At 37.2% G+C, this 72,089-nt stretch overlaps 3 protein-coding genes across 5 annotated transcripts; 2 read left to right on the forward strand and 1 right to left on the reverse strand.

Annotated features, from left to right (window-relative positions):
• The first annotated feature begins 25,400 nt into the window (after nucleotides 1-25,400).
• On the forward strand, nucleotides 25,401-28,323 carry LOC132609780 (ras-related protein RABA5b-like). The gene is made up of 2 exons (XM_060323930.1): nucleotides 25,401-25,902; nucleotides 27,766-28,323. The coding sequence occupies exons 1-2, from the start codon at nucleotides 25,572-25,574 to the stop codon at nucleotides 28,074-28,076; spliced, it is 642 nt and encodes a 213-aa protein (XP_060179913.1). The 5' UTR covers nucleotides 25,401-25,571; the 3' UTR covers nucleotides 28,077-28,323.
• A 968-nt stretch (nucleotides 28,324-29,291) lies between these two features.
• On the reverse strand, nucleotides 29,292-51,838 carry LOC132609781 (uncharacterized). Of its 3 annotated transcripts, none has more exons than XM_060323932.1 (14): nucleotides 51,424-51,838; nucleotides 44,178-44,287; nucleotides 43,139-43,201; nucleotides 42,843-43,035; nucleotides 42,586-42,690; nucleotides 42,361-42,485; nucleotides 41,700-42,273; nucleotides 40,030-40,095; nucleotides 39,626-39,702; nucleotides 34,328-34,609; nucleotides 32,013-32,346; nucleotides 31,781-31,933; nucleotides 29,865-30,401; nucleotides 29,292-29,783 (listed from the first exon to the last, which is right to left on the reverse strand). In XM_060323932.1, exons 1-14 carry the CDS (start codon nucleotides 51,673-51,675, stop codon nucleotides 29,598-29,600), a joined length of 3,057 nt encoding a protein of 1,018 aa, XP_060179915.1. In that variant the 5' UTR covers nucleotides 51,676-51,838; the 3' UTR covers nucleotides 29,292-29,597. The 3 variants fall into 3 exon arrangements, with proteins under 3 accessions (XP_060179915.1, XP_060179914.1, XP_060179916.1); XM_060323931.1 differs by having other exon boundaries at nucleotides 29,292-29,786; nucleotides 51,424-51,837; XM_060323933.1 differs by having other exon boundaries at nucleotides 29,292-29,786; nucleotides 42,843-43,003; nucleotides 51,424-51,565.
• Nucleotides 51,839-65,983: 14,145 nt separating this feature from the next.
• On the forward strand, nucleotides 65,984-68,479 carry LOC132610098 (cytochrome b561 and DOMON domain-containing protein At3g25290-like). Its single transcript, XM_060324357.1, has 4 exons — nucleotides 65,984-66,629; nucleotides 66,777-66,920; nucleotides 67,574-67,828; nucleotides 67,993-68,479. The coding sequence occupies exons 1-4, from the start codon at nucleotides 66,153-66,155 to the stop codon at nucleotides 68,263-68,265; spliced, it is 1,149 nt and encodes a 382-aa protein (XP_060180340.1). The 5' UTR covers nucleotides 65,984-66,152; the 3' UTR covers nucleotides 68,266-68,479.
• Nucleotides 68,480-72,089: the final 3,610 nt, after the last annotated feature.

Below are 72,089 nucleotides of genomic sequence, written 5' to 3' on the forward strand. Positions count from 1 at the left end.
TTCAAGAAATTTAAATCTTTTGTTGAGAGGCAAAGTGGATGTAGAATCAAAACTCTTCGGACAGATAGAAGTGGTGAGTTTATGTCAAATGAATTCAGTTCTTTCTGTGAGGAAAATGGAATACACAGGGAGCTCACAGCACCTTATACACTGGAGCAGAATGGTGTAGCCGAACGAAATAACCGCACAATTGTCGAGATGGGCAGAAGCATGATGCAAGCTAGAGGTGTACCAAAGTGTTTTTGGGCTGAAGATGTTGCCACTGCTGTCTATTTGCTGAATATTTCACCCACCAAAGCCGTTTTCAATCGAACACCATATAAAGCATGGAGAGGTAACAAGCCCAAGGTAAGCCACTTACATGTATTTAGATGTATAGATTATGCTTTAATGAATTCACAGGCTCGACGTAAGCCTGATGAAAAATTTGAAAAATGTATCTTTGTTGGATATAGCACACAATCCAAAGCTTATAAGCTATATAATCCAATAAGTGGCAAAATTATAGTCAATAGAAATGTTGTGTTTAATGAAGCAGCAAGCTGGAGCTTTAATTCTGGGAATGAAAGCTCAAATTTTCAATTATTGCCTACTGATGATGTTGTTGATCAAGAGAATGCAGCAGATCCTTCACCAGCAAGTCCATGGACTACCTCATCGTTGGCACCAACAACTTCTCCAACGCTAGAAGAACCTTTAGCTAGGCCAATTCCGTTGAGAAGATCAACAAGGGATAGAAAACCAAATCCAAAATATGCTGACAATACATCTTGTACTTTTGCTTTACTTGTTTCAGACCCTATTTGGTTTAAAGATGCTGAAAAAGAGGATAAATGGTGCAAAGCTATGGAAAAGGAGTTGTTGGCTATTCAAAAAAATCAGACTTGAAATTTGGTCAATTTGCCAGAAGGAAAGAAAGTTATTGGGCTCAAATGGGTGTTTAGAACCAAGTATCATGCGGATGAAAGCATCCAAAAACACAAGGAAAGGCTTGTCGCAAAGGGTTATTCCCAACAACAAGGTATTGACTTCGACGAAACTTTTTCTCATGTTGCCTACTTTGAAACTGTGAGAACTTTCTTAGCTTTGGCTGCTAAATTAAATTGACCAGTGTAACAATTTGATGTTAAATCTGCCTTTTTAAACGATGATTTGAAAGAGGAAGTTTATGTCTCACAACCTGAAGGTTTTGTAGTTAATGGAAAAGAAGATAAGGTTTACAAGTTAAAAAAGGCACTTTATGGCTTAAAACAAGCGTCTCGGGCATGGTACTTCAAAATTGATTCTTATTTTCAGGAGAGTGGTTTCGAAAGGAGTAACAATGAGCCTACTCTTTATACAAAACGAGAAGGAAAAAATGATTTTTTGGTGGTATGTCTTTACGTTGATTTCCTGTGCTTTGATTATCTTGTGTCATCTGCTCCGATTTCTGCTATTTTTAGTTATTTCCTGTGCTCTGATTATCATGTGTTATCTGTGTCGCTTGCATTATTTCATTTCCATATCGCTTTAAATCTCTTATCCGAATCGCTTAACCTTATCTGACTTCTTTTTATGCTTTTATTGAGCCGGGGGTCTTTCGGAAACAGCCGTCCTACCTTGGTAGGAGTCAGGTCTGCGTACACTCTACCCTCCCCAGACCCCACGATGTGGAATTTCACTGGGTTGTTGTTGTTGTTGTTGTATGTCTTTATGTTGATGATATGATATATATGGGTTCGAGTGAGACTATCATTGGTGAATTTAAAGATTGCATGATGAAGAATCTCAGTCTTGGTGAATTTAAAGATTGCATGATGAAGAATTTTGAGATGTCTGATTTGGGTCTATTGCATTATTTTCTTGGTCTTGAGGTGAAACAAGGAATGGATAGCATATTCCTTTCACAAAGAAAATATGCAACAGATCTTTTGAAAAGGTTTAACATGGTAAATTGCAAAGTTGTTGTTGTTATACCCCATTTTAACCGGAATTGAAGTGGAGTACAACATATTGGAGATTCCTATATATTGTTTGTTTTAAGGAGTCGCCACCTAATTGATTTTTTACGGTGAATTAGGACACCTAATTATTAACTAAGGTAAAGTTAAAACTAAACCTCTGTTAATGATCTGCTTAACCAATGTGATTCTAGGTAAGGGTTCCATATTATCCTAAAGGGAAGGGGTTAGGCATCCTTTAGAATCCGTTAACTTACGGTTATCCGACCAAACTTAGGTTAATTAATTAATACTTAAATAAGAGGCCTGAAATTTAAGAAATAGGGCTAGGGAATGTTGCTAAGATTTTAAGAAAATATAAGAACGTTGCTTAAGATAGGATTTAGAAAGAATATAATAATCTACATAAAAAGAAAATTTTAAATGCCTTTTAAAATAAGACTTATAAAAGTTGCTAGGGCTAAAATACTATTTAGAATGGGATTTGTAGAAATTATAATAATTTGCATAAAAGGAAACTTCAAATGCCATTTAAAATAAACTTATAAATGTTGCGAAAACTTTAGATAATAATGCCATTTAAAAAAAATGATTGCTTAAAATATATAAGTAGAAGAAAATGTGAATTTGTGCAATGTTTAATAAATATTTGAAATAACTGAAATGCCAAGATATTGATTAATTTTAGGAGTATAAAAATACGAAAATAGCTAATAAAAACCCTCTTTATCCTTTTCATTACTTCTTATTAAATGTGCTTCGCTAAAATTTTATGATTGATTTAAACTTGAAGAGCTATTTATAAAATATACTTGAATTTATGTTTACATATTAGTGACGTTTTGGAATTTTCTAGGATAATAAGAATAAAATATGATTCTCTTAACTCGAAATATAAAGTCGTGCTGTTTTGCAAATCAATCATTCCAAATAAATTAATATTAGACATTATAAATAGTTTTAACACATAAAAAAAAAATAGACTTATGGAATTGATTGTTAATCTTCTTTAATCTAACTACCCATTGCTAAACTATCCATACTAATTTCCAATAATTCATCTAAGCCAAGGGAAAACAAAATAAGGAAAAAGTGTTAGTCAAATAATATACAAGTTAAAGGCATAAAATAAAGCAGAGGCATAAATAAAATTAAATGGGCTCAGCCCATTTTTTAGGACTGCTGCTGTTGGGAATTGCTGTGGGCTTCGGCCCAGTATGCTGCTGCGGACTGTTGCTGTTGTTGTGGGCCGTGACCCAGATTTTTAGTTGATAGGGCTGACTCGATAAAAGTGCTTCGTTGGGCTTTAGCCCAACATCGAATGCAGGAGAAGATGAGTCCCTCGGACTCACGCGCGGTGGTCACGCATAAAAAATGAAAAGGAAAAGGATTAGTAATATAATCAAGGAATAAAGTCAAACGCAAAAGGGACACTCAACACTTAATTCAGGGAAAACAATTTAAATGACAGATTTACGTTTTTTTTAATCTTAACCAAATAGGGCCATCCTTTGCCACTTATCCAAACCAACACGCCTCCTGGTCTTAACTGGTTTCAGAACATGGCAATACTGGTATGGATAGACCCTTGAAAAAAATTACTACAGAAAACACAGCATTTGGATTATAGTATAGACACTGTGGCTGTTAGCATCAAGCAGCAGCCCAAAAAAAATGGTAACCACAGCTGACCAAAGTACGACAGTCCAGGGCCTCAAATTGTACCAAGTATATTTGACACCTCCTTGCTTAAATGGGAACATACGGGCTTAAACCAGTGGTGGCAGTTGGGATAATTACCCAAATTACAAGTCATACGGCTTTATAGAATCCATGAAAACACACAGCTAATGATGCAGACCCAGGCATGCGGTTTTGGGGATTCCTCGCATGCTATTTTTTACATGATATCTCAAACATCACAAGTAAATGGCTCATATTTATCTAGACAATATGCAGTATGTATTTAGACAAATTACAGACTCAAACATCCATAAATAGATCAATTTGAACACGCAAATCATATTTATGACCATGGATATGTACAGGACCTTTCACAAGTTGATTCAATTTCAACCAATCACAGGAAAAACCAAAATTTATAAACAAATTGGCCTAGAACATCGCAATTGGTCATGTATGAAGCATACAACAGGTTTGTTTAGAACAAAGAGCCTAACTTCAGGTTAAGGATGGTTGAGATCAATCCTATGTATAGATAGGCAGTCAGCAATCATCAGGACTCAAACAAGCTGCAAATATAGACCTACACTTGTTTCACAAGCTTCCAGAGTACTAGATAAATTCATAGATGCTACAAGTTGCATCTAAAATCCTTTAGATCTTTTTACACTCATTCAAAACCAATCAACCTAAATTCATATCGTGGACTTCTTAATCTGAAGCGGAACCAATAAGGAGCATACAAGAGTTTTGGTCACTTATTAAATCGAGTGACAGATTGCAAACTAAAACACAAATCCCATAGTTCGAAGGAAAAAAAGGGTCATAAGAAGGAGACACACAGAGGCTGTGATTACTTTCAAATCAAGCAAATGCCATTTAGTCCTAGCCAACTCGTCACTTTTTTAATCTCATAGGCTTAAGGGCTCTACTGGTTATCCGTAGAACACTATGAAGACATTATTGAACTCAATACACCGTGAAGAAAAATAATCTTATTGTATCCAAATAGAGACCATTAGTGATTTTCAACTCAAGCACTTGAACAAATAGATAGGCATATTTCAGATACTACATCAGTCTAACATACTATTCTGATCTAAAAGAATTAAGTGTACTAATCATACTGTCACATAGAAAGATTTAAGAATCAACTTATCATATATTTAGATTACGATAACAGACCAACATGAATGAAGATTTAGCATAATCAGACAGCAAGATAATCGACCATAGGGGATTTAACTGTATTAAACACACTTGGCAGGATGAGTACCAAGATCGAACTGAACCAAACCATCACAACATGCTTGGTTAAAACATATTAAGCTATACTGACTTATTACGCGCATTTAACTGAAAATCAAACTGAACTAAGGCTAATATACCAACATGTTTCACTACATTAAACTACGAGACATACTTATCTAAATAAATTAAACCAACTTGACATAGGGACACCATACATTAAGAAAAAAAAATGACTAAAACGGAGGAGTAGCCAAGCGACGGATTTAAACACATATTTGATTAAATTAGTCGTTTCACACTAATTTATAACAAACAAGGAGAGAACACATTCCAGCCGACTAAACCAAATAAACGATGAGAAATACTTGAACGATTACATTTCTACTTTCCCAAAATTAAAGACGAAGTGAAGACGAGTGTGATTACCTTCTTCGAGGGGCAGCGAAGTGGGTATTAATCTTGCGATGTACGCTCGAAGCACCTCGGATCTCGTTGAAACAAACGCGAATCTTTGATTTATATGTTCTCAGATCCGCGAAAATAGAACAAAAAAAAATGAAGGCGACTTGGACTCGGATTCGATATCAAGATGAGATTGCTACTGCCGAAGAGGAAAGAAAAATGATTTTTTTTTAGGGGATCTTGGTTCAAGATCTGATATGTTTTTAGGGGGTTTCTCAGGCTTTTTCCTTTTTGTTCGTGTTTTTCTCCTTCGTTCTCCCTCTCCTCCCTTCGTTCTCGTCTACTGTTGCCCTTTATAGGTTTTTGTTTTGTTGTTTTTTTGTACTGAAAAAGGGAAGGAGGAGCGGGAGAGAGAGAGAAAATTGGGGGACAAGGGTGAGTGGGGAGCGGAGAAGAAGGAGGGAAAGAGGGGTGAGTGGGAGCGGCGGCGAGGGTTTCGGGGTAAAGGGTGAAGGGAGGCGGAGATGAAGGAGAAGGGAAAAGGGGGCGCGGAAATGAAGTGAAGGGAAACCTAGGTTTCCCTTATTTTTGCTGAGAAATGAATTGGACCCGGTCCATTTGTGGACCGGGTCAAATTTTAGACTGGGTATTTAAAAGAATGGACTATTAAATTAAACATGGACTGATCTAAAAATTGAGATAAAAAATATGGTCTAGTCCAAAAATATTAGGAATTAATCGGACTTTGATTTGGGGTCCGGTAAGTCAATATACGGACTAAGTGCAAGAAATAGTTTGGCTTCTAAATTTGAATAGGAGACACATCTTGATTAACGATGTACTAAGGGTGCCAGAATATCACTTAATACGGAAGTATATAATTATAAAAAGATCCGGATAATAAAATCATATGATGTTGCAATGACCGTGTAATAATATTTAATAACAAACAAACGGTAACATTTAAATGTGCGAAATAAAATGCGATATGCATGCGGAAGTTGATAGAAACGTTGAGAAATGCAAGTTTGAATAATACTAAATAATAGCAGCAAATAAATAGCGGTAGTAGTACTTCTAATAACAATAATGATAATGGTAATAATGATAATGTTGATGATAATGGTGATAAAAATAATAATAGATATAACAATAATAGTAAGTAACAAATATTGATAATTAAAAATGATAATAATTAATAATAACAATAAAGATGATAATAATTAATAATAAAATAATAATAATAAATAACAATTATTGATAGTGACAAAATGTTAATAAATTAATAATAATAACAATAATAGTGGTAATAATAAGATAACAATGATAATAATAATGATGATAATAGTAATAAATAACAGTTGTTGATAAGACAATAATAATAATTAATAATAAAAATAACGATGATAATGATGATTAATGATTGATAACAAAAATAACGCTGATGATAATGATTAGTAATTAATAATAATAATAATAATAATAATAATAATAATAACGATAATGGAAATAACATGAATAATAATAATTAATGACAATCAGTAATAAAAATGATAATTTTAAGAATAATAATAGTAATAATAATAATGATAATAATAATAATAATAATAATAATAACTGCAGTGGAATAATAAAACGGGGCGTTAATAAAAGACTAATAATTATAGTAAAATTAAAATGCATATTTTTTTAATTTCTCAAAATACCAGAGGTATAAATAGGTATTTCGGGGGAGAGGCGGGACAAAATTGGGTGTCAACAACTTGTCCCTCTTTGCCTGGTAATGATGAAAGAATTTTCGGGCAAAGACGTTGACTTAGTAGCCTATTTTGTCCCGGCTAGAGGATTATGAAGGACTAAGGGTAAAGAAAATTACGGCCGAACTCTGGTCTCTGAATCGCCTACATATCTCGGGTTGCACGAGAATCAGGCCGTGTGTAGTTCTGGGAAGACTATGACACATATGACTGGCGACTCATGATTTGATGCGATCTTCGCAAAAAATATTGTCCCAGTGTCGAATTATGATGACACTGGGTATTGTGATAGAACCCTGAAAATTGATTGTGCTGGAATGTGAACGGGAAATTTGAATTTGGAGCCGAGTGTTCGAGGTAGATCTTTGACCCTTGTCGAGAAATCTGCTTGTCCTTCCCGACGTATTGCCCCAGTTCGCTGCCGAAGAAATAGTTCCACGTTGCGCTAAAAGCTCCTGCGAAACAAAAAACTAGATAAAAATAGTCAGTAAGAATAAATATTGAAATACAGCGATGCAAGCGCGGTGCAATGCTGCTGCGAGCATATGCAGGGCATTAATAAAATAATAACAAGACAGGGCAGGTGCGGTGCGATGTCTTATGCAGAAATTTAAAAAGGGCGGTGCATGGCCCATGTGATATATGAAAGTCGGTGTTCAGCCTTATGCAGAAATTTTAAAAGGGTGGTGCATGGCCCAGGCAATATATGAAAGCGATGCGAAGGGCGGTGCGCAGCCCATGCATCATATGAAAGGCGGTGCATGGCCTTATGCAGAAATTTAAAAGGGCGGTGCATGGCCCAGTAAATATATGAAAGCGATGCAAAGGGCGGTGCGCAGCCCATGCATCATATGAAAGGCGGTGCATGGCCTTATGCAGAAATTTAAAAGGGCGGTGCATGGCCCAGGCAATATATGAAAACGATGCGAAGGGCGGTGCGCAGCCCATGCATCATATGAAAGGCGGTGCATGGCCTTATGCTGAAATTTAAAAGGGCGGTGCATGGCCCAGTAAATATATGAAAGCGATGCAAAGGGCGGTGCGCAGCCCATGCATCATATGAAAGGCGGTGCATGGCCTTATGCAGAAATTTAAAAAGGCGGTGCATGGCCCAGTAAATATATGAAAGCGATGCAAAGGGCGGTGCGCAGCCCATGCATCATATGAAAGGCGGTGCATGGCCTTATGCAGAAATTTAAAAGGGCGGTGCATGGCCCAGGCAATATATGAAAACGATGCGAAGGGCGGTGCGCAGCCCATGCATCATATGAAAGGCGGTGCATGACCTTATGCTGAAATTTAAAAGGGCGGTGCATGACCCAGTAAATATATGAAAGCGATGCAAAGGGCGGTGCGCAGCCCATGCATCATATGAAAGGCGGTGCATGGCCTTATGCAAAAATTCAAAAGGGCGGTGCATGGCCCAGTAAACATATGAAAGCGATGCAAAGGGCGGTGCGCAGCCCATGCATCATATGAAAAACGGTGATTAATGCAGGTGCAGTGCAATGCGGCTGTAAGCACACGCAGTGACAAAAAATAAAAGCTATGTATTCGAAGGCAATACAAAATATTTGTGCGTTGATATATATTTGAAGAAAATAATTTGCAAGATTAGCTTATTGTGATCGCCGAAAGTTATTTATATTTGAAGACATAATTGATAGAAGAATGCTCAAACCGTTTGGCGCGCCATCATTTCAAGGTCGTGCCTATTTCGCTCCTGCAACTTGGCAACCTGCATCCAAAGAAAATTTTGTAAGTTTGGGGAGGGGGTTGATTCGCGTTGACTTGGGGATCTGGCTCTTGCGCTTCGTGCCTCCAGCTTCGTATGAACTTGTAACCTCCGCTCATTTTAAGTCTTGGCCGACTAGTAAACAGTCTGATTAGAATCACATCATTTCGAAAAAAATAGACATAGTAAACTATATGTATGGTGATAAATAATTTTGCTGAACTCGGAACTGTGACACATTGTGAAACAAAGCGAATGCCCCTTTTCCGAAGTTTCTTCTGCCCGACGACTCTGTTGAACAATATTCTCCCGAGTCTGTCGATGTTGTCTTACGGTGATCCCTTTTAAAAAAAAATTGTCCCAGTTTCTGGTGCAAGGGATGTTGATCTTTTCAAAATGGCGAGACCGAGCCTACATAGGCTGCCTACGTATCCCACTAGGGGAATCAGGTCGAGCGTAGTTCAAATTACAAGCGGAAATGCAATTGGGGAGAATAAATGATGTGACCGAGGCCTATGCGGGCCGCCTACGTATCCCCCATGGGAATCAGGTCAAGCGTAGTTCAATTTACAAAAAGGATATTGAGGTTTTGTGAGAATGTGACCGAGGCCTATGCGGGCCGCCTACGTATCCCCCGTGGGAATCAGGTCAGGCGTAGTTCATAATACAAGCAGAAATAAAATTGGAATTTTGAAGTGATGTGACCGAGGCCTATGCGGGCCGCCTACGTATCCCCCATAGGAATCAGGTCAGGCGTAGTTCATAATTACAAAAAGAAATAAAATTTGAGAGAAATTCTATCTTAAAGACCTAACCCGATATAGGTTTGTCATGCGTCCCGCTACGGGAGAGTAGTGCTATTACATGGAAAAGTGTTGAAGAATATTTCATGCAAATAAAAGAAGGTTTCTAAATATAATATCTCTTGACGGCATCTGCGTTGATAGCTTTCGGCCAAATTTCGCCATCCATTTCTGCTAGGATTAATGCTCCTCCAGTCAATACCCGATGAACCATATAAGGTCCCTGCCAGTTAGGTGCAAATTTTCCTTTGGCTTCATCTTGACATGGGAATATGCGTTTCAGTACCAATTGCCCTGTTTTGAATTGCCTCGGTCTTACCTTCTTGTTGAAAGCTTTGGCCATTCTGTTCTGATAAAGTTGTCCATGACAAACGACATTCAATCTCTTTCCGTCAATGAGCATCAATTGTTCGTATCGATTCTGCATCCACTTAGCGTCACTTAACTCAGCTTCTTGGATGATTCTCAAAGATGGTATTTCTACCTCAGCAGGTAACACCGCCTCTGTCCCATAGAACAAAAGATAAGGTGCTGCCCCCGTTGAAGTTCTCACAGTAGTGCGATAACCGAGGAGAGCTAACGGCAATTTTTCGTGCCAATGCCTGTAATTATCGATCATCTTCCTCAGTATTCTTTTGATGTTTTTGTTGGCTGCTTCGACTGCCCCATTCATCTGAGGGCGATAAGGAGTGGAATTGCGATGAGTAATCTTAAATGTCTCGCAAATCTCCCGCATTAGATCACTGTTAAGATTAGCTCCATTATCTGTTATAATTGACTCTGGGATTCCGAATCGGCAAATAATGTTGCTCCGAACGAAATCTGCTACCACTTTCTTTGTTACCGACTTGTGCGAAGATGCTTCCACCCACTTTGTGAAATAATCAATGGCTACCAAAATGAACCTGTGTCCATTCGACGCGGCTGGCTCGATAGGACCAATGACATCCATACCCCAAGCTGCGAAAGGCCACGGAGAACTTGTCACATTTAATTCATTTGGCGGAACCCGAATCAAATCACCATGAATCTGACATCGATGACATTTCTGCACAAAACGGATACAATCTGATTCCATAGTCATCCAGAAATAGCCTGCGCGAAGGATTTTCTTGGCCAGAGTAAAGCCATTCATATGAGGCCCACATGTACTGCCATGCACTTCTTCAATCAAACGAGCCGCTTCTTTAGCATCAACACATCTTAATAATCCTAAATCCGGAGTCCTCCTATACAGGATTTCTCCACTTAGGAAGAAATGGTTTGCTAATCTCCGAAGCGTTTTCTTCTGAACACTGGTTATGCCTTCCGGATAGTCTCCTGTCTTAAGATATTTGTTAATGTCATAGTACCAAGGTTCTCCATCAGGCTCTTCGTCCACATAGAAGCAATATGTCTGTTGATCGTGCACATTTATCTTGATAGGATCTATGCGATTCTTGTCCGGGTGGTGAATCATAGAGGACAGAGTGGCCAAAGCATCAGCGAACTCGTTCTGTGTCCTTGGAACGTGTTTGAATTCCACCCTGATGAATCTCTTACATAGATCTTTCACGCAATGCAAGTATGGCAGTATTTTTCCGTTCTTAGTGGTCCATTCGCCTCGCACTTGATGAACCAGTAAGTCTGAATCGCCTATAACCAAAAGTTCCTGTATATGCATATCAGCGGCCATTCTGAGGCCAAGAATACAAGCCTCATATTCTGCCATATTATTGGTACACGGGAACTTGATTTTGGCTGAAATGGGATAGTGCTGGCCTGACTCTGAAATCAAAACTGCTCCAATGCCGACCCCTTTAGAATTTGCCGCCCCATCGAAAAACAGTCTCCACCCTGGGTACTCTTCTGCGATATCTCCCCCGATGAACAACACTTCTTCATCCGGGAAATAGGTTTTAAGGGGTATGTATTCCTCGCCCACAGGATTTTCTGCAAGATGATCAGCTATCGCCTGTCCTTTGACAGCCTTTTGAGTAACATACACAATATCAAACTCGCTCAACAACATTTGCCACTTAGCTAGCTTCCCCGTAGGCATAGGCTTCTGGAAGATGTACTTGAGTGGGTCCATCCTCGAGATGAGGTAAGTAGTATATGCAGACAAATAATGTCTCAACTTCTGTGCAACCCATGTCAAAGCACAACAGGTGCGTTCCAATAACGTATATCGTGCCTCGTAAGGTGTGAACTTTTTTCTCAAGTAATATATTGCTCGCTCTTTCCTTCCTGTTTCGTCATGTTGACCTAATACACATCCAAACGCGTTCTTCGATACAGACAAATACAATAGCAAAGGTCTTCCAGCTTCTGGAGGCACCAAAACAGGCGGGCTAGACAAATATTCTTTGATTTTGTCAAAGGCTCTTTGGCAATCTTCAGTCCATTTGGTAGGAGCGTCCTTCCTCAATAACTTAATTATTGGTTCGCATATCACCGTTGATTGCGCTATAAATCGACTGATGTAGTTGAGACGCCCGAGGAAACTCATCACATCTTTCCGACTCTTTGGGGCAGGCAACTCCTGAATGGCCTTTATCTTCGAGGGGTCTAACTCTATGCCTCTTCTGCTCACAATAAAACCCAACAACTTCCCTGCAGGAACGCCGAATGCACATTTTGCGGGGTTCAACTTCAGATTGTATCGCCTCAACCTGTCGAAGAACTTTCTCAAATCCGTCAGATGGTCTGAGCTCTTTCGCGACTTGATGATGATATCATCCACATAGACTTCAATCTCTTTATGGATCATATCATGGAAAATGATGGTCATGGCTCTCATGTACGTGGCCCCTGCGTTTTTGAGCCCGAAAGGCATCACCCGATAATAGTACACCCCCCAAGGTGTGATGAATGTTGTTTTCTCAGCATCTTCCTCGTCCATTAGGATTTGGTGATATCCCGCGTAGCAGTCAACGAAAGATTGCAACTCATGCTTCGCACAATTATCAATGAGCATATGGATATTCGGGAGGGGAAAGTCATCTTTTGGATTGGCTTTGTTGAGATCCCGATAATCCACGCATACCCTAACTTTGCCATCCTTCTTTGGCACGGGAACGATATTGGCTAGCCAAGTGGGGTACATCGTAGTTCGAATGACCTTCGCATCAAATTGTTTGGAGATCTCTTCCTTGATTTTTAAGCTCAAGTCTGATTTAATGTTTCTTTTCTTTTGCTTTATCGGAGGACAGGATGGATCAAGAGACAACTTATGCGAAACAATGCCAGTGCTCAATCCGGGCATATTATCGTAAGACCAAGCGAACACATCTATATATTCCTTCAGGAGTTTGATCAATTCTTCTCTCTGCGACGGGGTCAAATGGACACTGATTCTCACTTCCATCATGATTTTTGAATTACTCAAATTTATAATTTCCGTTTCATCCAAATTTGGTTTCGGCTTATTTTCAAAATATTCAAAATCCTTAGTTAATCCCTCGGGTTGCATATCTCCTTCATATTCTTCAGAATCTTGCTCGGCATTTCCTACGGGCTTGCTTGTTTCATTATGTGTCACATTCACAGTATCGGCAGATTTGTTAATTTGATTGCTGAAAAATAAAAGAAAATTAATTAAGCAAAGACGAAAAAAATATAAATAAAAGCATGGCTTGAAAATTGCATTTGAACTTCAAAGTTTAGAGGCAAAAATAACAAAAGCATAGACACGATTCAGGCCTCAATTTCAAATCGTGTCTGTTTCATCAAATGTTGAATACAATTAGTCTACCAAGACTCCCGGAGGAACGGGGGTGGGTTACAAATCCAATTGTTCAAACGACATCCTGGTTCTGCATCCCGGATAGTCGGGTCTTCAGAATACCCATCCGAAACCATACTGCATTCAGTTTCTTCTTCGGTGATGAATAAGTGTTTAAAACTTTCCAGGAGGTTGTCTTCAAGCGTTTCCTCTGGTGCTTGGGCAGCGAAAGCCTTAAGAAATGACTGATTCAGGCAAGGAACAGGCTTTGGCAAGGGAATGTCATTTCATCTTTTGAGACTAGCCGAAGCAATCTCTTCGGGGGTGGGCTCATATCCGAGACCGAAAGTATGCTTGTGCCCGGGCAGTTGAATTGGTTCCACAATGCCATTCAAGTTCGGACCAAGGCCTTGACCGGGTCGGAAGCCATTCTTCAGCATCTCCCACGCCACCATCATAAGTACTTGTGGCAATTCCATTCTCTTCGCTTGAGCAGTGCACACATTCTCCTTTATATGAAAAACCGATCCGTCTAGCCTTTCCACACTTTGAATAGGAGGAATTGAACATTCCGGGTATAAAGAATTGTTGCCTTCTCCATGGATCACTATTTCTTGGTGATTCCACACAAACTTCAGGCTCTGATGCAAAGTGGAAGGAACCGCGCCAGCCATGTGGATCCATGGTCTCCCGATCAGCAGGTTGTAACAAGTAGATATGTCCATCACTTGGAACTTCACAATGAACTCCACAGGCCCAATCTCCAGAAACAAATCGATCTCTCCAACAACATCTCTTTGGGCTCCGTCAAATCCTTTGACACTGACTTGACTGTCGCGGAGTTTCCCGACGTCTATCCCTAATGCTCGTAGAGTGGCAACAGGACATATATTCACAGCAGAGCCTCCGTCGACCAATACTTTGGAGATGAACTTATCCCTGCATTTGATGGTGATGTTCAATGCTTTGTTATGCCCCAAACCTTCAGGTGGCAACTCGTCGTTATGAAAAGAGACCCGGTGGGCCTCAAGGATTTCTCCTACCATAGCCGATAATTTCTCACTGGAAGTCTCGGCCGGAACGTAGGCTTCGTTCAGTATTTTCACTAGAGCGCTCCTATGAGATTCAGAACTCATCAATAATGCGAATAAGGAAATCTGAGCTGGCGTTTTCTTCAATTGGTCTACAACAGAATATTCCTTCGTTGGCATTTTTCTCCAGAATTCTTCGACTTCAGCTTCTGTAACGGCCTTCTTCGGACCATTTTCCTTGCTTGACGCCCCTCGTGCTATCTCTTCGGGGGCATAGCACCGTCCAGACCTAGTCATTCCGGTGGCAACGGCTTCCACGACTACTCTTCCTTTCCCTTTGTCTCTTTCACCAGATTGATAATCCCAGGGGACTGCTTTGTTGTTGCGAGAAGGTGTTGGGGCAACGAAATCTGTGATCCTGGGCCTTGGGGTGAGCACTTCGAATGGGGCCCTCTTTTGAACCGTGATTATTGGAGCAACACAAGCCGACGATTCAACCTCCTCCCTTTCTTTAATTGGCACGATAGTCCCCTCCAGATTGCAATCTTCATCAAGGGTGATCATGTGCACATTTGCATCGCCGTGATTCGGTAGCGGATTGTTGTTTATGTTCGGGGGAGCTTCCTTAAGCTGTATGACCCCTTCCTTGATCAACGTCTCAACTCTATCCTTGAGAGCAAAGCAGCTTCCGGTATCATGCCCTGCAATTCCCGAATGATATGCACAATGTTTAGTCCCGTCATACCATCCCGGGATGGGATCAGGAGTTCTTCCTTGAATCGGTTGGAGTATCCCTGCCATTTTCAGCCTCTCGTACAGTTGGGCTAAAGGTTCGGCTAATGGTGTGTAAGTTTTGGTTGGTCTTCTTTCGACATTTGGGCGTGGTCTAGGGGTGTTTTGTGGGCGGTTTGGTGAATGGTACTGGGGTTGCGTTGCGTAGGTTGGACGGTGTTGTGGTGGGTTTTGGTAGGAAGGTGACCGGGGTGAGTAGTATGTTGGTTGAGTATGATAGACCGGAAGAGGGGTAGGTGGGGTTGGTAATAAGGCTGAGGTATTTGGGTGTACTGGCTGTAGTGCGAGGGCTGGGGTGAAGAATATTGGCGGGTTGATTTTGGGGTGGGTCTTTGATCTTGGATGGCCATGACCGGGGATACTCCGTCTCTCTTCTTCTTAGCAGGGTCCGCCTGAACGGCCTTACTTGTGGCCTGCAAGGCCGCAAGATTTGTAACTCTTCCTGTTTTTATCCCTTCTTCTATGAAGTCCCCCATCCTGATGACTTCAGCAAACTTCTGCCCAATGACACTTAACATTCTCTCATAATATGTGGGGTCCTTTAGAGATTGTACGAAAAGCATCGTCATTTCACTCTCTACCATTGGAGGCTGGACTTTTGCCGCTTCTGCTCTCCAGTGCATAGCGTATTCCCAGAAAGTTTCTGTTGATTTTCTCTCCAGCTTAATCAAATAAAACCGGTCCGGGATAGTCTCAGTGTTGAACCTGAATCTGTCCATGAATTCCTGGGCCATATCTCCCCAACTGTGCCATCTCTGCGGGTCTTGGTATGTGTACCAATCGAGTGCCTCTCCAGTTAAGCTCCTTAAAAACAGTTTCATTCTGATAGCTTGATTTTTACCCACTCCGACAAGCTTATCGCAATATGATCTCAAATGAGCCCGAGGGTTTCCCTTCCCGTCGAATATGTCAAACTTCGGCACCTTATATCCAGCAAGTAACTCAATGTTTGGGTGAATGCACAGATCTTCGTATTCAAGTCCTTCACATCCCCTGTTGGTTTGGATGTTCCTGACTGCTTCCCTCAGACTGCGAAGCTCTTTTGCCACATCTTCGTCCGCTCTTGCCCTAGCTTCCCTTTCCAACTCTTCATAAGGGTCAACTTCTGGATGTTGCAAGGCCTGTGCCTGGGTAGTGAAAGGATGAGCTTCTGCCGCATACTGTGTGTTATGGCTGGCAATATGCGCCAATGGTGTATGGTGAACTGCTTGGTAGTTTTGGGTATGTGGGTTAATTTGGGTAACTGCAGGTTGAGGAATGTAAGGAGTAGCGAAAGGTTGTGAATTGGTTTGTTGGAAGTTAATTTGCTGGAGGTTGGCTTGTTGCTGGTCATTTGGTTGTGAAGTAGTTTGTTGTATGTTGGCGTGCTGCGGGATGGTTTGCTGTTGGACAGTTGGTTGCGGGATGGTGGGTTGCGGGGGGATCTGGTGTGGAATGGCCTGTTGTGGATTCGATTGTTGGGAAGTGGATTGTTGTTGGTTAGTTTGTTGGGGATTGGAGGTATTTGGATGGACTGTGTAAAGCGGAGGGTTTGAGGGAGAAGGTTGTGGAGCGGGTGAATCGACAGGCGAAAAGGATGGTGGAATTGTCGTGTTTGTTCTTTGTTCAGGGTGGGGAGCGTTCAGGGTGATGGACAGGTTGGTGAGATTTCGCAGTCGCTCAATTTCGGTTTGCATGTTGGCCATTTGCTGTAACAATTGAGCAATGAGCTCATCATTTCCCCCTCCTGAAGCCTCAGGTTCCTGTCTTGGAAGAGTGACGAGTCCCAAGCCGGTTTGTTCGGATGCCCCTGAATCATTCATATTGCCGGATGTTCGTGCTTTTGATCTCGTGAAGTATGGGTGGTCTGCCGTTCGCAGTCAACGCGAATCAACCTCTGGGGGATAATAAGAAATAAAATAAACCTTCAAAAATGAAGAAAAACTGCGTTAGTACAGGGCAAATGCTTGCTGCGAAATTAATGTGAAAATTTAGTAAACAACGTTGAAAGAAACACATATTGCATGTCGAAACAACATATATTGTGTAGCGAACGAAACGCATATAGCAGACAAACATATATTGAATAGCAAAACATATCAACGCGTCCTATCATGCAAGGGACCTCTTTTTTGCGCCAGAGGTAAGCCTAACGCCACATATTCGGGATTATGATAGAGTGATCCAAGCCATTTAATTGTAACCATTCGAGTTTGGAGATAAAAGGCCAAATGCCATTAGATAAAATAACAGCGAGTACTTCCAAAGTAAACAAAATACAAAGACAATCCATAAACTAGGCTTAAATTTGATTATGCTGGCGGCTGAGCTGAAGATGATGCTCCATCACCGTTAGGCTGTGCTCCCATATTTCCGAAATATTGCATGATGTTCGTCATTTGATCCCACATCTCAGGAGTGACAACCATGGTCCCTAAGCGAGCATGTTTTATCCAGATCGTTTTTACTCTATCTTCAAAACCCGATTCGCCTGCTGGGCTAGGCTCTATGCTACCATAATCTTCCTGAAGCCATGCGCGATATTCTGGACTACTTTCTACCGGTCCAGCCCCAATGTCTGTGGGATTAATGTTAACCCATTCATCGAGGATTAAGCTAGCTTTAGGGACTCTAAAATCCTGCCCAAAGGATATTTCAGAGCTGCTCATGTCAGCTTGGAGAGGGATTACTTGATCTATACCAAACTGTCGAAGTACGCGCACCGGGGCGTATGGCTGGAGGCCCCTCAGTCCAATAAGCTTAATGTAATAATTTTCCTTTCCTCTTATGTAAGCCGTGGCACGGGATAACAAGGGATATTTCCATTGAATTTGACTGCCAGTGCGGGAAGCTAAGAACCCATACCAATCGCGAGTGCCAACTGGAGATACGAACGCTTTCATCCTTTCATAAAAACTAGTAATCATGTTTGACTCACCTAAGCATATATCCGCCATATTCGGACGCTGATAAAAGTGTTCCATTGCCCACATCTGAAGGAGAATATTGCAACCCTCAAAGAAACTCGATTTCCCTCGTCTACATTTCCCTAAAGCCCGAAATATTTCTGCCAAAATCATTGGAAGTAAAGCGAGTTGCGCGCCATCAACCCCTTCAAAAAGTGCTCGAGCCACAGAGCAAATGCAAGTGCTGATCTGGCCGTATTCACGCGGGAATACCAAGATCCCAAGTAAGGCTACAACGAATACGACGGGTCGTCTAGCTTGCCAATGAGCGGGAGTGCATGAAAATTCTTTTTTGAACAATTTATACCCATCCTGGCGCCCATACCTCTCATACAAATAATCCAGAGATACCCAATTATTTTCGAAACACCGAAGTTCCTTTGTGTGGTTCAAACCCAAATAGAGGAGAAATTTCTTCCCTGATTGACTGTGCGGGATAATCTGACCCCTCCCTTGGTATTTCAAGTTTGTAAAGTAGCTTATCTCCTCTAGTGTGGGCGTTAGCTCGAAGTCTTTAAATTTGAACACTACTCGGTCAGGGTCCCAAAATTGGAGTAAAGCCCTTTTTATATGCTTGTCCGGAGTGATCTGAAACAACAAAGGGAGGAACTTTATCATCCTTGTGACCGCCAGTCTGCTACCCAAATCTAAATCTTCCCACCATACGCTCAACTTGCTTGGGACACCACTAACCATCTTGATTTTAGGGGTCTGCGGGGTGAAATCCATCCTACAAAGAAAAGGAAAAAATAAAGATTTTCTCCAAACTCGAAAAGTCATGTTTAGGCTTCGACCCTTCTATCATTATCACGTTACACACAATATGCTTACGGTTGTTGGGTTATGAAACCCGTCAACATTTTGGTAGGTTTCCTAACTGCGGAGTCGATACCAAGGACCGATCCACCTAAGGCTTATGCATGCATGACTTAAGTAGATTGGTGGCAAAGCTCTATCTTAAGGTTTTCTGAGATTTGGCTTACTAGACACAAGGTTCCCGAGCGGACTACTCGAGTGAGAAGGCTACGCGGTCCCCGTTACTCGGGCACCCCGCGCATACGCCAACTCTCCTAAAATTGGATTCTACGAAAAAAAAATTGCGGGTGCGCAAAACACACCTCGCGTGTACGTGTGATAGTGTGAGTTTTCCAGAAGTGGAGGAAATATGAACGGAATGCCAAATTAAGGAAAGCAGTAACATGTTATTACATAGAAAGTTTCACATAATAAAGCAATCACTTAAAAGAGCATAAGAGAAACAAACACGACAACAATAAAAGCAAACATAAAGAAAACAACTAAACATCCAACAAATTAATTATTAACCTAAGTTTGTTATGGTTAGAACCTAGAATTCCCCAGCAGAGTCGTCAAGCTGTTATACCCCATTTTAACCGGGTTGAAGCGGAGTACAACATATTGGAGACTCCTAAATTGCTTGTCTAAAGAGTCGCCACCTAATTGATTTTTATACAGTGAATTAGGACACCTAATTATTAACTAAGGTAAAGTTAAAACTAAACCTCTGTTAATGGTCTGCTTAACCAGTGTGATTCTAGGTAAGGGTTCTATATTATCCTAAAGGGAAGGGGTTAGGCATCCTTTAGAATCCGTTAACTACGGTTGTCCGGCCAAACTTAGGTTAATTAGTTAAGGTTTAAAATTTAAGAAAGTAGCTTTGAAGAAAAAAAATATATAACTTATAACTAACAATGTTTAAAGTGTTATTATATGAATGATGCACTCTATACGGTGAAAATAAGTACTTAATGTTCAGAGCGGTGATCCTAAGCGATAAAATCTACGCCTTTCTAATCCTACGTGAATCATAGATCCTGCACCTAATTTTAAAGCCCCACACAATCCAAAACGCAGACAAATTAGCAATCATAAAATTGGATGAAAGAAAATGAATGATAAGGAAGAAGAAAAAAAATGTTACAGGCAACCTCTAACGAGTTTCGCCTGCCCGATGTGATCTAAGAATTGTGAAACGAGATGACTCTATGGATGGGTGTGCCAAGTCTCATCTGAGACTTTGTTTTGATAAAGTCCCGAATTAAGACTCCGTTTGCTCCGATGTGTACGTGTAAAAGAAAGGGAAAAAGAGATAAAGATTAGCATTCAATTGTGACAAAAGCTATTATAGTTCTAAGAAAGAGTAACAGATTAATTAGATACAAATGAATAGACTCTTTGGTACACAATATACCATCAAATCCTATCTAAAGGGAAATAACAAGCATCACAGCAACTATGACATAATCAACTTTAAGAAATCATGGTATTATGCCAGACATCCTGAACATTTAATACAACATATTAAAATCCTTACTAGCTCGCTTGATCAAGCAACATCTAAATATGTCTACTTAATCAATTCTAACAAAACAACCTGTAAATCATGATTAACTAGAATACAACCAATATATGATGCATACTTAGCATAAACAGCCTAGACCAAATGGCTTCTAAAGCATGTTTATATGAGCAGACTAAACATAGTATACTTTCTAATGAATGCAACGGCAAACTAATCACCACTATTAAATTAGTTCACATAATCACTAATTAAATTACTAGTTAAATTGATTCATGTAATCTTTATTCCTTTTTAATCTAAAATCAAGATTGAACACGAATATGATTCAACACGGACCAACTGTTCTAACACATATACACATGTTTAGACTACGTACACAAATCACACAGAAACAGTAAAATGAACTAACACAAAAAAAAAACATTATTTAGCTAATTAACTCATCACATGAACATTCTTAATTACAAAAAAAAATGACAAATTTAAGCTAACACATAGCAACTAAAGAAACGAAAAAAATGCAAAAATAAATGGAAAAGGGGAATTACCTGCTTCGGGTGCAGCGAGTGGGTGCGAAGCCTTCGATACACACTCGAAACACTACCAAATCTGAGCTTGCGATGCTCGGATTCGCAGCAACACCAAAGGCGAACGAAACAAAATTGATTTAGTGTTTTGACTCGACCATAAAACGAGATTATAACTGCCAACAAAATTCGTATTTAAGGGATTTTTGCGACTGAAAGCTTTGATTCTTAGGGGGGTTTTCTGCGATTCCAAAGCCCTCTCGGGGATTTAGGCTGTTGAAGAAACTTAATATTTTTTAGAAAATGGCGACTGCAAAACTCGTTTTTAGGGAATTTCTGGGATTCAAGCTCTGTCCAGGGGATTTCGATCTCTATCCTCAAACGATTCAACCCGCCCCTATTTATAGAGTTTTTTTTTCTTTTGTGTTGAAGAAAGAGCGAAGGAGGAGCGGGAGAGAGAGAAGAGCGGGGGACAAAAGGAAGTGGGGGACAGCGGGGAACAGGGAGAGAACGGCGGTGGTGGGGATGAGAGGAGAAGAGAGAAACGAAGGGGAGAAGGGGAGAGAGAGAACAGGAGGCGAGGAGAGAGCAGGGGGATGGCGGCGTGAAGGTGAAAAAAAAAATGAACAAGGAACCCTAATGGTTCCTTGTTAAACGACAGAGCTGGTCGAAATTTGGACTGGGTATGGGCTGATTTGGGCTGGTAAATTAAAATGGGTTGGTCCGAAATGATTGGGTTGATAGGGCATTAAAATGGGCTAGTAAATAAAATGTGGACAGGTTCTGAAAATTGGTCCGAAAATAGTATGAGTTGATTGGGCTACTACATTTAAATAAAAGACCAATTTAAATTACTTAATATAAAATGTGCAATTATTAATACTCGGGTAATAAATTATATGCCGTCATAATAGCAGTGCAATAATATTTGAAATTCAACAGTAAGTGAATGCTGTTATTTAATTATGCGAAGATAAATGCGATGCGTGTGCGTAAGTCGGTAAAAAATGCTGAAATGATAATTATGATAATACTAGTAATAACAAAAAATAGTAACAAATAATAATAATAATAATAATAATAATAATAATAATAATAATAATAATAATAATAATAATAATAATAATAATGGTAGTAATGACGGTAGTAAAAGATAATGACAGGATAATGAAATGCCGGTATTAATAAAAGCTAATTATAGTAAAAATGCAAATAATTATTTTTTAAAGTTGCCAAAATATTAGAAGCGAAAAAATAGGTATTTTGGAGGAAAGGTGGGACAAAATTGGGTGTCAACAGTTGTTACGCCAATGAATATCAATGAGAAGTTGTGTCATGATGATGGTACTGAAATGGAAAATGCAACTTATTTTAGAAGTCTTGTTGGTGGTTTTAACTACTTGTCTCATACAAGGCCAGATATTGCTTTCTCTGTTAGAGTAGTGTCTAGATTTATGCACAGTCCAAGCAAGCTTCACCTTGGAGCTGCAAAGAGAATACTGAGATATATCGCAGGGACAACAGATCATGGAATTTGGTATTCCAAGGTAACAAATTTCACATTAACTGGCTTTACTGATAGTGACTGGGCAGGTAGAATTGATGATAGAAAGAGCACATCGAATTTCTTGTTTAATCTTGGATCTGGAGCAATTTCATGGAGTTCAAAGAAGCACGAAGTGGTGGCCTTATCAACTTCAGAGGCTGAATATATTGCAACAACTTCAGCAGCTTGTCAAGCAGTTTGGTTGAGGAGACTTGTTGCAGATTTTAATCAGAAACAAGCTGGTGCAACGGAGATCTTTTGTGACAATACATCTGCTATTGCGATGACGAAGAAGCCGACATTTCACAGTAGAACAAAACACATTGATATTCGCTATCACTATATTCGAAGTCTTGTTTCTACTGGAGAAATTACTTTGAAGGCGTGCGATACAAATGAGCAAGTAGCAGACATCTTCACAAAGTCACTTCCGCAAGCAAAGTCAACTTGGAGTTTGCAATTTTGAATCAAGGGGGAGTGTTGAGAAGTGATTCAAAAATATTTGACCAAGTCTTCAGGAGTTTGTTAGTTAGTTTCCTTTATTTAAGCAAGTTTAGATATTGTTGCAGATAATTAGCAAATTAGTGGGTCAGTGGACCTAGATTTTAGTATTTCCAGTTTGATTGTAAGCCTATTTATAGGCAGTCTTGTTCGCTTAAGTGATGCATCAGAAATACAAAGAATTGCAGCAGTTTTTCATCTCTTTTGCTCTATTTTCTGTTCACTTTCTCCTTCGATTTCCTTTTCTTATCTAACAAGCTCAAGCGGTTCAGGGTGTTCAAAATTGTCTCTAGCATTCGTAGGTTCGATTCCCATCAACAACATTATTTTTTATATTTAGCTTTTACTGTTTTTTTTTTTAACTCCTTGAATGAAAATCTTGAATCCGCCACTGAGTGTAATCCCACAGAAGTGGGGTCTGGCGAGGCTAGACTGTACGCAGAACTTACCTCTATCTTGGGAGGTAGAGAGGCTATTTTCGGTAGATCCTCGGCACAAGGACAAATCATTCAAAATAGTATGAAAAAAAAAATGAAAGCGAGATCAAATTTTTCTGTACAAAGCAAATTCATCCCACCTATTTTTTTGCGGAATTTAATCCACTGAATTAACATAAACAAAATTAAAAAGTGATCTAGAAAAAAGCATACAATAAAAATAATATTTTTTTATAATGAGGTTATTCTGCCAGCGCTATAAGAGAACAGTTCATATGGACCTACATAACTCAACCTCATATTTTCAGAGAGACCAGAGAAATTTTGAAGGACAAAAATTGCGTTAAACATATTTAGTCGACTAACACATAGACCAAAAAAGTATAATGTAATAACACAAACTAAAATGGCTATTCCCCAGAATAAATAATACTCCCTCTGTTTTAATTTATTTATCTTACTTTTCTTTTTAGTCCATTTGAAAAAGAATGCATCTTTCCTTCTTTTGGAGAAAATGACATCTCTTACCCTTTTACAATTCTATTTATATCTTTTATATGTGATTTTTCAGATCTCTTATGTGTAAAAAGGAAGATCTCTTGAAAAAAATATATAAAAATAAAATATTTTGTAAGTGGGCTATAAAATCATTTCTCCCCTTTTTGGCAACTCTTCCACATGAAATGTTAAAGATCATAAGATTAAAAGACATTTTAGTACATTTTACATATCTTTAGTTTAAGACCATAAGATTTAAAGGCCTTCTGTATTTTCATAAACTCTATGTCAAGTCAAAATCAGACAAACAAATTGAAACGGATGGAGTAGTAGTATAGTACTCCCTCTGTCCCAATTTATATGATTTAGTTCGAATTTCGAAAGTCAAACTTTTTTATTTTGACCGTGCATTCGGACATACAATCTTTGAAGTTTTTGAAAAATAATTTACATATTTAGAAACTACATTAAAAGTACTGTTAGTCACAACAATTAACAGTTTAAAGTATTTAAATGGCATTCGAATAAATCACAAAGATTCTTGTTAGATTCTCTAAATCGGAACTATGTTATATAAATTGAGATAGAGGTAGTGTATGCGTAAAATAATACTCCCCCCGTCTCAAATTATTTGCTGTTTTTTTTTTTTGTTTTAGACGCCCCTTAAAAAATATTACTCCCTTCGTCTCAATTTATGTGATATAGTTTGACTAGGCATGGAGTTTAAAAAATGAAGGAAGACTTTTAAAACTTGTGGTCTTAAACAAGCCATATATATTTGTATGACTTGTAAATCATTTCATTAAGGGTAGAAGGGGAAGTTTAAGTTGAATTTTCTAAATATAGAAATGTATCATTCTTTTTGAGATATACTAAAAAGGAAAGTATATCACATAAATTGGGACAGATGGAGTAATTAGGAGAGGGAGTTTTAACTACTTTACCCTTATTTATGTCTAAGTTATAAAGTCTCTCCATTAAATATTTACTCTATTTATGTGCGTCATTTCTATTAATGACAAAATTTTATTAAGAGTAAAATAGGGAAGATTAATTAATTTTACTTTAGAGTTCTAAAACGATAAATAATTAAGACAACTATTTTTAATAACTGTAACAAATAATTTAAGATAATTATTTTTAATAACCGTTACAATTAATTTTAGCCTGAGTAGGAAGTCTAATATTTGTGCTTCACCGGTGACTTGTGAGGTGTGATCAGATACGGGCTCCCGTTAATCCGTCAATTGCGCATTGGATCGCTGCTTACTTCACTCTTCTGCCCAAACAAGTCCACGCGTTTCAAAGCCCAACAATTTTCTTCTACTTTCCTTATTCTTTTTTACATAACAATATTCCTTCGTACTACCTCCGATTCCGTGCCAAAAGAATAACTTTTTCTATATTTAGAAACACTTTATTTTTATACAATAATTTATAATCATACAAAATATATATGACTCATTTAACACTATAAATTTAAAAATCTTCTATATTTTCTTAAATTATATACCCAGATAAATGGATTCACATAAATTGAATACCAACCGCTCACAATTTATCTATCCCATCCACATCTCGGTCTTCACAATAAAAGGCACTTCACGCTAGAGTATCACTCTAGTCCTATCACTGACACTAACATACATCACTAGTTCCAACCGACAAACACAACAAGAACCTAACCTTAAAAAATGTCATCAGAAGAAGTAGGAGAAGAGTATCTTTTCAAGATTGTAGTAATTGGTGACTCTGCTGTTGGTAAATCTAACTTACTTTCCCGTTTTGCTCGTGATGAATTTGACCATAACTCTAAAGCAACCATTGGTGTTGAGTTTCAAACACAAGTTGTAGAAATTGATGGTAAAGAAATTAAGGCACAAGTTTGGGATACTGCTGGTCAAGAACGTTTTAGAGCTGTTACTTCTGCTTATTATAGAGGTGCTGTTGGTGCTCTTATTGTTTATGATATTAGTAGAAAGATCACTTTTGAGAATATCAAACGTTGGCTTGATGAACTCAACAGTAAGCTCTCCTTTTGCTTTCTTTTTATTTTGAAATATTAAGGGTTCGTTTGGTTCGCGGACTAAATTATAGTCCTGGGATTATAATTCTTGGACTAATTTATCCGACCTGGAGTGTGGGGTAAAATAATTCCAAAGTTTGATGGGATAAAGGTGGGGCATTCAAGATTTTGCCTGATTAAATTTATATTGTGTCTGGTTGACGGTACAATGACCCCTAAAGATGTAGACTTTTGTGGGTTTCTATTCTTGTTGATTATTGGACTTGGATGTGCATATTTTTGGCTTGATCTGGATCCATTGCTTATACAGTGCATTTTTCCCCTCTTTGGTAAATGGATTTGTTCATTTATTGACCCGTTAATGTGGGTTGTGCATAGTTCTCCTCAATGTTGGGGTTAATTCATCTTTAGTGATATTACACGTCGTGATTTGAGGCAGCAAATGTGGTTCTAATTAGCAATACTTGGGAACAAGTAAAGCGATTTCACTGTTGCCGGAAAAAAGGGTGCAGCAGTTCCACTGGGAGCATGCATTCTTGATTTACTAAATTGTTTACTCAAATGTTTAGACATGGAAAGTAAATTGTTTACTCAAATGTTTAGACATGGAAAGTATAAACTGATGTTGTTTGATTCGGGGAAGTAGCAGTTTGTGTACTACTATTACATAAGTTTTAAGTACTTATTACATAAGTTTTAAGTGTTAATAAGCTAGTAAGAGTATCAATTGTGCTGGCTTATCAAAAATGTGTATTAATTATGCTGATAATTTCACTCTTGAGCACTGATTTTGTGTGTATGAGCATGTGTTACTTTGTTCATATTATGTCTTTCCTGTTCCGGAGTGAGCTGTTTCTAATGTTGGTGATAGTAAAACGATGTTGAGTTCATTGTATCAAGACAATTTTTAGCTAGGTATGATTGCGAAAATGTAATGAAAACAAATGGCCAGATATGGACAGCTATATAGATTTATCTACTGTTAAGGCTATTGTGCGTGCGTAGCAGGACAGATTTGAAAATACCTGTAAGACATACAATTTTTTAGATAATTAGTGGAATTAGTTGTATCAATAAATAGGGTGAAAGAAGAGTCCTATACTAGCCTTCCCTGTTTGAAGTTCACCCTCTGCTTATGTGTCGAGAGAAGAAATCTAAATATAAGTTTGATTTTTGGCATTGTTGAGGCGTTAAGGAGCATTGCTTTAAAAGCAGGCCATCTTCTAGCTCGTCTTTCACTTGCAGTTGTGCAACCAAGATAATTCTGCTGGAAGTCGTGGACTTGTCTGATTTTCATACAACCGACCCAATCTAGTTTGAATTGAGTTGTTGTTGTTATTGTTCCTGAAATGACTAAAATCTGAAGCTCTAACATGTTATTAGCTAATTTCCAAAGAATTGTAGATTGAGATTGTCCGTAAATAGCATGATGATATTTGTTCTATGTTATTTTATTTCAGTTGTTCACATGCTTCACACTAAGTAACCTAAAATTTCTACATCTACACCCAAGGGTGTAAGCTAGTGGTTAATGAAGTGGGTGTAGAACCATGAGGTCTCTCAGGTTCAAACCCAATAGAGACAAAAACACTTGATGATTTCTTATAATCTGTCCTAGCCTTGATAGATAGAGTTACTCAGTACCTGTTGTTGGTTGAAGGTAGCAAGTATCTTGTGGATTTAGTCGAGGTGCACACATGCTAGCCTGGACACCAGGGTTATCAAAAAAAAAAAAAAGTAACTTAAAATTTCTGTATCACCCCGCCAATAGAAAATTTGTCTTATCCGCTCAATATCTGAATATATGTGGATCAATAGTGTTCACTGATAACTTCTATCACATTGCTTGAATGGTAATGCAGCCCACTGTGATACAACAGTTGCAAGTATGCTTGTTGGGAACAAATGTGATCTGGAGAATATCAGAGATGTGAGTATAGAGGAAGGGAAAAACCTTGCAGAAGAGGAAGGATTATTCTTCATTGAAACATCTGCTCTGGACTCTACTAATGTGAAAACAGCCTTTGAAATTGTCATCCGTGAGATATACAAGAATGTAAGCAGAAAAGTTCTCAATTCTGATTCATACAAGGCAGAATTATCAGGCAATCGGGTTAGCCTTGCGAATGGAACCGACATGTCAAAGCAAAAAGCATCGTGCTGCTCCAGATAGTGTTTCGTAACTCTTATGTTGATCTTTAGTCACTTTACCTTTCTAGACACTTAAACTGCACGTCTGCACCCTCAGTTTAAGCTGGGAAGTTTCTCAAGGGTGCATGTCTTGTTGCTTTTAGTTAATTGCTCTGTACTTGCAGTCTTGCAACTAAGAGTGCAGTACACAATAGCTCCAATGGGGTATAATTGTATCATTTTACTGGGCTACGAAATAAATATTTGAGAGAGGATTGAGTTTTACATAACTCGTGAAGGTCTTATCCTTCATTGAGACAATGACCTTACTAGGGGAGATTTGCACAAATAAGATGTTGCAGTGTCACCGTTTAAATTTTAATCTCGTTCAGAAAAGCTTTGTAAAAATAAATTCGTGGTCAAGATTACGCAGCAACTTTTGACGAATTGCCAAGATTTCAGATTGAGAGACAAAACTTGCCTTGTCACAATAATTGTCCGAATTGTACAGAACTGATTATTGGGACTTCTAGAAAACTGGAGATCCACAAAATTATAAAAGGGATTTTGTCGCACCAATCTAAATTTGGATCTTCATTTTCAAATGGCGGTGAATCACAGAAATACAAAAGAAGATTCAAGATTTTAATTTTATGGGTTCAGGATTCGAGTTCTAACCACTTAACCGTCACTTTGTTTGAGTTTTGAGTTCACAGTTCAACCATTTTAGCAATTTCAGTTTGTGTTTACATGGATAAATCAAGGTCATTTTAGCAATTTCAGTTTGTGTTTACATGGATAAATCAAGGTCTGAGCTAGCAGTTATGGGTTCAAATGAACCCTCATCTATACTCCTGACGGAACATACATGACTAAAGTAGCAAAATCCGGTCCGAAGTTACAAATTTTGTCTAAAAGTTGTGAGGTCATGTACATGAATGAACTTAAGGCAATTATGACTGAAGTTCAGTCATATTTGCATGCACTTCATCTGCATATGACTGAAGTGCAACAATTTTTACCTTCTACCATATATGACTAGAGTATGAGAAGTGTTTGTAAAAAACTTTTTAACTTCTTATTATCCTTTGATGGGAAGTCTAAGAGACAATGCTACCATGGAGTGGAATGATGGTCAATTTGCAACAATGATTATTTGCCAATGTTTCAAACTTTTCCAACACCTGTCTGATTTAAACTCGCTTTTCATGCAGAAATTCAAGACTTCTTCAAAGCATTATATTGAAAGAAGAAAAAATGGAGAAAAAACAATTGTATAAGTTACCTAATACGGGTACCAGTTAAGCTATTTGAAAAAACGCGGTACAGATATAAAGGGGGCGACAGAATAGGGTGTCCCGTGAAATTTTTACTACTCCTAGATCCGCTCCAGTAGAGAAGCCCAAGTAAATATACACAGAACCTACTTAATTATCAACGTGTCAATAAATATTTTGTACAGTCATAAAATAAAAAGAATGGCTACATATACACGACGGATTAAGGTAAATAAAGCCTTCCTATACACCATATATAGCCGAGCCTACGGCACCCAACAGAAGAATTACGGCTTCCTCAAAGCAGAAGCTGCACCCATGACAACAGCTAATACAATGCCCAAACCAGCACCAAGTGAAGCACCAATAGCCGCAGCATTCAGAGAATCGGCCTTTGCCTTAGAATCTTGAATTGCATTTGCAGCTGCTGCTCTCTCCCGAGCCAATTCCACAAAAAGCCTGTCTCTGGCAAACTCCTAGAGACAACAAAACCACATATCAGTGTCATGACCAAGGGGGGTGTCAAGATTATTAGTTTACTTTCAACTCCTTACCAGCAAAGCAGCTTCTTCATGGCTCCTAAGTACGCGGTGGACAAGCTCACACAAAGAAGCTACCCCATCAACAGGGAGAACAGATGCTTTCTTCTGGAAAGGCCTTCGGACTAGTTCAAGTGGAGCAAAAAGAAGCTTTTGGGCACCAGTCATCCCCTCTGGATCTTTCCCTTCTGTATACCAAGATTGAGGAGCACCAGCAGCACTGGGCATAACATAAGGACATGAGTTGATAACCTCAGTTGTAGTAGGAGATGCTTGATATGCCTTCAGAGCAGCATTAATAGCTGCCTTTTGCTGGTGTGCACTGACAGAAAACTTGTTTGTAATGGCAAGTATCCAAGGTATTCCAAGAGATTTTGCCTCATTTAGGAGAAGGCACATGGCAGGTTGTGGTTGTGAAACATTTGAGTCTTTGTAGCGAGGAATTCTATGAGATAGGTTATGTACGAGTATAATCACATCGGTTTTCTTACAAATATCGCGAATTCCTTTCCACAGTTCATCCCTGAAATGTGTTGCCTCCATGTTCAGATTCTACAAAACAAAACATAAGGCCAAGACTTTGAGCACTTAAGAAATTAAAACCAAATAAATCCAAGCAATGATAATAGAGCCACCAAATGAATACATGACCATCCATGGAGAAAGACACTGAGGATTCAGAATTCTATGCATTTTTTAAGACTTCCCCATTTAGGGCTGTTCCAAGGAAACTTAGCCAAAATATCTAAGAAAGATTGCTCGGCCAAAACTCTTCCCCCTTTGATAGCTCATTCTCTTCATGATTACCCACTCTCTCCAAACCCTTGCCGCAATAAGATGCTTGCCTACAGATACAGGAAGATGTATGGTGTGTTCTGTTTCACTAGGTATGTTTTCCCAGCCAAATGGCACCAAAGATATAACTTGCAAAATCAAAGCTCATATGACAGGAGTGGCGAGCATATAGATTGCCAGAGAAATGTTTCCCGTGAAAGAAATCAACTCAAAGTTATGCTAACACTTTCAAAGTTTACTTCTTCTTTTTTCCGGAAAAGGTGTATGAAATTACAATTTCCCCTCAACTATACAAAATGGTCTAACATTGTCCTCCGCTGATAATTGGAGTCAAATTTACCCTTGCCATTACCAAATGAGCTCAAATATACCCTTATTCACAGATTTAAGTGTTGGTCCTAATTAGATTTTAAATATAGCGATTAGCACCTGGGGCTGACATGTGTTCCCCACGTGATAAATTTTTAACTCGCCCATTTTCTACCAGCTCTCCTCGCCCGTCCTCTCCACCTTCAGCTTCATCAAAATAACTGCTGCTTCACTGCCTGTCCAACACTTTCTTCCTAACACGCACATCAGGTGCTGTGCTCTGACACTGGGCTAAAGCCATGGGTGTCAAAGGTTTACTATATTTTTCTAACAGTTTCTCCAGATATTTTCTTTAATCATGGACTTTTGTGCACAAATCTGTTCCTCAGACACAGTTTAACAGTTTCGAAGAATTGACAACAAAATTACTTCCTCCATCGCCAGCTATGTAAATTGTAACCTACTTCAGCATGCACACTTATCGAGAAAAACGGTTGAATAAATTTATTCAGTAAGTTTGGAAGAGAAATATTTAAAAGTATACTTTGAAATGTAAAAAGTAGAGAAGTTACTTTGAAAGATGTCCCATCAAATTCAAATATATACATAGTTGTACTTGCTTTTGGATTTTTGGAGAGAGAAAAACTTGCCACTAAGAAAATGGGTCACCCTTTTGGGACAGAGGAAGTGACTCGTATCCCAATCAGGTGCAAAGCTAATGAGAGATCTTTATAGAAAATTAGCGACACATTATTATTAAGGCATTTAAGTCTTCCATATTCAAAGAACTACCAAGAAGAGAGATGGAGCACACAAGTTAAAGGAACCTGCAGATTAACTCCAGCTGAATCTGAATAGCACAGGCCACCAGCAATTCCCTCTTGAACATCATCATCTGCATTTAAATTTTCAATCCTCACAGTGCGAGCACTTCGGCCTCGATCCAGAATAGCTTTTAAAAGAGAGGTTTTACCAGAGCCCTACATAATACACAAGTATTGATCACATAGATATCTAACACTTCATCAAGTCTCAAGTCTAATTTAAAACCAAACATACCTCAAGGCCAATTAACCTAACCCTACGGGTTCTCAGATTAACCTCTTTCCAGACAGTTGAAAAATCAGTTGTACAGAATATGACGAAATCATCTAAACCATCCGGGAGTACGAAATTCCTCCCTTCTACCTTGGATACATTTTGCTTCAATTTCGTATCAACATAGGATGAATCGATTGAAGAAAACATAGGTATATCCTCCACTATATGGTGCTTAGGGGGTCGTCTCAGTGGAGCTCCAACTAGTACTCGCATATTTTGAACTTCTGGTTGTTCTCCATGATCGGGTGAGTGAGCCGGGGTTGATGGAAAAGACTCCACCGAGGTTGAACACCTAAATTTAATGTTTAACAATAAATACAATCTCATCAGAACAGACATATAACGCTTCTCCTCAGCGTTAAAGGCATTCATCAGGTCAGCAATTCTCAGTATTAACATAACTTACTAAACTTCTCAGGTAACCACAACCTATAATATCCATTAAAAACATCGTTGGGGAGAGGCCAGAAGGAAACTGACTGATTCAGGAGAATGATCAAACAGAGAATTCATAAAGAATATAAATAACTACTTTTTGGAACCTCCACTAGTCCATCCTGTCCTAGCTTTAGTCTTTTTTGGCCTAGTCATGACTGAACAGGTAGGAGGCGATGGTCTCCAAGCTGATCAATGGATAAGGTCTTATTTACAACAATCAACTGGAGAAACAGAAATATGATAAAAGACTCCAGCACAAAGTCCATCAGAGAACAATTTTTTTTGGGTTACTGGTACTGTTAAACCATCAGAGAACAAATTTTAATAACAATTACAGGACATGAGCGACAGAGATCATGTAGCATTACATTTCATATTCAAGGAGTAAAGAAAGATATACTTTGGCTCGTGTTCCTAACTTTTGGTACAATCCATCAAGAGCATCTCCCAAGGCTTTACTAATAGTCTTCTTAGCTTCCCTTTTAGCTCTCTTATATTCTTCAAAGGCTTCTCTGTTTGGCAACTTCCTATAGCACTCTCTTTTAGCGTTGTTAACTCCTTGAACCTCCTCATTCCACCACCAGGATTCCTACGGTAAAAGGTCTAAGACCTTTAAACACACCTAACACTTGAGTTGCTGCTTTTTAGTGCAACCTGACATTACCTTCCGCAGGATGTTTGCGTCCCCCTCTAATAGCCTGTTTGGCAAAACTTCCAAAATCTGCTTATTTTGATAGGTGCTTTTTGTCAGAAGTGTGTTTCAAAAAAGTACTTTTGCAGATATCAGTTTGTGTTTGGCTAATCCATTTGAAAAACACTTTTGCCAGTATCAGAGCAATATTTTGTGCTTGGCCAATGTTCCAAAAGTGCTTATGGGGAAAAGCTACTTCTTTTAGCTACTAAAAAACATCTTCTGCTACTACTCAAAAGCACTTTTTTTTGTCCAAAGGCTTGGCCAAACGCCTCAGCTTTCTGAAATAAGCACTTCCTAAATAAATAAATAAAAAAGCATTTTTGGCTTCCAAAAGCTTGGCCAAACAGGCTATAAGTCTCAAGCTTCCTTCCTTCGTAGTTTTTCTTAAAATGTTAACTGGTTAACGCCTTTTAGTAAGCACCACAGTCGCGATTGTTTGCAAGTCATCTCCTTTCACACTCTTAGCTTTACATCTAAAATCACTGACCTATGTTGGTTGGACATCCTTCTACTGGAATAACCTTACAATCCATACATGTGGTTCTATATTACATCTTCTTGTAACGATAAAGTCTATTTGACGAAAATCAACCTACAAAAAGCAAATTCTCTAGAAAAACACTCATCATGAAGACACTACATAACGTCCCAAACCACTCATAGATTACACAATTTAAATGTTTATTCTATAATATTTGTATTTTAATATATTCTCATTTTATGTCTATTTTAATTCTTAAAAAGACAAAAAGTCATAGGACATTAGTCCAATGGCTTGGAGCAAAAGCAAACATCCTATCCCAACAGGTATAAACCGCCCATCAACTCCGCCTTTTAACATTGCTTATACTCAAAAGGTTTCCACAGAAGACACATAACTCATTCCATATGGACAACTAAGGTTTGATCCAAAAGGTCACGATAACAAGCCACTTAAAACATTCGCAAAAGCTCAGAACACAAACATAAAATCATATGTTTATCCAAGATGATTCAGCTTCAGTGTGTCAAGATCCCTTGAAAGGTAAACAGCTACTTCACAAAATAGAAAGTTATTTTACAAAAATCAACAATCAGATAGAAGCTCACAGAAGAGTAGTAAAACAATGTATATGGTCAACAATTAACAAAAGTGTCATACCAGCGCCCATTTACTCGAGCCTCAACAAGTGTACACAGATGTAACCCAAAACCAGATATGTCAACTTTCAAAGGCTCTGCATTCTTCCCACAAGGAATACCGCTCCATCCGAGTGGAACAAGGGAAGTGGCAGTACGGATGACAGGGGACTCCACAATGTGCCCAAGATCAACAGTTCCACCAACAGAAATGCCTAACCATTTCTGTAACTGTGGAAATTGCTGCATTTGTTCAATCCCCAGGAAAGGTATTATGTCATCGCTCGTGCAAAGTTCATAGATTCTGTAAATTAAAATCGAAACAGGGTAACTATCCAAAATCATATTGCACTAGGTTAATTAGAAAGAAGAATAAGTAAATAGATATAAATACAAAAATAGACACAACAAAAATAAAAAAGGATACAATGCCAAATCATATTTCTTTCAGGTTTTGGAAAAGGGTGGGGGGAGGGATTGGGTATGGGTATCCGAAGAAAGCAACCTTAACATCCTAAAACATACAGTTAGGAAAGAAGGTTATATCTGTCAACAAGTTGCACACTACTGCAACAACGATGAATTAAAACATTGTCTCATCATCCCATCCCCCCCCCCCCCCCCCACCACACACACACACCCCTCCCTCACAAATAAGGAAGACAGTTGGAATTTGGAAAAGCTACAAAAGTCATCTTTTCCGCTATGATTGATTAGGCTTTCTTAATATTCAAACATATTTTCTCTGTTTATGTAATAGCAATTTTTTCTCTCTCCTCTGTTTTCTCTCTCCTCTGATCCAACTCTCCAACGGTAACATCTCCTCCCTCCTCCCACCCCACCCGCCACCCCGTCAGGCGACCAGACCGCACCACTTCCCAGGTAACGCCGGCCACTTTTCCGGCCAGATCTACTTTTTTCTCTCTTTCCTTTTCTTCTTCTACTCTTCTTCTTCTTCTCTTCTCCTTTTCCCCTTTTTTAGCTGCTCCTGGCGCTGCCAGAACACAGCTACGTCATCGCCGGAGACTTTTTCCGGCACCATTTTCCGGCCAGCCCTCTCTTTCTCTCCTTTTTTTCTTTCTTTTTTCTTTTTCTTTTCTTGTTCCCCCTCTTCTCTGCTCTTGTTTCAGGTCTCTGTGAGAATAATTCCGGTAGTGAACAGTACTCCGGAATTGAACAGTGAACAGTACTCCGGCAGTGGACAGTACTCGGACGTTGAACAGTGTTTTCCGGCGGCGATCAGGTTCATTTCAACTGGATTTGGTACCTCCGGTTGCCATATCCATTATTTGTCCATACACTTGTAGTTGCATTTTTTGCTAACTTTAGACTTTTGAATAGTTTATTAGTTCATACTCATTTTCGTGGCTTTGCTTAGTGATGGTAGACTAGGGTCATATTCTCGTTCGGGGACGGGGGCGAGGGTTAGGAGGGGTAAGTGGGTTAAAGGAGCGTCTAGGTTGAGAGTGGGATCTTGGAACATTGGAACGTTAACGGGGAAGTCCATAGAGCTAGTTAAGATTCTTAAGAAGAGGAAGATTAATATAGCTTGTATCCAAGAGACCAAATGGGTAGGTCCTAAAGCTAAGGAGGTAGACGGGTATAAGCTGTGGTTCTCTGGTAGGTCGAAGTATAGAAATGGGGTGGGCATTTTAGTAGATAGTGAATTAAGGGATCAGGTGGTAGAGGTTAGGAGAGTCACTGATAGGATGATGTCGATTAAGGTGGTCGTTGAAGGACTCACTTTGAACATTATTAGTGTATATGCGCCGCAAGCAGGCTTAGGGGACGAGAAGAAGAGGCGCTTTTGGGAGGATTTGGACGAATTAGTGGGAGGCATACCGCCTACTGAGAAGCTATTCGTGGGAGGTGATTTCAATGGACACATCGGACCTATTTCGGGAGGTTATGATGATGTGCATGGAGGCTTTGGCTTCGGGGACAGGAATGGAAGAGGAGTTTCACTTTTGGATTTTGCAAGAGCTTTTGGGTTGGTGATAGCCAATTCGAGTTTTCCAAAGAAGGAGGAACACTTGGTAACCTTCCGTAGTTCGGTGGCTAAGACTCAAATAGACTTTTTACTCCTTAAGAAGGATGATAAAGGTCTGTGTAAGGATTGTAAGGTCATTCCGAGCGAGTATCTTACAACCCGACATAAGCTCTTGGTGATGGATTTAGCGATCAAGATGACGAGGAAGAAGAGGGTCGTGGAGGACCGACCGAGGATCAGATGGGGGAGTTTGACCACTATTAGTGCCCTGGAGATGGGAGAGAAATTAAAGGATATGGGGGCCTGGGATAGTAGTGGGGATGCGACCAGTATGTGGGATAAGACGGCTAGTTGCATTAGGGTGGTAGCAAGGGAAGTGTTGGGGGTCTCGACAGGTAGTCGTGGTCAGCATCGACGGGACTGGTGGTGGAATGGAGAAGTTCAAGGGAAGGTGGAAGCAAAGAAGGTGGCGCATGCGAAGTTGATAGAAAGCAAGGATGAGGTGGAGAAGTGGACGAATACAGAACTTTATAAGATGGCGAGGAAGGAGGCGAAGTTGGCGGTTTCGACGGCAAAAACGGCAGCTTTTGAACGCATGTATGCTGAACTAGAAGAGAAAGGAGGGGACCAGAAATTGTTCAGGCTAGCCAAGGCGAGGGAGAGAAAGGCACGTGATGTGGATCAAGTAAAATGCATCAAGGACGAGCATGGAAAAGTATTGCTAGAGGAGACTCATTAGACGGAGATGGCAGTCATACTTCTCCAAACTCTTGAATGAAGAAAGGGACAGAGACATTGTGTTGGGTGATTTAGAACAAACAGGAAGGCGTCGCGATTTTGGCTATTGCAGGAGTATTAAGGTTGACGAGGTTAAGGGTGCTGTTCGTAGGATGCGCAGGGGAAGAGCGACCGGACCTGATGAGATTCCGGGGGAATTCTGGAAGAGCGCGGGCCCGGCAGGTTTGGAGTGGCTGACTAGGTTGTTTAATGTCATCTTTAAGACGGCATTGATGCCCGAAGAATGGAGGGCGAGTGTAATGATCCCTCTATACAAGAATAAGGGAGATATCCAGAGTTGCAACAACTATAGAGGTATCAAGCTGTTAAGCCATACTATGAAAGTGTGGGAAAGGGTGGTGGAGATGAGGGTGAGGAGAGGTGTGTCTATTTCAGAAAACCAGTTTGGATTCATGCCGGGACGTTCAACTACAGAAGCCATCCATCTTATGAGAAAGTTGGTGGAGCAGTATAGGGAGAGGAAGAGGGACTTACACATGGTATTCATCGACCTAGAAAAGGCTTATGACAAAGTTCCAAGACAGATCCTATGGAAATGCTTGGAGGCTAAAAGTGTACCTGTGGCGTACATTAGGGTGATCAAGGACATGTATGAGGGAGCCAAAACCAGGGTGAGGACAGTAGGAGGAGACTCAGAGCACTTTCCAGTTGTGATGGGGTTGTATCAAGGATCAGCTTTTAGTCCGTTTTTATTTGCCTTGGTGATGGATGGATTGACACGACAAATTCAAGGTGAGGTGCCATGGTGTATGCTTTTCGCGGATGACATAGTCCTGATTGACAAGACTCGTAGCGGAGTTAACGCTAAGTTGGAGTGTTGGAGACATACTCTGGAGTCTAAAGGGTTTAAGCTGAGTAGGACCAAGACAGAGTACTTGGAGTGTAAGTTCAGTGAAGCACCTCAGGAGGCTGACTTGGAAGTAAGGCTTGGTACCCAGGCCATCCAGAAGAAAAGAAGTTTCAAGTACCTTGGGTCTATTGTGCAAGGCAGCGGGGAGATTGACGATGATGTCACACATCGTATTGGGGCAGGGTGGATGAACTGGAGGCTTGTTTCCGGAGTGCTATGTGACAAGAAGGTGCCACCAAAACTTAAGGGCAAGTTCTACAAAGTGGTGGTTAGACCGACTATGATGTATGGGGCGGAGTGTTGGCCAGTTAAGATCTCTCACGTTCAAAAGATGAAAGTTGCCGAGATGAGAATGTTGAGATGGATGTGTGGCCACACCAGGAGTGACAGGATTAGGAATGAGGATATTCGGGATAAGGTGGGGGTGGCCTCGGTGGAAGACAAGATGCGAGATTGAGATGGTTTGGGCATGTGAAGAGGAGAGACACAGATGCCCCAGTGCGGAGGTGTGAGAGGTTGGCCATGGATAGTTTCAGACGAGGTAGGGGTAGGCCGAAGAAGTATTGGGGAGAGGTAATTAGACACGACATGGCGCAACTACAGCTTACCGAGGACATGACCTTAGATAGGAGGGTTTGGAGGACCCAAATTAGGGTAGAAGGCTAGTAGATAGTCTCGTTATCCGTTCTTATTCGCACTATTGCAATATAATTTCTTGTGCTCCGATTTCTGTTATTATCTGTTATTTCCTGTGCTTTGATTATCCTGTGTTATCTGCTCCGATTTCTGCTATTATCTGTTATTTCCTGTGTCGCTTGCATTATTTCATTTCCATATCGCTTTGAATCTCTAATCTCTTAACCTTATCTGACTTCTTTTTATGCTTTTATACTTTTATTGAGCCGAGGATCTTTCGGAAACAGCCGTCCTACCTTGGTAGGAGTAAGGTCTGCCTACACTCTACCCTCCCCAGACCCCACGATGTGGGATTTCACTGGGTTGTTGTTGTTGTTGTTGTATTCTTGCAATGATTTCATTATCTCTTATTGAATGACTTTTAGTTTATGTGATCTCAAATCAACAAAAGGAAAATACCACAAGTATATTCAACTGAAACAATGCTTATTCTAATCCCTTGTACTGTGACTGAAAACTGACAACAAATAGACAAACAGGACCAGCAGAAGTGAACACGGGGCACCAAGTGAGTTTAAGCGTTCAGGAAAAATATTGCAATATAAATATACAGAGCAGAGAAGCTGTCATGATATGAAGTGAACTTAAATGATGAATCGTGAACAAAAGGTTATTTCCTTCCCTTCCTGATTTAAATGATGAATAGTGAACAAAAGGTTCCCTCCCTCCCTCTAAATCACACAAGGGAACTTTAAGAGTTCCCACAAGGACGATGCAAATCACACGGGGAACGTGACCACATAGTTGTTTTAATGATGGTAGTTCGAGATAACTTGCCCGCAACTTGACTATTCTACCAGGTACTTGCTATCTCCCACCAGCAAAGGTATCGAAACTCTGCCCACCAAGGCTTAAGTAGATGGGAAGAAATCACCAAGAGCTTTTCCTCAAGTACTCGAACCTAAGACCTCACTGTTCTCCCACTTCATCGACCACTAGGCCACACCTTTCACAAACTTAAAAATTCAAATGATATAACATGTTACCTCTGAAATCGAGACCTGTATGACTTCATCGAATGTGACTGAAACCTTTCCTTTACTTCGGCAAGTACAGATCTGACCTGAAAATGTCTTTGCCATAAGAAGCAACCAAAATGAGAAACTACTAAAAGCCATCAAACATATTTTCTTACTGCAGAACTGCCTAGGCAAAAACTTTAAGCAGAGGGGTCTTTAGCTTCGTGCATGTGGTGATAAGGGTAAATAGACAATATACTGCCTTTAATGTTTGACTTACTTCACCCGTCTTTCCACTTTTTTCAGAGACTTTTTACTTTTTCTTCCTTTACAAGAAGAGGTGGATGTGAAGCCATGACATTCCTACTGAATACAACCCCAAGAACTTATCAAAAAATTGAAACTCAAAGAAAGATAAATAGAACTCATACCGATGTCAATTTTGAGTATTCTGCCCCAGATAGAAACTCCACAGATGAATCCTCCAGGAGATAAAGCTGTGAATTCACATATTTAGCACACACCAAATAATACATATCTTCAAGGTAAGTAAGAGAGAATAACCAAAATCATATACTTGGTATTAGACCAACCCATGCTGATATGGCAAGAACTACATCTCAAGTCTCAATTCCAACTGGGGACAATGATAAGACTCCCCTCTATGCATTCTGCTATAAACAGGCCTATTTCATTCCAATATTGGTGAATTAATTATACTGAAGTAAATTAAGGGTTCTCTAAAACTAGAAGTTTTCCAGGTGTCACACTTATCCTTTCCCGGATCAAACGTAAATGCAAAAAACCAACTAAGCTTAGTCCAGGCTAGTTTGTATCGCCTACATGGATAATTTGCTTCTACTATGTTCCATTCTTAGATAATTCAGCACTAATTCAGAGAGATTGTAGATCTTTTGGGGAAGCTTTTTTCAATGTGATGTTAGATCCATCTGATCCCCTTTTATCACCTTCAATCACCATGGAGTTTCAAACCTACGAACTGGAGCACTAGAGATCTATGTATTATTTCTAGTTTTATCATTTCTTATATGACTGCACACACAGTTTTTATAAGCGACAAGTCTATGCAGCTTGAAATGAAAAGCAGGTGAAGACACGCACGCTTCTTTGAAGTGAATCGCACAGTTTATAAAAATTAAAAATTATTATTTAATATAATAATAATCATATTGTGATTGAATTTTAGCATCCAATATAAAATAATGTCAACATTAATCCCACTACTCAAAATTAAGATTCAAGGAACCGACCACTTCTCATTGAGATCGCTTTGATTGTTCATTGTTTGGAAGACTCTGCAGAGCATGGCCTTACCCCCTCGCTTCAAATCTTTCATCACTTTAAGCGACAAAGTGATAACTTGTAATAATACTGACCGCACATTTATCTTAATGTCCACCTTTTTAAACTTAGATCATTAAGCCTTTTTACCGCCTATGTTAATGTACAAAGCATGTTTAATGGAGACACTTGGTGTCACTACTCCAAGATGGAATGCAACCCTACCACATTTCCCAAGCTTAGAGCATGGAAGATTCGCCCAATTCAAAAGATAAAAGAGAAAAGCAACTAGAAAATCAACACAACAAATACAGCAAGTTTAAGACTTCCACATGCATAGAACTATGGCAAGATGCAATACTCCCTTTTTTTATTCTATAATCGGTGTCTGACTGGGTACGTAGTTTAAAAAAGAAACAAAGTTTTTTGGCACATACCAAAAGGACCCTAATAACTTGTGGCATTAGACATGCCATGATATTTCCACGACTTTATAAGCATGTTATTAAGGGTAAAAAAGGAAGTTCAAAGTAAAGAATTTCCAAATATAAAAAGGTGTCATTCTTTTTGGACTTAACTAAAAAGGAAAGAGTACCATATAAAATGAAACAAAAAGAGTAACTTCCAAGAAGGCAATGAAGGAATGAAGAAAAGAAAACCAAAAAGAAACAGTATAAGATAATATAAATTATGTATCAGGAGTATAAACAAGAAACTGCAATAACAGCAAAATAATTCATGCATGTAATAATCAGTATAGAATAAAGCACCAAAACAGCAAAATTGATTGAATATCAACCTGTCCAAATGGTACATACAACGGTAAGTAAGGCATGCGGCGCCACCCCTTCTTGTCCCCATTATTGGAATTACTTTCTGCTACAGATTTACCCAGTTTACCATCACCAAGAATCTCTTCATCCGTAGGCAATGGTCGGAGAGAAATGCCATCAGATCCTTCTTGAATTTCAAGAGACTGAGGGGTATTACTTATATCATTGACTGATGGCACTGAAACAGAATCATTAGATGTCCCAAGAGGTTCAACTTTCTTTCCTCTGTATCTGTACAACTGCTTCCTAACACCTTCTAAAGGCACAAGCCTCGAAAGCCTCCAAAAGGAATTCTGCACTGGACCTACACCCAACACCAGCTGCTCTCCTTCATTATTTTTTGCATTTTCAGTTTTCTGCTTCAGTAATGACAATTCACTAGATTTTGACGCAGATACTGAAGCTCCACCATCAGAAGGTATTGGCAGAGACCGTGCATTATAATGATGAAAATAAGCAGGAGATAAGATGCGGGGCACCAAATCTTCTGGAATACAGTAGGTTTTGAAATGATGCTGCCAACCTTTCCCATTCACATAGCTGGAGAGAATCAGGTTAGAAGTCAGAAAACATGTTTTGACAAGAAAAAAGAAAAGAATAAACAAGAAAGATTAAATTCAAACTCACTCTCTCAATGCAGCATTTCCCACTGGTGGTTGGGAAAAGGTGATACATTTCACCTGAACTTTTTCATTATCTTTTGATGAAGCAGCAACAACCCTCAGAATCGCGAGGGTTGCTAAGACTGCTACCTGTTAAGAAAACACCTAAATCAACTTTCTAAACAAAATAAAGGAGACACATACTATGACAGGAGAGCAAATGCCATGGCCTAAGAAAAATCTAACTTACTGCTCCACCAAGTGAATGCCCACATAATACTAGTTTGCGTTTCTTTTTCTGGGCAAGCCTATACAGCTCCAATGCAGGTATGCCTTTAGCACGTGCCATGAAACCCTAAGGACAATAGCTGCCAAATTTTAAGGAGCGAAGAAAGAAAGTTGGAAACTCGAATATACAATGTATGTGTGTGTGTGTGTGTGTGTGTGTTTAGGGAGAGAGAGAGAGAGAGAGGCATGTGACAATGACATGAAAATGAGCTCTAATACCCTGTGAGCAGCAGGTTTTTGAGTCAGCTTCGTTGAACTAGTCTTAGATTCCAAAAGTTTAGAGTGGCTCTCTATATTGTTCCTTTGAGTGTCCACCTGACCAGACTCTATAGGTTCAAGACCATGAATATCTTCAACAGCATCCTCATGGAATAAGGCACCTTGAAATATATTCACATCAGCCATGACATCCCTTCATAACAGAAAAAAGGACATAAAAGAAAATGAAAGAGTAAAGAACTTCTGTCACAAAAAATACAGATGTCGTCTGAACTATAACAAAAGTGCAAACTTACTTATATTGCTTGGTCCCAATAAAGGAAGCAAATAGTGTATCTCCTGCTTCCGCCAAAAGATACCTTTAAAAAAGAAAAGGCAAAACAGGAAACGAAAAACACTGAGATGCGAGAGAAATAGTGTAGCTTCCATGTCAGCAAACCTCACATATTAAACCAATTTTTTTGTTTCTTTTTTTTTTTTTCGTTTGACAAGGCATTAAACCAAATATATGGTCAGAAGATGCAACAAAAGATAACTGCAAAAAGATGGTAAGTGATCTTGAATTGAATTTTGAGCAATCAAATTCTGGTAAAGGAAAACAGCTTCTTTTGGTTACCAGCTACATCGACTAACACACCATGAACCATCACCCTTCCCCTCCCTTACCTACTCAACAACCCACTGGGGAAGCAAGGCTACACAAAGTGGAAAGGAAATATTGCAAGCAGGTATGAATGTCAAACAGGAGTGAGAAAAGTGGAGCCACGGAGATAAATTGAAATTCGATTTCATCTGTCTACGAGGAATCTGAAATAAAGACTGAAACATCCATTACTACCTGATTTCACTATCGCAGAAAAAGAGTTCAAAATATATTATGTTACTTAGAGCACTCACGGATGAACATAGAGCACTCACGGATGAACATGTTCTCATCAAGCCTATGAGCAATGGCATTTTATAGATTGGATGATACGTAACAACTTAGATGGACATCAATCGTCTTCCTGGCATCATTATCATAAAATCTCTCCATGTTTTCAGGAAACAGGCAAAACTATCCAAGTAAAACAGAGAACCATGTCCAGTAACTTATGCAACACAGATTGTTCGCATAACATCCACTACTAGTTCACACATCTAATGAAGCCACTGGATGCTGAACTCTTGAACTTATCAATAATTTTCAAATAAAACGAACCACCTTATCCACAAATTGTTCAATAACAGCTCTAACCAGTCAATACCAACTCAAAATACCACTGAGATAGCAGAAACAAACAGAATAAATAATTAAATGAAAATAACAATATGATTACTATGATCTAAAAGAACCTGTGTGGAACATGATCTGAAGAAGGTTGAACGCGCTCTAAGGAAACAACTTCTCCTCCGAAGTCGGCCTTAAATTTGTTCACTGCCCACACCATTTCAGCTGCAGGTCTCTGTCATGAGAGGATGTTACATTTTGTAAGCAACAAAACTGTGTCTACGACTATTTCAATATTCTTCATTTGAAACTGATCAATTTTTTTTTTTTTTTTTTTTTTTGAGGTATAAATTTTTCATTTGAAAACCAGAAAGCACTGCCCCCGGCTTATTGCCCTCACTAATCCAGGCAACCATTGGCCCCTTGCATCTCCAGCACTTTTTTTTTTTTGCCCCATTGTGGCCTCTAACTCCTATCTGGATATATTGATTTAAAACTTAAGAGTTGTCTATATTTGCAACTCTTACATCAGAAAGAGCATGATTACAAATTTATCAGAGCTCAGTTAGCAGGAAACAAATAAGGATTTACTTCAATACAGTAACTGATGATGTATGGATGTGTGTCCCATGTCTTTGCATACCTTCATGATAAGTATGAAGCTTTTATTTATCTTACAACAGCCACCTAAGGAATGCTAAGTCCTAAAACTAGGTGCAGTGCAGGTCAGATACTTTTTGACTTTCTTAGGTGACCATTTGTGCAAGCATTAAGGTACACAGGCTTTATCTTGAACAAGGTAATGCTAATAAAGTGCACATATTTATCGCTACAGACACGTTATTAATGAATATGTTAGTAATTATAAAATAGAAATTGTAAAATGATGGTGATTCATGGGCAGATGATCGGGAGAAGCCGTGGACTATTTACTAGTGCACTGCCAAGTTGCACCCAATTGTGGTCGACTGTGTTGAATGGATCTGGCATATAGTGGACAATCTTGGATTCACTCAAGGGCTTTTGCTACACAACTGGGGAGAAGAAGACATAGGGAATCAATGTAGCCCTATTAGCTCTCATGTGGGTTCTTTGGAAGAAAAGAAACATGAGAACTTTTGAGGGTAGCAGAGTCACTCTCATCAACTCAGTGTTGGATGCACTGCCGACTTACATGATGTCCATATTTCCTATTCCAGTGGAGATCATCCAAAGGCTTGACAAGATTAGGAAGGATTTTTGTGGCAAGGAAATCAAGACAAAAAGGTATTTCATCTAGTCAAATGGTGTAATGTTATGTTGGGGAAGAAACAAAGTGGATTAGGCATCAGGAATCTCAAATTGCAGAGTAAAGCCCTTAAATTAAAGTGGTTGTGGAGGTATTCTCAAGATAATCAATCTTACTGGGGAAGCATCATTAAAAGACAAAGTATGGTGGAGAAAGCAAATGGATGACCAAAGAGGTGAACAATCCTTCTGGTGTTAGTTTGTGGAGATCCATAAGAGTATTGCCTTTCTTGAGGAATCATACAACAGTAAAGGTAAACAATGGAGATAAAGCATCCTTTTGGGAGGATAAATGGTTGGGCAATAGAAGCTTGAAGGACCTTTTTCCTGACATTTATGGGCTGGCTGCACATCAACAAAAGACTGTAGCTGATACCGCGGCGCGGTGTAAGAAAATAGTTGTACATATATATAATGCATGAAAGACTCGTAAAAGGATACTCTGAACTCCTCTGGGTAACATAAGAAGCTAGTATATCAATATAATAAATCTCTGGAAGCTATAGATATGGAACACATGGAATCAAGAATACCGTGAATTCTATACTATCTAAGAATAGAGTCTTTGGAACTCGCTTGTTCACTTCTTTCATTCGTAGCATAAGGATCATGCCAAAATCAAGGATGGAACACTCAGTTTAGGAGGAATTTTAATGATTGGGAAATTGACACACTGACTGAATTATTTAGAAAGCTGGAAGAGTTCAAAGGCACTGTGGATGGAGTAGATAAATTATGGTGGAAAGAAGACAGTGAAGGCATATTTAAAGTGAATTCAGCATACAAATTTTTGAACCAAGGTAATCAACAGGTGCAACATTGGCCTTGGAAGCATATATGGAAAGCAAAAACGCCATACAAAGTAGCATGTTTCACTTGGTTGTTGGCAAGGGAAGCTGTTTTGACTCAGGAAAATCTTAAAAAGAGGAAGTTCTCTCTTTGTTCCAGATGCTATCTATGTGGTGAAAAGGCTGAAACAGTCAGCCATCTATTTTTACAATGCAAAATAACAGACCAGCTTGGGAGAATTTTTTTTTAACCTTAGGGGCTTGGCTTGCGTAATGCCAAACAAGATTACTCAAGTATTATATAGCTGGGAGGAGGCAGGAGTAGGAGCTGCAGACAGAGATAGATGGAGGATCGTTCCAGCCTGTATCTGGTGGACAATTTGGAAAGAAAGGAATTCAAGGTGTTCTGAGGACAGCAGCAACGAAGTACAAAAGATCAAACTGAATTGCATTAGACCTTTTTGTTTCTGGTGTAAGCAGATTTATCCAAAAGATACTGAGTCCATTGTAGATATTCTAGGATCTTGTTAGAATGTTGGATCAGAGTTTTCCTTTTGCCTGATGTAAATATGATTTTCAGCACAACCTATGTGCTGGTGTAGTCCATACATACAACTGCTACCTTCTCAAAAAAAAAGGAACTTTTGAAGGGAGGAAATGACTTTGTACATTCGAGGAATATCCTCGTGTTGTTGGTTAATTTTTGGCATGCGCACAAATCCCTGTTTGTATAAATTGGGTGTCTCGTAGAGAACTATAAATTTGTGTATGCTCTTCGCTTTTAGTATATTGATTGTATACGGAATTCATCCCGGATCAATATATTACTTTGTCAAAAAGATAAAATTAGAAATTTAGTATAAGAAAATTGATCTTTGATCTGTATTAAGACTTAAAATTGCATAATTACATTATACCACTTGTACACGAAGTTTGTCCCAAATTAAAAAAAATTAAAAATAAAATTAAAAAAACCTAAGAAATTTAGTACGAAAAAAGCTAATCGTTGATCTGAATTAAAAACTTAAAATGCATAGTTGCATCTTAATCATAAACTTAGTTTGTGGACTTGATTAGCATGGTTTTCACTCCATACATCTTTCTTATATGCATTGTTTTTACTTCATATATTTTACTTAATTGGAACTTTTTCAGTTCCTTGGTATACATTGTTTGTGTTTACAGTTCCTTTTTGTGCATTATATATATATTTTTTAAAAAAAATCTTCACTAATGCTTTCTTCACTAAAATCACTTTTTAATTGAGCTTCGCACTTAAAGCACTGCATATGCTTGGAGCTTTTATATCCTTTTTGGCTTTGAGATACTGCTCCAACTTTATTGCCTCATTAAGTCGGGCAAACACTAGCTGGAGCCGCAAACTGCATCTGCATCACTTTTTCTCTTGAAGTTTGTGTGCTCTAGGCTATGTTGCTCGGACCCTTCACTTTTGCCGCCGTACCCGTGTCCGACACGACACGACACGGGTTTGGGTACGGAATTCGTGTCGGATCCGGTCAATAGAGATCGGATATTTGACCGAAATTCATGACCAAATTAAAGAAAAATTTTGAGATTGTGATTTCTCAAGATAGCAAAAGGTAGAGATTTGAAGACATGAGATGGCATACCTTCAATATTATGTAGAAAATTTAACTAGTTTCTCGGAGCACGCAGTCTAGCACCTAGTAGAATGGAAGATTGAATCACATGTTTGGTACAAACTACATGTAGGTGCTTCCACAAAAAGCTCTCATAATCTAGGCATATTCTTGTAGCTATATTATTAGAATTTTGAATTATTTTTGCCGAATCCCCGCACCCGTATCCGTACCCGGATCCGTACCCACGAATCTTAAAATTTAGATCATGCCGAGTCCGACCTCTAGATCCATACCCGTATCTGACACCCGCACCCGAGTCCGAGCAACATAGGCTCTAGGTGATGGCTAGAAATATTCATTTTAAACTTATTTGCCTTCATAGTCCCAATTCTTACACGAGACATTCTGATGTGATTACAAATCTATCAGAGCTCAATTAGAAGGTAATCCAAGAGGAAGTTCTTTGAACTTTCAGTATTAATGTGTACTAGACATTCATGCGGAACAGTGTGCATATTTTCTTTTTCGACGTGTCTTAAATTGCACCATAAACTCTTTCTCGGCTTTTCTATTAAGTCAATCACAAAACACAGATATTGCATAGAATGCTATCATTATCACCTCCCTCAACAATATACAATGTCATTAAGTCTTTGATCTTAAAGGAAAGTTCTTTAATGAGGCAAACATCATTGGGTATCATGGGACAACATGAGCTACCCCACTGATGAAGGAGGAGTAGGATCAAGAAGAATGCAGGATGTTTGTAAAACACTGGCTATGAAAAGATGGTGGAACTTCAGAACTAGTGACTCTTTATGGGCCAATTTTCTGAAGGCAAAATATTGTATAAGGGGCCATGTGGTATCAAAAAAATGGAGATCTGGTCAATCCCATGATTGGCAAAAATTGATGCAAATCAAACTAGAAGCTGAAAATAATATTCACTGGGAAATTAATAAAGGAGATATTAGCTTCTGGTGGGATAACTGGACAGGACTAGGTCCATTGTCCAGTTATTTTGAAAACATTACCAATTCTGGAAAATTAAAAGTGGGTGCATTTATTTCTAATGGAAGATGGGACATTCATAAATTGAATGGATTACTTCCTGAAGACTTAGTGCACCACATTATTTCTATAAAGATTGGTAGTAGAGAAGTTAATGATATCCCTATATGGAACATTACTAATGATGGTAATTTTACTAACAGATCAGCATGGGAAAGCAGTAGAAAAAGAAGGGAGAAGGACAACATCATGAAAAAATGCTGGAACAAAGTAATTCCTTTTAAAGTATCCTTCATTTCATGGAGGGTTATCAAAGGAAAATTGCCATTAGAAGAGGCTATGGTCAGATTCAGAATTCAGAGAGGTGAAGAAGATGCTAAATGTTGCTGTTGCACAAGCTCTAAAACAGAGACAATCCAGCATGTATTCTTGGAAAGTGATGCTGCAACCAAGATCTGGAGGATATTTGGGGGTGCACTAGGTATCATCAACCAAAGGAACTCCATCAAAAGTTTTCTAAGTGACTGGTGGAGCACCAAGACCAAGAATCAAATTCATAAATTAGTGGTACAAATTACTCCTTGTTTTGTCTTATGGGAAATATGGAAGAGCAGGTGTGCCTGTAAATATGGTGATCAAACGAAATTTTTGTATAGTAGGATGATTCACCAAATCTTGTGGAACATAAGAGCTGCTATAAGATTGGTGTACCCTAACTGTGACTTGGCAATGCCTTGGCCTAGGCTTTGTGAAACCTTAGAGAGGATGAAGCCTTTTCAAAAATGGAAAAGGATCTGCTGGGAAAAACCTCATCAAGGACAAATAAAAATGAATACTGATGGGAGCTATATTAAAGAGACTGGAGAAGCAGGAATTGGAGGAATTGCTAGAGATGATCAAGGCAGTTTCATCATGGCCTTCTCCTTAAACATCAGATGCAAAAGTAATAATGAAGCAGAAGCTCAGGCAGCCAAACATGGAGCAATATGGTGTAAACAGCATGGATACACTAATTTCACATTGGAGCTGGACTCTCTTATTATCAAAGAGATGATTGAGAAACAACAGAGAAACAATCAGAAACTCAAGAGTATCATTCAAGACATTTCTCAAATCCTAGGCCAAGCAAATGCTAAGGTTACACATTGTTATAGGGAAGCAAATCAGGTAGCAGACGTATTAGCCAAAAATGCTTCTGTTAAAGGTGAATCTTCCATGTTTTGTAACTACCAGAACTTACCAAGAGAGGCAAAAGGTCCTTTTCAATTAGACAAGAGCCAACTGCCTAGTCTTAGGATAAGATATGATAAGGCTAATTTTTTTATTAGTTAAAGTGTTTATAGAAGGAGAATTGTTGGAATGATTCAACAACATACTCCAACAGGATTCTATAATCCCTCTTTTGTAATGGAGGTTAGGCCTCAAGTCCCCCTCCTTATGTTTTTTGCCATGAAGAAATAAAAGCACACCCAAGCTTCAATGGGTGATTATATTTAAAAAAAAAAAAGAATACTTTCAGTATTAATGTGTTGTAGGCAGTCATGAGGAAGAGTGACAATGTGTCTTAATTTGCACACAAACTCTTTCTCCATGTTTCTATTAAGTCGCCCAATTTTCTTTTTCTTTTTTCTTTTTTTTTTGAAAATTGGTGACCTAATTTTCCCAATTAAAAACACAGCATTGCATAGGATGCTATCATTATCACCCCTCTGGCCCTCTCAATAATGTACAATGTCATTAAGTCTTTGTTCTTAAAGAATTAGTTATATTTCTGATACTGCTGCTATCATCTCTACAAGAAATGCAATAATCACAAACTAAGAAGTAAAATATTGGTATTTCACAATTCACAGTGTGCTGCTATCAAATACTACATTGTTTTAAGGGGTCGTTTGGTAGCTGGTTTGGAGCTAAGTTATTCATGTATTAAATCATGCATAAGTAATACCATGCTTGGTAGCATTCTTTTGCTATGTATAAACTTCAACACACCTAATAAGGTCTTGGTTTGCAATTTAGATTCCCTGCATAACTAAACCTAAACCCTGCATAACTGATCTTTTTGCATAAAATAATACATAAATTCCCTCCTAACTTATACTCCCTCCATCCCAATTTATATCACACTTTTTCCTTTTTAGTCAATCTTAATAAGAATGACATGTTTGAGCCGAGGGAATCCTTGAGAGCAGATATTTATTCTTGATCGTCACCTTATTCAGTTGCTGATAGTCAATGCACATTCGCAAGGAGCCATCTTTCTTCCTCACAAACAACACAGGTCTATCGAAAACAGCCTCCCTACCTTCACAAGGTAGGGCTAAGTTCTGCGTACAATCTACCCTACCCAGACCTCACCTGGTGGGAGCACACTGCGTATGTTGTTGTAGTTGTTCAATAAGAATGACACTTTTCTATATTTAATAACAATTTATCTTCAAATTTACCATTTTACCCTAATGAAACTGATTTATAGCCACATGACTCATTTTAGACCACAAATTTCAAAAGTACTCCTTATCTTCTTAAACTCCGTGCCAAGTCAAACACTTTCATATAAAATGGGACGGAGGGAGTAATTGTATTACTAATACTGCATAACTCTAAACCAACTATCAAACGACCCCTAACAAAAGTGAACGTTCAACTAACAACTTCAAATTGAAATCAAATTCATTTACCTTATATACACATTCAGAAAGCACCATGCAACAAAGTATATCCTGCAAATCATTAACAGATTCAGCCTTAACAGCGTTACACAGATCCTGAAGTTGCTTCTTCCTCCTCATATATTCTTCCTGAATAAGTTTCCTGTGCTCTCTGGCATCAGCCCAAGGCCAACGTACAACCATCTTCCATTGCTGTGGCCATGTGATTCTCAATCTTTGACCTCTGATCCATGATTCTACTCTCCTTTGTAATGACTCCATTGGTTCACTAACCCTAAATTACTACCCTTTGGATTGTGGTTGCATTTGCGTGATTGTACGAGGGATGCCCAATTCGAATGGTATCGTTAAGGTATATGCCCAAAAGTGAAAGAACATTTCGTCTTTTTCTCTCTCTTTTTTTTTTTTTTTTTTTTTTACAACAAATCGTTTATTCCGGAATTTTATGGATATTTTTACAAATAAACCGTTTTTGAAAATATTTACATCATGTAGCCTAATATACAATATTAGTAGATGGGTCAGCGCGAGTGAGTTAGCCAATTTTTAAGTCACAGTTATTAATTAAGTTTATTTTCATTTCTACGTCATATCCTTCGGAAGTTTGCTTGGTGTTATTTCAATATTTTTATTGTTGTAAGCAACTAATATGATGAGCAATCTATTCTCGAAGTTATTTCACTGAATGTAAAAACATACTTTTTAGATATAAAATAAAAAAAAGGCACTATGTCCATAGATTAGACATGAAAAGATATAACCAGCACTGAACAAAATCAAACAGGTAAACTATTTTTTTTTTTTTATCATCATCCCAAAGACACAACAAAGTAAATATAGCTACAACCGGATCAATCAACAGCATAATAAATTAGTACAATAATAATTACGAAATGGCACAAAGAGATGTCATACTACAAACAAGCCTGGAGTTTTATAATCTATAGAGATTCTGCGCGGTGACCTTGAAGGAGGTCAAGGAAAAGCATATGAATGAAAACTCTTCAAAAATGAGACTTAAACTCCGTAACTTTTATTGCTTCATACAATTTTTAATCTGTAAATTATCAATGACATTTGAGGCTCTTCTTTAATGAATACTAAGGTTTGTCCTCGAGTTGGATATTCTTGAAGAGAATGAGCAAGTCTCAGGAACAGATCTGCATAATCCCTCTCTCGCTGGTACTTTTACATGTTGACCAAAATAGTCTACTAAAAATTCCAATCAACGCAGATAATTATGATCCTGTGCAAAAGAATCAAATTAATAGCAAATATTATACATAGCAGTCATAAACATTAGAAAGTAAAAGAATAGATGTTCAGGGGTTATATATTTTGTACATATATAAAATAAATTCATTAGAGAACTCACCAATTAACTCAACAAATTGCGTGCAATATAAGAGCTCAAGCTTGCACGACGTGTAAGGGCCCTCCGTGTTGCATCAGAAGGAAAATGTATCAAGATTTTTGCATTTGTCAAATATTAAAAATCATGATAAACCAGCACTGGATCATCAAATAGACTCATAAATCAGATCAAAAAATTCAAGCACCATAAGAAACTGTATGTAGCCCGTGCTTTTCGGGAGCGCAACATAGATAGGGTCATAAAGGTTTTATAGCTCTTAGTTATGTTACCGTCTAGGAAAAACATCAATAATATGAAGTCTAGAATAGTTTATAATCAAGCAATGGCAAATAGTACTTAAAAAAGGCACATTAGTATGTCAGTTTTATTCTAAATCTCTTTTCCAAAAAGTTCTTGGTCCAGGTTCTTTTTTGCCCAATATTTCTTGTAATTCAGTAATACAGTTTCTCTTCTTATCCTGGATGCTTGTGTACAAGCACATTAGATCATAATGGTGAGCATACAACAATGGGTACATATTTTTACATCAGATGTGAGTTCTTCCACGACTGTCTTTCCACCATTTTCTTGAGCTATAACTGCTTCCCTTATTTGAAGCTGTGACAACATTGGACCTAGTGTCTCCAAATAAGCAAATTACATTATGAGAAAAGAACTAACAATCACACGGCATAATAGAAGTAAGGTAGGTGAACAATCACAAAATCATGAAGTATAATAGAAAGAAACAACAACAATTCCAGCGAGTAACGATTGGTGAGAAATTAGTGTTTTTCTTTAGTCATGTATCAAAATTTTAAGGTACTACCGAAACATAATAGGTATAGTGAGTAGCTTCTGATGTACAAATGATATCTTCTTCTCTCCTTCTCTAGATAGCCTTTTCTACACAAGATAGCAACACTTTTTGAACATTTGTGAACTTCTATGCATTCAATAAGGTTTGCCGAGAAATAAAACCGCTTTTACATCAACATGCAACTTATTTTAGATATAAAGATATATTAACATAGTACGTTAACAGTGTCCACTTTAACTTGATACAAAGGCAGCAACTGCATTGGCATTTTGGAAGGTGACCTCCTGAGCAATTTATAAGACAAGATACATAGAATTAGGAGATGGGGAAATATCCATCATTCCTTTCCTTGGAAAAAATGCCCTGCATCTCACTTAAATGATTGGTACATACAGAACAAAAGGAGAAACAATTTAAAGGAACTACAAAAGATTACTCCCTCTGGATTAAAAAAAAAAAGTCTACTTAGCCATTTGCACACCCCTTAAGAAACTACTCACTCTAAGAAAAAAAAATATATGTAAATTGACTAAACTACCCCTAATTAAATAGGCATTAAAATTTCATCACATAACACTTAATATGGGCAAATCTGGAAAGATAAGGTTAATTGTTTCTTGATTTAATAAGTGGATACTTTTTCTGACCCAAGAAAAAAAGACTAAGTGGACACTTTTTTTTATCCGGAGGAGGGAGTACTTAGTGAGAGGATACCTTAGATACAAGGTGTACTGAGAAGTTAACTCAATAAGCAGATGTTACTTTTAAGTTAAAAACCTCACTCACAAAGATCAAGAGTGGAGAACAAAATCCAAAAGAGCTTATGCTAAACTTAATAGCGAAACTTCTCTTCTTTGTGCAGGGAAAACACCAATGGCATGGATGGTTTCGTTTAATTTGTAGTTGTCTGTAAGCAAAGGAAAAAATATTATCATCATTTAATTTTTAAATCCATAGTTATGTGCCATTGATGGAAAATATTGGAATAAAAAAACGTAGAGAAACAATTTTATAGGAATATGCAATTGAAGAGTCGTTGTATGATACAGACTCGTATACGAAAATTATGGTATTGGAAGCATTAACCACCAATGTCATACATGATTCATGTATATAATCCCAAAATTGCTTCAAAAATGAAGAACAAAAAACTACTATGGTTTACCTGAAAATGTCAAGACAACAAACGAACTTCTCATATCAATGTACCAACTAACCCATATCAATTTAAAACCAGATAAAGCACCAAAGTTACTTGCAACAGCCATAGGTTAAAAGAAAAAGAATCAAGAGAAGGAATAAAGTTGACATTTATATATAAGCTAAATCGTGTGTTTATAATCAAAGTGTGAATTACGTAACGTAAATATTTCCAAAAATAGATATCAAGCGTAATTTTCCCATTTTACTTATAAATATTCACATGGTCTTTTCTTTTTCAAGCCATCAAGCTCGTCTCTTGTTTATAATTGGGGGTGTTCATGGTTTGATAAAAAATTATTCAAACCACAAATCGAACTAAATCAACTAAAATAAATCAATGTCTTCGTTTGATTTTAAAATTTTAAAAATATTTAGTTTTAGTCTGGTTTATAAAAAATAAATCGAACGAAAAATGTATCAGACCGACAAATTATATACATAATTTTTGTAATTATATATATGCAATGTATCAATTTTCATAAATAATTTTAAATATTTGATATAATATTTCATCGAAATTTTTATTTTTACCATTTTATCTCTAGTACTAGTATAGTGATGGGCTTTAGGCCTTAAGCCTATTTCTTAGAAGAAAGATATGAATCAGAACCTAGATTATTTTATATTTCTTATAAACTTTTTTATCTAATTAGAACTTATAAATCTCAAGATATTTTCTCCATAATCCAAGAAAATTGTAGCCACCTTAATAAAAGAACAGTAAAGGATTATAAATTGGCAAAGAATAGAAATTCTTTTTCTAACTGTTGGAAGAAGAAAAAAACAGAGAAGTACCATTGCATTTCTTAAAACCCAATAAAACTTAAAAAAATCGAACTAAACCTACAATTCAGGCTCCTTGTTTTTTTTTTTTTTTTTTTTTTTTTGATAGAATGAGACTTGTGTCAGGAATTCCCATAAGGAGAGTCATAATCGGCAAGGGGAATCTTAGTACATTTAATTGGATACCTAAACTTTTCAATCACCTGAATTTAAGATGATAACGATTTCCCGCCTTGTAATCCCACCCCATTCCCCCTTCCCCTTTCCCTCCCCCCATTTTTTTTCAAAGAAATTGCAAGAAGAATTAATTAATTAGGGAATTCAAGTTATTCAACTGTTGATGCACATGTTTGAACCAACATGAATTTGCCTTTGATTTTAGCCTATCAAATTGACTTAATTAATCTGTTTTTTGGATCTCTAAAAACTTTTTTTTTTTAGTACCACATGTCAAGCAACTTCCTTTTTCCGTGCCACACATAAATTTTACAATAATGTTTTTGTAAGGGAGGCTCAATGAAATTGGTAGTCTAAAGTCAAATCTTTATAAGATGTTTCAAACATATTTAATAAAATTAGTTTTGCGCCTGTCATACGTGCATCTCATGCATCGCACGTGTATCTTAATTCAATATATCCAGTAATTATTTCAAATAATAGTCGCGCCGACAGATCTGGCATGTAGTAGCACTAGTCGAAAACCATCCATGCATGCAATCATTTTGGTACATATGCTCACAAGGGAGAACTCACAGGGAGACTCCTCTAACAAACTCGTCTAAAAATATAGTACAACCCCCTATAGGTCTATCCTCATAAAAATAGAAAGAAGAAAAATGTACTAATAATTATGTCAACTGGATGTCTCTTATCTGTTGGAGTATACTGTATCTCCAAATCAACAGAGCATCCTGCATCTCAGCAGGAGCATCCGATCGACAATAAATACAACACATGTGAATACGAAAGAAGATGAAGATTGACGAAACTATAAAAGGAGTGACAAAGTATTTCACCATATCGGCATTTTCGACCTTCTAGGACTTACAGTATCCCGAACTTGAGTAGTAGCATGATGTGCCAAAGCTAAAGCCCGCCATTCCTGTTTTTACACCAAAATGACATTGCATTATTGATCAGTATTTTAAAATATAATTTTTTTTAAGGCTTAATGCATATGTGACCCCCTAAACTTGCACCTTTTTATTTTTTATTTTGGCACCTCAACTAAACGTTGTTCCTATTGAACCCCTGAACTCGACCTCAAATGTGTCTATCAAACATAATCCGACTTATATAGTGAGTTTTTTTTTTTTTCATCTTGCGCGTGAATGTCAATCGCATCCTATGTGAAAAATTCAACCAATTTAAGTACTCCACCCATTTTAATAATACACATCAGATCTCAAGTCTCGTAAAAATCCTTTTCAATTATTTCCCATATTATAATTAGAATTTATTTTCATTTCAGTTCATCCCGTGTGTTTAACAAACTTACAAATTTGGCTAATCATTCCTCTCTTTAAACCCCTGATCTCTCTCTCTCTCTTTTTTTTTTTTTTTTTTTTTTTTGTGTTGTTTTCTCTTGATCATGTAAATTGAAGGTCTTTAAGAAAATTATCTCTTCTTTTGGGAAATAATTGAGAAGGATTTTTATGAGGCTTAATATCTGATGTGTATAATTAAAATGGGTGGGGTATTATAATTGGTTGAATTTTTCATGTAAGATGTGATTGACATTTGTTTACCCCGAATTTGGATAAGCAATTGAATTTGTAAGTAGGTATAGGATATGTGTTTGGATCCCGATATAAATCGTATGGAAAATGGAATGTATGAACGTTATTTAGCAAAGCAATTGGTGAAGTGTATTAATGTTTGCCAAACGACGTACAATACTTGTTTGAAGAAATAAAACGGAAATGCATATAATTGCTATGGACCGAATCCAATCTTAGAGAGAGAGAAATTGCATATATGTTTTTCTATTACAATTGTTCTTGGAAGAATGAAGAAGCCAACCCCCTCAATGGAGGGGGACGAGCCCTATTTATAGTGTCTCTTCTATGGGTCTCACACAATACAAATCATTAAAAAATACAGAGAAGGACAGCTCTAAGCGGATTAGGTAAGCCGTACTGTCTGACACACGCATGGTTGGTGGTTGACCATGGCAGGATGCCACCGACGCGTGGCTCACGCGCAACGGCTTTACCGGACCAATAACTACGGATAACCGGACTAACGGCCTCGATCGGTCCGGTGACGAAAAAACCGGACCAAATGGTGCCTCTGCTTAGCTCCGGTCCAAGCGTTCCTCCGGTTCAGAACTAGAATCTTCATGTATGCTCTCGTCCTCTTCTTCCTTCGGTTCCTCGTTTCTCCGGTTTGACTCATATCCGGTTTTTACCATATACAACATTCACACAAGATGATAAAAAAAAAAATGAAACTCACCATATATGGTATATAAGTCTGATTGTGTTTGATGGACACATTTGAGGACGAGTTCAGGGATTCAATAGGAACAACGCTTAGTTGAGGTACCTAAATGGGAAAAAGGTGCAAGTTTAGGGGGCCGCATATGCATTAAGCCATATTAACATGACAACTAATTTGGACGGAGGAGTAACACTAACGACTTTTTGAAAATCCACCTTGAAATTGGATTTGGATGAAATTGAATGCAATTACACAATTATGATATATTTATATGACCAAGAAAGTACTGTATCAATGTGTAATTGAGGGGGGAAATTACGCTCCTCAATTCTCAAGGAGGGGTTGTGAGTACAACTATGTGAATTCTTTGATTCTTCTCTACTAAATTTTCTTCGCGATTCAAGGCTCGTTAGTAACGTATTTCTCAAACGTAGAATGACGCAGACCTCCTTGTAATGTATTTGATCATCATGCACTTTGATATTTCGAGTTGATCTTGATGAAGAATGTCTCTTGGTCACTTCGCTTTTTCCGTTCTATATTGTTAACACATAAGAGTTGTACAACCACTAACAATTTCTTGAAGTTTCCAACTCAATAATTAATAATAATTGTAAAATAGGAATGAAATGAAAAATTATCTTTTGATTTTCACAAATTGGACAAGTAAAAGTGGATATCTATTTTTAATATACATGACAAGTAAAAATAGACGAACGGAGTAAAAACTACACTAAAACTAGAAATCAAATACACAAATTTAATCACACGGATTTATAGCATATTTTATTTATTTACTCTTCTATAACAGAAGTGAGAGTTGGGTGGGACGAACACATCTATGTACAGTAGTACCAGATTCAATAGAAGTGAGAGCTTGGGTAGGAGGAACACATCTATGTACAGTAGTACCAGATTCAATAGAAGTGAGAGTTTGGGTAGGACGAACACGGCTATGTATAGTAGTACCAGATTCAATGTGAATTGTACTGTACACCATAATGTTCTCTTTTAGGAGTACATTGGTAATTGAATTTCTTCATCCTATTCATCTCTAAACACGTGTATTCCACTTGAATTTCATACTCCTCTCTACTGCTACTCTCCAATTCCGATAGTACATTCTAGAAAATCTTATTATTATCGCATCCATTGCTCCTCCCTGAGACCTTGCATCATCTTTCAGATTATTTCATTTGGTCAAAGTTGTCTCTATCCATCTCTCTGTTTGTTAATAGTGTGAGTTTTCTTCATTCAGTTGTTTGTTTGCGCACTCACGATTGCGAGTGACACTTTGTGGAAATCTATTACTATAATTTTTTTTAGCTCTTTTATTTAAACATCAGCAGTAAGATTATTCTGATCTTAAAGACTTAACAGGGCCACAAGAAAATAATATACTGGATAAATGTTAAACGAAGTCAATGGTTAGATTTAACGAGCAAAACTAACCAGTTCAGTTATATTAGCACTTACTGGATTTTAGATCTTACTGCTCTTTTAAATAAAATGTTATAGCTGACATTGATATTGGATATAGGTGACCATAAAATATCTAATATAGGGACTACAACATGCACAACAAATGGAAATCTCTTTCAAGAACTGCTGACTGAGACGAATGAGCTCTCATAATCAAGTTTAACATATCCTTAGGCATTATTTCTTCACTAATAATATGTATAGACCTCACAATGAAATAATTTTCTGCTACGGACTACTCAGGGAAGGGACAGTTATAGTTCTACTGCTTTTAGTTTGAATTTGGTTTTCTTTCTCTGGGAATGGAGAAAATTTCTTCTGTTATGAAGTCGTAGTTCCATATCTAGAGAAATGTGATTAAAGCAAGTGCTATTAGGATGGATGTGATTGAGTTGCTTTCTATATTTAATATAGCTAAAGATTATATCGCAAACAGTTTTGGAGATTTTTCTTCCGGTGTTAGTGCCAAATATATCTTGTAAAACTTCATTGCAATTTTAATATGCAGTATTTGCTAGTGTAAGCATCCTGCTAATTATTTCATTTTAATTCTACTATGTTAGATGCTTGGTTTTGATTCCTGTACTTGGCTGCATGTTTCTTGTGTATGACCATTAATTATGATGCAAAAGACCAGGGTTTGATACGTCTTTGTTACGAAACATGTATGTGGGCTTTCTGCTGGTTTCTTGATATGCATCCTTCTGTATTCAAGCATGCATCTCCTTGTCCTGAGGTTAAGGGGCTAAGGCAGATATCTAGATGTCGCTCAGACCGACACAGTATAGGGGCTCATCTTCTCGAGTAAAAAAGTGATAAGACCTCATGGTTAAGTTCGCATTTCATTAGTTTTGTTAGCAATCTGAGAGGTAGCTTTGATAACAGGAAACTAAGTTGTTCAATACAGAACAGCGGAGGACAAGCTTAATGCACATTTGCAAGAAGAAATTGTATTGAAAAGGTTTATCACCTTCGTGGCAAAAACATATACAGTAGTAGCTTATAATAGGAGAGGCTCAGAACCGACCAACATGGATTTAAAGTCAACAGAGCATATGGTTTGTTTCCTTGGACCTTCACTTTCTCTCTGCATGCACTCGGTGAATAAATAGGATGAATCTGCTTGTGTTGCTGGATGTCATTTGTTTGATCCAACTTTAATCTATGGATACATTTCTAAAATGCTTAATTCTTCAAGCTTAGTTGGAACATACTTTTACCTGACCAAGGTTGTTGCTCTGGAAGGTATCATGCTGCAAACATTGGATGTATATTTCGGTCATGAACCATATGCTGACATTGATCTTACGTAGCTAACTTTCTAGGCTTATTTCCTGTTGGAAATAAACACATACAAATATTATAGCCTCAAAGATTTGAGTTTGATTGTCCTAACATTATTCCTTCTTCTATTTTAAGTAGTTGTCTCGCCTTAAAAGCTCTCTTCCAAATCTATGCAATATAGTTTAGCAGTTTGAGTAAAGTAACAGATATTTGGCACAAATATCATGTTTTGTGTCATTTTACATCCTACTCTTATGACTTTTACCGCTTAATTCATGATGCAATCGTCGTATTTGAACTTATGTCGTTATATTTCTTGTGTATAAGTACGATGATGACAAACGATGAAAAACTGGGCTTAAAGTGATTGATTTTGGAGCATATGACGATTGCACAAAGTGACGAGTCGAAGACCACATAGGAAGAACTAAAAGGAAAATAATTCGACTGAAGGGTCCGCTTTCCTTCCGCATCGCGTGAAGAAAGCGGACAAAACCAGCTCCAAGCCAAAAATTACCATCAGGCGATCCTTCCGCGATGCGGAAGAAAAGCGGGAATGCATCAGGCGATCCTTCCGCGATGCGGAAGGAAAGCTCATCGACGAGCAGTTTTCCCGTTTCAATCGGGATTAGGTTTACTTATTTTTTTTGTTTTAACCCTAGACTATATATAGACGTTTTATTAGCTAAAAACGGCGTGCTGGGATTATTCCAAGACTTGTAAGCCACCATTCTATTTTCTCTCTCTAGGTTTATTTTATTTTTCATCTTTTTCAACCCTAGATTATTCATGAATTCTTTTGTCTATGATCGAATCATGAGTAGCTAAACTTCTTAATTCTAGGGTTGTAGCGAAAGACTTGAAAGTTGGTTTGATGACAATTATTCTCTATTGCTTTTTCATATTTTGGGTTGCTTATGTATTCTTGATCTTAATTGTTTGATTATCTGGCCAATAGTTAGACACTATCTGTGGCGTGTGAATTGAACTAGGGATAGGGAATTTGCATGCGTAATAAGAATAAATAGGGCTTGTTCGATATAATCGTTTCGCTAATGAGGATAGGAATATACCCTTTAGCCTTTCTTAGTTGAATACGGAGGAATAAATGCGTTCTTGTTACCTCTGACGACTATAGGGATATAGGCATTATAGTAGCATTTACAAGCTTGTGAGCAACTCGGAAGATACTCATAAAGTTATAATTAACCCGTTAACTAGTAACCTAGGAAATAAGATAGGGGGAATTGTCTGAAGATCAACTGGATTGTCGAAAGCCATGACCCTAGAACTTTCTCTCATCTGATAAATCTTACAGTCTTTGTCAAAATATTCTCAGTCACAAAAACACCCATCACAAATCGTTTACTTTTTCAGTTTTAGTTTAGTACAGCAACCATCTTGATTTTCACTTTCTTGAATAGTTTCATTCGAATTTGAATTAGCTTAACAGTAGAATCTAAGTCTCTGTGAGATCGATATCTGGACTTAACAGTCTATATTACTTGTACGACCACGTATACTTGCGTGTGCGTTTGAACCAATACAAAACAAGCGCAAGTATCTCTTTTGTTTTTGGGTAATTTATATGCTAAAATTGGAAATCAAGTAAACATTTTTATAGCACAGCTATACCAATGGTAGTTTACCATGTGAATTGACTGTTTATTACCCTCTTCACTCAATGGCAATATTTTTGAAAAAGTAAAAAGAAAATTAAAAGCATATCAGTACAAAGGGTATAAAAAGAACACTTGTAAGGTTAAAAAACAATATTCCGGGAAAATATTTATAACCTCCAAGTGTTTTTTTAATACTAAGGTATAGTTGAAAACAATTAGTATTAATTGTCTTATAAGATAGTAAAAAAAAAAAAACACATAAAATGAGACAGAAAAAAATATTTTTTATTGATCCAATTAATCTGGACTTACAATCCGTGGAACACGTTAAATAGAAAGGTGCCCCATAACACAAGTTTAGCCATCTCCATCGAGATATGTCTGTCGTTAAAAGTATAGAGTAAATTCCAGATCTCCTGGGCCTTAGCACATTCTTTATGTTGTGTGGTAGAAAATATTGTATTGGTCGCTTTTCTTTATATATATATATATATATATATATATATATAATAAAATAATAATGCTGAGTGATTTTTCTGTCCCAGTATTGTCATTCCCGATGAAGTCTTTGTAGGACACATTTGGACATAAAGGAATTTTTACTTTTTTCACGTTTGGACACGTTTGAATTCATGAAGTGACAATTATGTTGGAATAATTTTTTTTCCTGTTAAAACGACACTCATTTTGGGATGAAGGACGTAAAAGGAAACAACAAAATAATTTTGGGAATGAAATAAATCAACATAATAAGGAATAAATTAGTATATTATATTTAATTCTCCCAATTTTATAGACATGAATAAGGAAACAATATCATAATTTTTGAAAAAAATAAATAAATAGAAATCCGAATATCTATGAAATGGTCACATATTTATTGAATCAATATAAACAATAGCTCAAGTAGCCTTTTCTTGGTAATTTGTATGCTAAGATTGGAAATCAAGTAACAAAATTAACCACAGGGATTTATATACTAGCATAGTTATATCAGCGACTGTTTTCCATGTGAATTGAATGAAATTTGTATTTACCCTCTTTCCTTAAAAGCATACTGTCCACTTGTCGGGTTAAAAAACTATATATTCCGGGAAAGCATTTACTATAGCCTTCCAAATACATATATAAATTAAATAGTTATTTCTTTTTACGAGTTATGGCTTTTCCTTAATTTTTCTTTCGTTTTTTTGACTCTTCCACTCCTTTTTTCCAATGAGCGCGAGTACCCCTTTTGGCTTTTATGGTAATTTGCTGCTAAAATTGGAAATCAAGTAACAAATTTAATCACGGTAGTATACCATGTGAATTGATTTTGTATTGCCCCTCTTCCTAGGAATCTTAGAGCCCGTTTGGATCCGCTTATTTTAGGTGCATTCAAGCACTTTTATAGTATTTGAATAAAATAAAAAAGTATTTTAAATACTTATTTTCAAGCTGAAATAGCAAAAATTAATAAAAAATCATAAGCTAAAATTCCAAACTTATAACTTTTAGCTTACAAACTAAAATTCAAACAGGCTCTTAATAGCTCAGTTAGTTGACTTAACTTTCACTTTATCAGTGAATGTTCCATTAATAAAAAAAATAAAATTAAAAAGGTACTCTAAAACAGAGTCCGGAACCAAAATGACCCAAAAAAAACCTTTTGAACCAAAATATCTCAACTAAAAAAAAGGTGACATAAGTAACTTTAGCGCAGTAATTTACTGCACTAAAGGACTTAACCGTAACGGCACAGTTAAGTTCTTTAACGCAATAAAATACTGCATTATAGAACCCGGTAATTTTTTTTATAACGCAGTAAAATACTGCGTTATAGAAACAATAAAAAAAAAAAAATGGCCAACTTTATTTTTTGCAACACTTTAGTATTTTTTTTTTCATATTTTGACCAACAATTAGTCGTGTGTCAAGACTCCGAAACGTCAATATTTTTTATAGAATCTGATATATTTTTTTGCGTACAATAATGTATGCTCAATACATCAAGGATAAGTAAACGTTCGAATCGTCATTTTAGGGGTTGAAAAGGTGCCCAAAGTAAGTTTTGTTTGAAAACTTTATGTTTAAGTGTTCTATTTTTATTTTAGTCAACTTTATATGTCGAGAAAATTAGTCAACTTTATTTTGAAAAATTGAAACCACAAAAGTGAAACTGACATTCACAGCTACATTGCCCCGGGATTTTTACGTTGAAATCTATTGCGTATAGTCATATTGTAAGTAAAGAAAACTAAAAACTTCAAGTCAATTTGGGGGGAAATTGAAATTGAATAGGATAACAAGTGTTTTTTTAAAAATCGGCTTGGCCAAACCGCCTTGCGGCAGTTTGTCCGCGTAGATCTCGAAAAATACACAAGATAAAAAAAATCGTGTAAAAACGGATATCCCAGCGCAAAGTTATGACCATCTAAAGTTTGATCACTTTACAACTAGTTTTTCTCCCTATATTTTTTAGAATTAGATTTATATTCAAAATAAAGTTATGTCTTGATTAAAAAATAACACGCTTAAATCAAAACCTTAAAAAATAAAACACTTAAACCTAAAGTTTTCAAACAAAAGTTATTTCGGGTACCTTTTCAACCCTTAAAAGGACGATCCGAACGTTTACGTATCCTTGATGTATTGAGCCTACATTATAGTATGTAGAAAAAATATCAGTTTCTATATAAAATATTGAAGTTTCAGAGTTTTGACACACGACTAATCGTTGGTCAAAGTATGAAAAAAACACTAAGTGTTGAAAAGAAAAGATTTATTAAAATAAGATGTTGCGATCTTTTTATGGAAAAAAACACTAAGTGTTCCTTAAGTGTATTATTTTTTAATGCGTAACTTTATTTCGAATATATTGCAAAACAAATCGCGTAAATCGGACTTCTGAGCGCAAAAAATCGCGTATATTCGAAATAAAGTTACGCTTTAAAAAATAATACACTTAAATCTAAACCCTAAAAATAAAAAACTTTAAGCTAATGACAACAAGTCTTCAAACAAAAATGGACGTCTATGTACATAGAACACTTAAACCTAAAGTTTTCAAACAAAACTTACTTTGGGCACCTTTTCAACCCCTAAAATGACGATCCGAACGTTTACATATTCTTGATGTATTGAGCCTACATTATTGTACGCAGAAAAAAATATCAGGTTCTATATAAAATATTGACGTTTCGAAGTCTTGACACACGACTAATCGTTGATCAAAGTATGAAAAAAACACTAAGTGTTACAAAAAATAAAGTTATCCATTTTTTTTTTTTTGATCATTGTTTCTATAACGAAGTAAAATATTGCGTTATAGAAAAAAAATTACTGGGTTCTATAACGCAGTAAAATACTGCATTAAAGGACTTAACCGCGCCGTTACTTTAAGTCCTTTAGCGCAATAAATTACTGTGCTAAAAGTACTTATGTCTATTTTTTTTTATTGGATATTTTGGTTGAACAGATTTTTTTTTTTGGGTCATTTTCGTTCCGGAATCCGGACTCTCTAAAACGAAATTAAAAGCATATGTAAACCATACGGTTATAAACTGTACACTCGTAGGGTTAAAAAACGATATTCCTTCGAAAACATTAAACATTTATAACCTTCCAAATTTACATTTTCCCATACTCTCTCTAGCTGTCCTGTCTCTCACACTTTATCTCTCAAATAAATACACATATATATCTCCCCCACATTCGCCGGAATCTGGTCATTAAAGATTCCCCGGAAAACTCTAAATCTCCGGCACCAATGTCTTTACCGGCCATAACTTTCCTTGTCATTATTTCTCTAATAATAATCCCCTCATCACTTTCCCAACAAACATGTTCATCACAAAAATTCACAAACAACAAAATTTACACACGTTGTAGCGATCTTCCAACGCTAAAATCATTCCTACATTGGACATATGATGTTTCAAATTCTACCCTTTCTGTTGCATTTATTGCACCACCAAATAAACCTGATGGATGGATTTCTTGGGCTATAAATCCAAATGGTGTTGGTATGGTTGGGTCACAATCTCTTGTCGCATTTAAAAACCCCAGTGGAAAAATGGTTGTTAAGACGTATGATATTACGAGTTATAGTGATATTAAAGAATCAAATAAGTTGTGGTTTGATGTTAAAGAGGTTGAAGCTGAGTTTTCAGGTGGGTTTATGAGGTTGTTTGCGACAGTTGTGTTGCCGGAAAAGGGGAAAACGAGGTTGAATCATGTGTGGCAGGTGGGACCCTCTGTTTACTAATAGTTGTTGTGTTTAATTAAAAAAGATGCCGTGTTTTATGTGGTTAACTTATATTTTAGTACGTGGTTAACTTATCACGTGCAGCACGTATTTTATGTGGTTAACTTATTGTCGTGTGTGTGGCAGGTGGGGCCTGCGATTAGTAATGGTTTTCCTGCAAAGCATGATTTTCAGCCAGGTAATTTGAATTCTAAAGGGACACTTGATTTGGTGAGTGGTGAAAGCAAAAGTGGTGGTGGTTCTGGTGATTCTAAGGTCAAGAAGAAAAATGTGAGTTTTTTTAGCCCTGCTTCGACTCTAATAGTATTTAGTTAATGATTGTTAATCTAAGCGTGAAGTATGGCTTAATTGTAAAATTGACCATTTTAGGTACCCCTTAAGCCAAATTGTTTTCCTTGTCAACAAATATGGCTGAAGGGGTAACTAAAATGGTCATTTTCTTTCGAATTTTTGAGCAAACAGAGAATCTTTTATGTGTGTTTTCGTATGCTATGTATATTTGGATGAAAAACCAGTTCAGTTATGTTGGGCTTTATTTCATATAGCATCTGTAATTTTTTTCGTTTTTTGTCGCTAGCTTTTGTCTATTTTTGCCTTTTTCATGTTCAAGTAGTATCTATACAAAGATTTTAGCTCAGAAAATAATATATTGTTCCTAGGAATCTTGAAATAATACTAGCTTTTACCGGATATTCAACTCATGTTTCTTGAATTGTTAAAAGAAAAAAGTCTTTTTTGGTCAAATTGGTATATCCTGGAATAATTACAGGCTAAATAAAGATAGCAGATAGACTGGTAGGAAATAAATACATCTTAAACCCCCCTTATTTCTTTTCAATTTCTGGATTATCATGTGTTTTTTTGTTGATGGTGGATCCATTACCTGTAAGGGTGTTTAAAAAGTTCTGTAACTTTTACTACAGATACATGGAATCCTTAATGCTATTAGTTGGGGATTTCTGTTTCCAGTCGGGATCATCATAGCGAGGTACATGAGGACTTTCAAATCTGCTGATCCAGCATGGTTTTATCTTCATGTTTCCTGCCAATGTTCTGCTTATGTTATTGGAGTTGCTGGTTGGGCAACTGGTCTTAAGCTTGGAAATGAATCAAAGGGTATCACATATGATGTCCATCGTAATATTGGGATTGCACTCTTCTGTCTTGCAACATTGCAGGTAATGCTTGACTTTTCTTAAATCCCGAATCATTATATCATTTATGCTAGTGAAGCTAATCTTTACTTCCCAGAAACTTATTATATGCGCCTTAGAATAGGCAATTTCTAATAACTGTTTAGTTGATTTCCGTGTGGATGTACTGGTGTTACGTTTGTTTGTAGGTTTTTGCCCTGTTATTGAGGCCGAAGAAGGACCATAAGTACAGATTTTACTGGAATATCTACCATCACGGAGTTGGCTATATAATACTTATCCTCAGTTTGATTAATATATTCAAAGGTCTCAACATACTAAATCCAGCAACAAAGTGGAGATCTGCGTACGTTGGTATACTAGTGGTGTTAGGAGCAAGCGCGCTGTTGTTGGAAGTGATTACCTGGATTGTTGTGTTAAAGAGGAAATCTAACAAATCCACCAAACCATATGATGGTTGATTTTTACACTTGACAGGGGGGACTATAAAATCTGACTTTCATAATCGGTTGCTACTGTTATTACTACCTAAATCAGTTTATATATATTTAAATTTGCATGAAGCTATTTTTTTTTATCCCCTAGTTCTTCTGTTCGCCTCATTGTACAATTGGCTTCGAGACTCAGGTTGTGTATAAATATTAAATACGTGACTTGACCACTTCAGTTGAACAACACATTGTCTATGTTTTTAGGCCAGCCTTGAATGAATTATATGCTGTTCTTTTTCATTGCTAATCATTTGTGAATGCATGCGAGAGCTGTTGTTGGCCCTAGAAAATGATAGTTGTGTGACACCATACGCTTGAAACACATGCCAAACCTGCCTTCCTTTTACTTTCCTTCAACTTGTCGTTTGTGTTTTAAGTGGACTGTGGAGGCAGAGTTGACATTGTAACGTGCACTTTGGACATGAATGTACTATAAAATTACCACTTATAAGCAATCACATTTGCTTAACATACTTGAGTAAGCAAACCACTAACCGGCCATGTGAGAAATTTCCATTGTTTGTCTTTTACAAAATATTTAAATCTTCTTTCTTTGCAAAACACAACCCAAGCGACTTGGTACTTCATATTTTTCACATTTATTTTTAAGGTGAGTGGAACTGTGAACATGGAAGAAGATGGACCTTCTAAGATCTTTTCATTAAACGGTGGAAGATGGACTACAATCATTGGATTCTTCTGCCACGTCCCTAGAATTAATCAGCAGAACCACTTTGCTTTTTCTTGCAATGCACATTTTAAAGTCGAAGATTTCCTGATTACTCCCTCGAAAACACAATATTTGTCTTCTAAAATTTTTTGTATTCCTTAAAAAGTATGTTTAGTAATCTTAATTATAAAAATATTTGTCAAAATCATTCCTTGTCATTACCGTAAACGTCTCGTTGAAAAATATTTGTCTAAATCATTCCCTAACATTATTCTACCTATCCAAGAACAAGAAGTAATGGACGATTTGAAAAAAAAAAAAAAGAGTGAAAAATAACTTCTCGCATTTCTAAAACACCAAATGTTGTGAAATAAATCCAATGTGACAAAAAGTTAATATTTGAAGCTATAGGAATATATGAGAAGAATTATTGCTACTTAGAAAGTTAATTTGTGATTTCGGAAATTAATAATAAATGTCGAATATTTTTTGTATGTTTGATTAGACTAGCCATTTTTCATTACTCCATAAAGTTAAGGGGAATGGTGGTCCAATGCTTTCACCTTTTCATCATTCTCCACCTTGTTGCTATTTCTCTTTCAGACTCTTTGTTTATGGATATCTGGCATTAGTGCTTTCGTCTTTTCTTTTCATTGCGCTCATTAATCAATAGAGGGTTGTTAGATAATCTTTGTCATTAGTTACACGTGTCCTGTACTTTTAAAGAAGTTAAACACGTTATTACATGGATAAGTTCGAAGTTTCAAATTTTACTTACATCTATGTTACAGTGTACTCAAAATCCTGTTTGCACGCGAAACCTCGTTTATTAAAATGTTTAACTTCTAATTAATGTTAGCAAGGAAATGTAAAATTTCCTAACAATGTCGCAATTTGTATATATCAATTGTACGTTCTCCATATTATTTTACTTTCTTCGCATGTTATGATCGAAATAACAGGGCGTCATTGCGGAAGCTAATAATTACAAATTTTGGCGATGATTAGTCAGACAACAAAAGAGAAGTATACTAAAAGACATAACATTTTAATATGGTTTAGCCAACTAACATATATATGATAAAACCGATATAAAAGAAAGCATAAATTATCAGAGAATAATCTCCCCTTAAACAAGACTCTTGAATTCTAAGCACTACATTGTCAATGTTATTGTGTTTTTTGTTATGGCAAGAATGTCTTTAATTTATAGATGTCCAAAAATTTTCCTTCAACACAAGGAATAACCAAATATCAAGGAGAATTATATTTTTCCTTTTAGGAAGAGTACACGCAATTATGGTAATACTTTGACTTTCCTTCAATATAAAAGTAAAAACTCAAATATGGTAAGAAAATTAAGGCAAAAACTCTAACATTGCACACATATGAAAGTAGTTCAATATGCAAAAACAACTTTGACTTTCCTTCAATAGAAAAGTAAAACTCAAATATGGTAAGAAAATTGGGGCAAAAACTCTAACATTGCACACATATGAAAGCAGTTCAAAATGAGAAAACATCGGGAGCCCCTTAAATTTTTTCAGTAACTTTTATTTAAACACTTGAACTGCAGTTTGTTTTGATTGAGCACATGAATACATGATAATTGTTCCTATTAGACATTTTCCAGTTAAATTTCAAAAAAAGATTTGTGTGTGTTGATGAATGGTCATTACGTAGATAAGTTAACCACTTAAAATATGTATATTATTTGATTATAAATATTAACCCTAATAAGTCGTAACCTCAGGCCTGTGCCAATGAGGTTGATGTGTACAATTAAAAAAGATGTCATATTTTATGTGGTTAACTACCTACATAATATACAATTGTGAACACGCACAAAAACTTTTTCAAAATTTGAGCACAAAATGTCTTATACAAACACTTTATCACGTGTTAGATGTTCAATTCTAATAGACCGTACTTTGAATATCTAAATAAAATTTGCTCATAAAGTTAAATGGCTTTCAATGTATTCTGCCTTTATCATAACTTATCAAAAGAATAGTTCCATATGATCCTAAAAACAAAATAAAATTAGGACAGCCAGTCAAGAGCGTGTCACAGATCTAAAATATTTGTTTCTTTGAAACGCTTTAAAAATTAGATTAAGCAATTGACAAAATTTAGTTCACTCATCCTTTGAAGTTTGAATATTTTGGGCACTGCTTATTTACAACATTAACGAAATCATTAAAGAGGGAGAGAGAAAGTGTTGCTTGCACTTCTTCTTTTAAGCTCTAAATCCACTCAAATGGACGGAGGGAAGAATAAATTCAAGAAAAAGACATTAAACAAGATTAGGCATACAAAAGTTGGTCGGATTCCCTCAAAAAAAGTTGGGATGATATAAAGCTACTAAAATCCTGTTTTAATGCTTTTGGCAAAGGAAATAAGACAGTGACCACTTCTCCCAGCATATTGCCCTTGAATTTATGCTCTACTATATAGTGTTGTATTTCTTCTAAGACTTCAAAATATTGACCATAATTCTTAAAATTAAATGTGTAATATATTATACTACTTAAAGATCATTTAAGGCCCATGTTTATTATTTGATTGCTACTTTATTATGTTTCTGTTTTCCACCGACATTCATATTTTTAACGTAGACTGGTTCCAAAATTGTGTCACTTTTCTTAAGGCGTACTTCCTATATAATTCAATAAATTTATAAAATTCTAATATAAAAATGTATTAGGGGTTTCTTCTTATGTTAAAACGCATTCAAATTTTCCTTTCATTGACGTTATTACACTTCTAGACTCGCTCCCAAATCCCAATGGCAATAAATACAACCACACTTGATCTCTTGCCTTAGAAGTTAAAACCCTACACAAATAAAATAAGGCACCTAAATCAGAACGGAAAGACTATAGGATGAATTGAAATAAATTAGGTTGGAGGAAGTATCTCCCAAGAATGGATTTTGATCTGGAAAGTTGTTATTAAGCTTAACTTTGCCTCTTTATTACTTCTTCCGTCCCAATTTAAGTATTTACTTTCTTCTTTAGTTTGTCCCGAAAAGCGTACATCTTTCAATTCAATATTTAATAAGTTGACAATTCAAACATTCTACATGATAAGTTTATAACCACAAGATTTAAATGATATTTTA

This window comes from Lycium barbarum, chromosome 9, assembly GCF_019175385.1.
Source record: "Lycium barbarum isolate Lr01 chromosome 9, ASM1917538v2, whole genome shotgun sequence".
In the NCBI taxonomy this organism is placed as follows: domain Eukaryota; kingdom Viridiplantae; phylum Streptophyta; class Magnoliopsida; order Solanales; family Solanaceae; genus Lycium; species Lycium barbarum.

Excerpts from the sequence above, each read along its gene's own strand:
- LOC132609780 (XM_060323930.1), top strand. The coding sequence starts at position 25,572 with ATGTCATCAGAAGAAGTAGGAGAAGAGTATCTTTTCAAGATTGTAGTA. Across the intron at positions 25,903-27,765 it reads TTGGCTTGATGAACTCAACA|CCCACTGTGATACAACAGTT; the intron begins GTAAGCTCTCCT and ends ATGGTAATGCAG.
- LOC132609781 (XM_060323931.1), bottom strand. The coding sequence starts at position 51,675 with ATGGAGTCATTACAAAGGAGAGTAGAATCATGGATCAGAGGTCAAAGA. Across the intron at positions 43,202-44,177 it reads TCAGATCATGTTCCACACAG|GTATCTTTTGGCGGAAGCAG; the intron begins GTTCTTTTAGAT and ends TCTTTTTTAAAG. Across the intron at positions 42,274-42,360 it reads GGAAATGCTGCATTGAGAGA|CTATGTGAATGGGAAAGGTT; the intron begins GTGAGTTTGAAT and ends GATTCTCTCCAG.
- LOC132610098 (XM_060324357.1), top strand. The coding sequence starts at position 66,153 with ATGTCTTTACCGGCCATAACTTTCCTTGTCATTATTTCTCTAATAATA. Across the intron at positions 66,630-66,776 it reads GGTTGAATCATGTGTGGCAG|GTGGGGCCTGCGATTAGTAA; the intron begins GTGGGACCCTCT and ends TGTGTGTGGCAG. Across the intron at positions 67,829-67,992 it reads TCTGTCTTGCAACATTGCAG|GTTTTTGCCCTGTTATTGAG; the intron begins GTAATGCTTGAC and ends GTTTGTTTGTAG.